The 72,089-nt window shown below is 41.6% G+C and overlaps 1 non-coding gene and 1 pseudogene across 1 annotated transcript; one reads left to right on the top strand and one right to left on the bottom strand.

The window, feature by feature from the left end:
- The first annotated feature begins 16,095 nt into the window (after positions 1-16,095).
- On the top strand, positions 16,096-41,886 carry LOC150006576 (fatty acid-binding protein 5 pseudogene; annotated as a pseudogene).
- Positions 37,582-37,687, bottom strand: LOC150006577 (U6 spliceosomal RNA). Its single transcript, XR_016512042.1, has one exon. It is a non-coding gene; the product is annotated as a U6 spliceosomal RNA (small nuclear RNA).
- Positions 41,887-72,089: the final 30,203 nt, after the last annotated feature.

Raw genomic sequence — 72,089 nt, forward strand, 5'->3', positions numbered from 1 at the left:
GAGGGATGCAAAGAGAAACAGGCTCTCTGAGCAAAATCCCTTCTTTCTAAGATTCAGAAACAAAAGTGTAGTCATGGGATTAGAAATGGCAAACAATGGCCAGTGAAATATATTAATTTGTGATGTTCAAAACGATAAAGGAAATAACCTGGGGCAATAAAGTTGTGTTACCTCAGAGGAATAGTGCTTGATGACTCAAGTTTTTCCTATGGCCACTGTAGCAAAGTACCACAAATTTAGTGGTTTGAGACAATACAAGTTCATTATCTTAGAGTTCTGTAGGTGAGAAGTCCAACAGAAGTTTCCTGGGCTAAAATCAAGCTGTCTCCAGGGAGAAGTTCATTTCTGGAGGCTCTCAGGAGAATCAACTCCTGGCTTTCTCCAGCTTCTGGAGGCACCCACATTTCTTGGTTTGTGTCTCCTTCCTTCATCTTCAAAGCCAGCAGTAGCAGTTGAGTTCTTCTCACCTTGCATCACTCTGACTTACTGTTTTGCTTGCCTTTTTCACTTTTAAGGAACCCTGTGGTTTCATGGCCCACTCTGATAACCCAAGATAATCTGTTCATTTAAATGTCAGTTGAAGACTTCTGGCCAAGATGGAGGTGTAGACAGATACTCTGCGTCTCCCTCCACAACTAAGAAGGAATACAACTACCTCAAAACTAAAAACAACCAGAAGTTCCAGAAAATCAAACTACATGGAAGTCCAACAAACAAAGATATAAAAAAGAAGTACTCATCCAGACAGGTAGGAGGGGCAGAGCTGGGACAGAGAGAACTCAGTGTGGTGGTGGCAGCAGCAGCAACGGCAGCAGGCCAGCAGAAAGCGCAGTTACACATTTTAAAAAGTCAGGAGGGACACCTGGGGAGCATGCCCAGACACTCACCAGACCGTGCAACTCACTATACCAGCACCAGAGAAAATCAAGCCTCATTGCTTCTGACTGTGCAAACCAGTGGGGGTTGGGATGGAGGCAGAAACCGCCAGTCTCTCAGCAGAGTCCACTTGGTTAAAGGGCCCCCATGGACCTAGAATATCCACAGATCCACCCACTCTGGGAACGGCGGCCAGGGCAGCAGCTAGAGGGGCGCCAGTCCAGTGCGGAAGTGGGAGAAGTGACTGGAAAAGGGGCGTGTGCTAGGCAAGCTGCATTGTTCCTTCTCAGACCCCTCCCCTGCATACAGCACCACAATGTGGTGAAACAGGTTTCCCATTACTGATGAATACCTTACAACATAGTAGGAGTGACAGCTCTGCCTGGGACGCAGAAGCAAACAAACACAGGAGACTTCCGGCCAAGATGAAGGCCTAGACTGACACACTCCATTTCCCTTCACAATTAAGAAGGAATACAACTACCACAAACCAGAAATAACCAGAAGTTCCAGAAAATAAATGGAAGCCCAACATATGAAGTTATAAAGAAGTGGTGCTCGTCCGGACAGGTAGGAGGCATGAAGCCGGGGAGAAGAGTTCAAGCTGTGCTGTCCGCAGCATCACAGCGATGGTGGCAGGACAGTGGTAAGCACAGACACCTATATTTAGGGGGAGGCAAGAAGCACCTCAGGAGCACCCCTGGCTGCAGACCAGACCCGTCAGCTTGCGATTCCAAAGTCAGGGAAGGCAGACCTCCATTGCCTCGGACTGTGAAGCCAGGAGGGGATAGGGACGGAGGAGGAGGATTCTGGTCTCTCAGCAGAGAGTGAACGGCAGGAAACAATCTTGAACCCCTACCCCAGCAGAAAATGCCACAGCATGGTGAGATGGGTCACCCGGCTGTGACGAGTGCACGGGGCTCTGCCCATATAGCATAGGAGGTGTGACAGCCCTGTCCAGGAAGCAAAGGTAAACACAAAACTGTCAGGATGGCACAGATCATGATAGAGATCCCAGTGATGCAGCTGACCAGACAGAAAATATCTAATCTAACCAAGCAGCAGATAGGAAATCTTTCTGAGGCTCAATTCAGAGCTTTGCTTATAAAAATGTTTACAGATCTAACAGCAGATATTAAACAAGACAGGGAAGGAATGAAGGCTAGTCCTGCTGAAATGAACAAAAACACATATGAAACTATTGGTGAGGACAAGAAAACCAGGGATCAAATCAACAAATCGATATGTAGGGAGGGAACAAACAGTCAACCAGCGCAAAAAGAGGAAACGAGAAGTGAGGAAAATGAGGAGAGGCTCAGAAACTTATCGGACAGCTATAAGTGGGCCAACATCCAAATCATAGGGCTGCCAGAAGGTGAAGAAGAAGAACTAGAAATTGAAAAATTATGTGAAAAGATAATGAAGCAGAACTTCCCTAACTTGGGGAAGGAAATAGACTTACAGGTCCAGGAAGCACAGAGTGTTCCAAATAAACTGGACCCAGGGAGAACCACACCACAACACATTATAATCAAAATGTCAAAAATTAAGGATAAAGAGAGAATCTTAAAAGCATCAAGAGAGAAGAAGAGAATTACATAAAAAGGGTTCCCAATGAGACTATCAGCTGATTTCTCAAAAGAAACTCCTCAGGCAAGAAGGGACTGGCAAGAAATATTCAAAGTAATGAAAAGCAAAAACCTACAACCACGAGTACTCTATCCAGTGAAGCTGTCATTCAGAATAGAAGGGCAGAGAAAGTGCTTCCAGGACAAAGTAAACCTGAAGGAGTTCATCAGATGCAAACCACTGTTATATGAAATGTTAAAGAGACTTGTTTAGGAGAAGAAGGATCAAAACTATGAGCATTAAAATGAAAACTGTATCACAGCAACCAACAACAGAAGCTAGGGAATTGAAACAAAGGCAGACTGAGTAGGCAACAAGAGTGGGAGGGGAATAATGGATATCAGGAACATATTAGGGGGAGGTCAGCAGGGAGGGGGAATGGGGGAAAGGGAGGGAGATGATGCAGGAATTAAGAAGCATAGTAGGAGGGAGTTGAATAGATAGAAAGATGTTGAGAAGAACTATATGCACAACCAATGGACATGGACTAAGGCAGGGGGACAACTGGATGGAGGGGGGTCACTAGGTGGAGGGGAACAAAGGGAAAAGAAATTGGGACAACTGTAATAGCAAATAATAAAGCATATTAAAAAAAATAGTCCGTTGATTACTGACCTCAGTCCCCCTTGTCATGTGTTATGGGTTGAATTATGTCACTCCCCAAAATGATATGCTGAAGTCCTAACCCCCCATACCTAAGAACATGACCTTGTTTGAAACAGGGTCTTTGTAGATGTAATTAGTTAAGATGAGGTTATAGTAGAGTAGGGTGGGCTCCTAATTCAAGATGACTGGTGTCCTTATAAGAAGACAGCCATGATTCTAAGAAGCACCAACAAACAATAGGAGTCACAAAAATGGGGAGACAGAGAAACAACCCCCCATCGAAAGGAAAGGTAGAGTCCCCAGAAAGAGTGCTAAATGAAATAGAGGGGAGCAAAGTATCAGATACGGAATTGAAAGCATGGATTATGGAGAAGCTCAATGAGCTCAGCGGAAACTACAAAGAACTCCAGAAAAACTACAGTGAACTCCAGAAGAACTATAAGGAACTTACTGAGAATTATACCAGCATCAAAAAGGACATGGAAGCTATCAATAAGAGCCAGGAGGAAATGAAGAATATGATCTCTGAATTGAAGAACACAGTAGAAGGAATTAAAAACAGGCTAGAGCAAGCAGAAGATCGGATCAGCGAGCTGGAGGACAATGTAGACAAAAACTCACAGACAGTGCAACGAAACGAAAAAAGACTGAACAAGACTGAAGAGGCTCTAAGACAGCTGCAGGACAACATGAAACGTAATAATATCCATATCATAGGAATTCCAGAAGGAGAAGAAGAAGAGCAAGGAATAGAAAACCTCCTTGAAAAACTAATGACAGAAAACTTCCCTAACATGAAGAGAGAAAGAATCATGCAAGTCCAGGAAGCACAGAGGGTCCCAATGAAGATGAACCCCAACAGGCCCACTTCAAGACACATCATAATTAAAATGCCAACATTCAAAGACAAAGAGAGAATCCTAAAAGCAGCAAGAGAGAAAAAACTAATAACATACAAGGGATCTCCAATAAGGCTATCATCAGATTTCTCAGCAGAAACACTACAAGCCAGAAGGGAATGGCAAAATATATTCCAAGTAATGAAAAACAAAGGCCTACAACCAAGAATACTCCACACAGCAAGACTCTCATTCAAAATGGAAGGTGAAATAAGGAGTTTCCAAGACAAAAGAAGGCTAAAAGAATGCATCTCCACCAAACCAGCATTGCAAGAGATGCTAAAGGGTCTGCTTTAAGAAGATGAAGAAACAGAGAGAGACAGAGAGGAACACAAGTATAAAGGGGGAAAATGACAATGAATAAGTACTGAAAGAAAGAAGGAACTTCTACCATTTGCAACAACATGATTGGAACTAGAGAGAATTATGCTTAGCGAAATAAGCCAGGCAACAAAAGAAAATTACCTTATGCTATCACCTGTTACAGGAAACTAATGAACAACACAAACAAATGAGCAAAATTGAACCAGAGGTATGTAAACAAGGAATAAACTAACAGTAACAAAGGGGGAGATGAGAGGGAGAGAAGGGGTAAGAAGGGGAAGGGTCTAGTCAAAGAACATGTATAAATGACCCATGGACATGGACAACTGGGTGGAGACTGAATGTGGAAGAAGGGGGGGGAGCAGGGTGCAGGGAAGCAAGAGGGGGAAGAAAGTGAGACAACTGTAATGGAAAAACAAACAGAAAAATTTTTAGTGCGGGGAAAAAATAAAAAGATAAAGAATAGAAATGCAAGTTCAGTGAATATTAGAAGGACAAGGTTTTTCCTTCACACTGTATATATTTTCTCTCTATCTGATCCCTCCAGAATTTGGCATTCTAAAGAAGTAAGTAATGACCTAAGTTTCTTTGCATAAAACTAATAAGACCAGTTGTTAATAGAGGTTTTATTGTTTTTTTTTTTAACTAAGACTTTGAATGGAATGTCATGCCTAAAGGAGACATGCTTGGGCTTTGGTTGTTACCAAAAAGCCCTGAGCAACTGGGACTGACTTTCAAAGGTAATAAAAGTCCACGAGATAAAAGGCCTGGTACCTTGGATGGATGAGCGGTCCATAGCAATCTTTCCAGGGAAGGAATGAAGGTTGTTTTCCTGAAAGATGGTTAGAAGTGACCTTAAGGCACAATGGAAAACCAGGAGGACCTGGAAAAGACAGGTGTTTACAGGCAAGGCTGAATGCCAGGTATGTGGCTCAGCTTCTGTGCCCTGAAGGGCAGACTGAAGGTCACCCTAAATGTTCCTTGCGTAAGTTCCAGCAAAGCAGAACTAAAGATCATAACTGATCACTTACTGCTTTTGTTGTGTTTATGCAAATGAACAGGATAAATTAAAAATGAACTTAATGCAGTCCCTTTAATGACAAGGAGGGTAATCTTAGGGAGAAAAATCACGATTCAAGGAAGATCACAATGCCCAGTGGTAGACTATAAAGTAGTGCAGCTAACCGTCTTTAAAGTTTCTTTTCATTTAAAATTTGTTTTCATTTGAAAGTTAAACTATGTCTGTGGCATTATCAAAGATGTTTAATTTACAGGCAAGAAGAATGTCAAATGCCTTGCAGCTGGATGTCTTTCTGATAAGACAGTCCTACAGATTTAGAGACTTGTATGTGGGTTATGTTACATAAATTAACATGTGTTTTCTGTTTTCAAAGGGCATAAGCCTATGATCTCATTACCTGAGTGATTGTCTGTACGTATAGGCCTCACTTAATCCTGTCTGCATTGCTGCCTCCTGAGACTCAATAGTTTGGCTGAACTAAGTGGCTGGGTTGGTGAAGAATGGGGTGGTCTGTGGGCTTCACTTTAAAACTGGTTTCTCTTTTCTATCCTAATGGCTTGGACAGAAAGAGCCCAGAGGCCTGAGAAGGGGGAAACCTAAAATATTTCCCTCAGTCCTAAGTATAATGGGCAAAAGGGTTTTGGACAGGTGAGATGTACCTGGCATACCTTCCTCCAAAGAAGCCCTTCTTTTCCCTAATGTGGGACATTGAAAAATTAATACCTGTCTTTTGTCATCTAGTGGTTACGGATTGAATGATGTCCTTTAACCCTGTTGCCCCCAGAATACAACAAGGATGCCAGCCTGTTAAACCAAGCATGCCGTTGTCCAGAGAGAGCCAACCAACCTGGAGTCTGCACGATCCTTCCCCATGTGGGAAGGCCACCCTCCCCTCCACACCCCCACTCTTATTAGGGATTTCTTGACCCAAGGGTAGGTAGGACGACGACCATGTCCAGCTTGAAGCAGCTAGAGGAGCTCGAGACCTTCGTCCATTGTCCTTTATAAGATTGTAAAGGGTCTTAAGTCTGAGAGGGAGGGATTGTTATTTTTTATTGTTAAAATATTTAACTAATTAATTAATTATTTTTAAAAAAAGAAGAATATATGAAAGGGTGAGGCAGGAGAGCTTGTATGTACGACCCATGGGCATGGACTTGGGGAGGGGGTTGTTGGGGAAGGGGGGTTCTGGGCGGAGGGGAGCAAGGGGGAAAAATTTGGAACTATTGTAACAATATAATCAATAAAATATACTTAAAAATAAATAAATAAATAAATAAAAAGAAGACAGCCACATTAAGACACAGATGCACAAGGTGAACACCATATGCAGATGGAAACAGATAGCCTGAAGCTATCAGATGTTAGAAGAGGCAAAGAAGTGTCCTCCCTTCTAGACCTCAGAGGGAACATGGCCTTGCCCACACCTTAATTTCAGACCTCTAGCCATCAATACTGTGAAAAATGAATTTCTGCTGTTTTAAGACACCAAGCGGGTGATACAGTCACCCACAATGATGGGGATACATTCTGAGAAATGAGTTGTTAGAAAATTTAATCGTTATGCATATATCATAGGGTGCACTTACACAAACCTAGATGGTATAGGCCACTGCCCACAAGGCTGTATAGTATAGCCTTTTGCTCCTAGGCGATAAGCCTGTAAAGCATGATACTGAACAAAACAACATGAGACTAAATCAAGCACCAGGGAAAATGATGCAATTAAGAGATGCAGTACACATGAGATGCATGAGGCAGCTGCCGTGTAATGTGGTATACTCTTTTACAGCAAACTTTTCAAAATAAGTAGAATGAGTACATTCTAAAATGATTAAAAAGTATAGTATGGTAAATATATAAAGCAATAACATAAACTTCTATTATCATTATCCAGTATTATGTCCTGTGCATAACTGTGTCTGCTATGCTTTTATACCACTGGCAGTGCAGTAGGTCTGTTTACACCAGCATCACCACAAACGTGAAAGTAATGCCTTGTGCTTTGGTGTTATCACGGCTATGATGACACTAGGTGATAGAACTTTTTCAGCTCCATTATAGTCTTATATATGTTGTTGTTTTTTTTTTTTTTTACTAAAACATTATTATGTGGTACTTGACTGTATTTTGTTACAGCAGCCCCAGCAGACTAACACATCGTGTAGCATAGCATTTTCATAGGTTCTAGGGATGAGGCTGTGAACATCTTGTGGGGGGCACTATTCTGCCCTACAACATGTCCTCCAAATAATTTTGGATTTGGGGAATATCCAATAAGAAGGATTGGTAGAAATAGAGGGTGTTTGGAGACTCTCTTTCAGGTTTCTGCACATTCTGAGCAGAGGTGCTCAGTGACTTTGTTCTAGACTATATTTGTAAGAATGTTTGTATAGCAAACTCTCTTGAAATATGGGATGAGTGTCCACACCTGAAGCAAAGATTTTTTTCTTTTTACTGTCAGTGTAATAAGGAAATGTCGCCCTCCAGGACAAAGGTCAGGCAGGCTTACTGTGCATTACAAAAGATTCAGGTTCCCAAAATGTGGAGCTCTGCTCCGGTACCAGAACCCACGACAGGTACCCGGCCCACTTACCATCGCCCTGTGAGAACTGGCTCTTATGGAACTGGCATAAATGCTGATACTCTGGCTGCTGCTCTGACTGTGAATTGGAAACTGTCCTTTGTCTCTGACCCAGGCATCACATGTCTTTGGCCAGCATTTGGGAGTCAGTGGTAGGCTAAGAACAGGGTAGCTTGTAAGCAGGGTGAATCTCAGAACTGACAGGGAAACTCAGGTGGAAAACTGGAATGTGGAAGAGAAGCTGTAGTAAATTTCTGTCACTGAACAATTTGACATACAGGTCAAACTCACAGGCACTTCAGCTCACCTGATTTTGGCATCATTTGCTTGCCCCAGTGGTTCTCCAAGTCAGGTTCCTGGACCTGCAGCATCAACGTCCCTTGGAAACATATTAGTGATGTAGCTTCTTGGGCTACATTCCAGACGCAATGACTCAGGAATTCAGGGTGGGGCCTAGCCACGGGTACTGTAACAAGCCCTCCAGGTGATGCTGGTGCTTGCAGCTGGGAACCACTGGCCTGCCCTCTGGTGAGTACTCCAGCTGCAGGGCCCTGGTGTGTGTTCATGGAGAGCTCCTGTGAGGGACACTGAAGCCTAGGATGAGAGTGAGGCCAAAACTGACACATCACCTGGCTATTTATTCTTTGTTGTTCCCCTGACTCGACTTCAGTGAATCATGGTGGTGTTTTCTGCATTTTTCATAATGTTTACTCTCTCCATCTTCACTGTTAAAGGAGACCATGCCTTTTACTAGAGGGACACGTGAAATCATGCTACAAAATTTTGTCAACATTAACAACCATTCTGAAGGAAGCAAACTGGACCCACTTGACTATCCTCTAGGGAAGGAAGGGTCAGAAAGAGGAGGGAGGATGACTGAGGACTAAGGATTTGGGGGATCTCACAGAGGCAGGCTTTGCCTGAAAGCAAAAAGTAGTCTGAAAGGGGAACACTGCGCATAGGCCTGGCATAGTCCTTGCGCACGGAGGGGCCCGTGCTGGCTGCAAAGGAGACATGGTTCTTCTGGTGGAGCCAGCAAGAGGGGCAGCTGTCCACACACACACTTACAAAGAGAGTGAAGCATTCTCTGTACCTATACACTTACCACTTGCAGGCCAGAGTAGAGAACAAAGGCTGCAGGAATTATTTAAAGGCTCTAAGGGGATCAGGAGAAACAAAACAGATTCAGTAATGCACAGGGGAAATGACTATCTGAATCTCAAAGTGACTGGTACAGTGTTCTTTATTTTTCTTTTCCCAGGTAAAAATTACCTAAAATATCGTCCTTATCTGTAGCTCAAGAACAGTCTGAAGGACAAACAGTATTCTTACTGCAAAAAAAGCATAGAGGGGAGAAAACTCAATCCTGACATTGGTCTTAGGGGATTTTTTCCTAACCTTGTTCTTTTCCTCCCCTACTGCCAGATAAATCACAGCTTCAAAAATATTTTGTTCACTGCACATGAAGAGGTTTCAAATATGCTATTTAATAAAATCCCGAATGCAACAACAACAAAACTTAGATTCTGAAACCAATCCATCCACACCCTTTTGTTAAATGATAATAAAGGTTTTACAAAGATCAGATTTTGCTTGGAATGGGCCGAACCCTCACCCTGTCCGGAGAGATGGCCATCTGTGTCTGTGCACGGCATCGCTCAGTCTTTCTGTTGGCCCCTTCTCATTCTGGGAATGTGTTCTGAGTTCTATGGGACCATGAATTAAATTCATTAGTTCTTCAGCTTTCCATGAGCAACCACAGACCACCTGATGATGCCCAGTGGATATTTCTCGTGAACTATTTATAGAGCATTTCATTGGTGTACATATTGTCAATGGATCTAATAATATTCCTTGTCCATGAACAAGTTTTCTGCCAGTTTATTCTCTTGACTAGATTTCAGGCATCCCCTACACACATGTCCACCCTTATAACTTTTGGTGGACTGAGATGATTCTCACTCTAAAAGGGGAAACCTGGGCCTTGTCAAGGTGAATGCATTAGCTAGAATCTTTTCCTACAAGTGCAGCCATCATATGGGATGACATGTGTCAGTGGTATACCTAACAACTGAGCTGGGGCAGAGAGAAGCATGGCCTATGTCTGTTAGCACCACACAATAAAAATCCAGAAGAGCAGCCCATGAAGGCTGCTGTAAGTTGTGGCAGAAGACCAGGTTCACACCAAGAAAGACCTAGGCAGGTGTGATCCTTGGAAGTCAGAAGCTGCTCTTATCTGTGTTTGCAGTTGAAACAAGGTGGGTGCAAAACCAGGCTTCAAAACCAGCCACTCAAAGAGAAAGTGGCCCAAGGCCATACAGGGAAGGGTATAAGTCAAGATATCTTCAAACCCTGGGAAAAAGAGTTTTAAATCCAGATGGGAGCACCAGAGGCCTGGAAGGCGGTCAGGGCCAGCTCAACCATGGGTAGAAATTGTAAGTATCACTTGCTTCTGGCAGGTCCTTCCACTAACTGGGCTCACAGCCCCTGACCTAAGATCACACAGAAGCTATAGTCCGGGCCTCCCACCAGGGGAACCAGATCTTATGCCAGCTCTGCCCCTGCCAGCTCTGTGGACTCAGGAAGGTTCCCTCGGCTCTCTGTTCTGTTTCCCCACTGGAGTCTGTATGCTGAACTCGCTGAGGGTCTGGGCATCTTCTGACTCTAATACTCTTCTTCTGGTTGTGGTACCTCGTCCTTGTCATCATAGTAGTGAAAACTGGTGCCCTGGCTGGGTGGCTCAGTTGGTTGGAGCATTGTCTCATACACCAAAAGTTTACAGGCTTGATTCCCAGTCAGGGTACATACCTAGGTTGCTGGTTTGATCTCCAGTTGGAGCATGTACAGGAGACAACCAATTGATGTTTCTTACATCAGTTTCTTTCTTTCTCTTTAAAAAAAAATCAATAAAAACATATCCTAGGGTAAGGATTAAAAATAAATAAATAAAACTATAGTTCAGCAGACAAAATCTCGATCCTAGCTGAAGCATTTTTGGAACAGTCCAACAGGGTTGAAATACATGTAGTTTACAACCACAGTCATTAAGACCAGTTCTGACTGCTCCACTTCCCTCACAACTCACATCGCCCCTATGGCTTCTCCCCCGTCACTCTGCTCTGCACGCAACCCTCAGCCCCAGACCACCAGGCCCCGGACTCCCTTCCCTGTGCTGTGCTGGGCTGGCAAGTACAGATTATTTATGGTGGGCTATAGAAGGGACATCAGGGAATACTCTCATTTCACTGTCACCCTGCCACACTTCCATCTAGAATTACCTGCCCTGTCTTTCATCTCTGCACTCTCTTCTTGCTTGCTGAGCAAACAAGGAGAATGGGAGCTCCCTGTACTGACAGACTGTGGCAGTAGGAGCATTCTAGAGGGGTCTACCCAACTTGTGCAGGTGCGCTTGGAGGCTGGGCCCACCTGAGTGTGTGATGCTAATGTATTTCAAGAGTGGAGGGGAGCTTGAGCTCTTAGCAACATAAATATATAAATATATTGTGGTGTGTGTGTGTTTAAGAGAGTATCTAGCTCATTGTTCTGTACCTGAGACACACCAACAAATAGCAGTTCCAGCTCTTTGTCCTGGAGCTCATTTCACATACACAATTGCAAACACCTCAACGATTCATGAACAGACTTAGTCTTAATTCTTCATGACCTCTAGTGGCAGAAGAAGGACTTGGCTATTTTTCCAGGTAATCCGGTTTCACATTTTCTCCTGAATATCTCTTTATCCACCCAGTTGTCCATTTCCACAACCCCTGATGTCCCCACACAACAGACTCACAAATTGTCTCTCTGACCCTTCTGCCTGATCCCTCCTCCTCCACTCCTGGAGCAACACTGGGCCAACCTGAGCCCTCACTGCAGATCCTTCCCCCAGGAAGGAAGTGCCCGGACACATCTGTGACTCTGCTGTTCCACTGCCTGCCCTCAGCACTGGGTGCTGTTTCTGGTCTTCATCCCTTGGGGATGGGGACCCAGGCTTTTCCTTCAGGAACATTAACATGTCTGAGGGTGAGGTACTGCCTCAGGTCCTGCCTCAGGTCCCCTGAGAGGTAGAAGGTATTATGAGTTCAGGCTCTCTGTCACCTTTCTAAAATCCAAAAAATTCTGAACTCCAAAATACATAAGGCCCCTGGGTGTTGGCTAAACAGTTGGGGGCCTGCTGCACCCGACACTGTTGGCTCCCCACCAAACACTCGGGGGTGGGGGGAGGCAGTTAGAGTTTGTACTTGGAAGAACATTTCTCTCGCCCTCTCCTCCTCTGCCCCTCCCACATGCTCCCTCTTCCTCGCCCACAGTATTTTTATTTCTCTGGCTCTCCTCTCTCTTCCCTCCCTCCCCAGACACCCACTGTTGGGTGTGCATGGGAGAGCATATGGCCCTGCTTACTCCAGGCAGCCATCCTGTGACTGTGAGAAAGCCAGGCTCTCTGGTTGAAGCTCACACTGAGGCTGGCAGAGCAGAGAAAGAGAGAAGTCAGGTCCATGAGGATATCTCTGACCTGCCAATCTTGCCAAGTCTGGACCACCCACCCTCTGAATTTGCAGCCATGTGAGATAATAAACTTCCTTGTCTTTTAGACCAGTTCGAGTCAGTCTTTTTAGTTTTCTTTCTTAAATGCAGATCTTATTGTTAGTGTAGGTAACTAAATATTGATAAAGGAAGGAAGCAAAGGAAATCAGACATTATTAAACATAATCAACCAGGGAGCATAAGCTTGCTTAACCAGGAAGCTATGGCTTCACACACGGCAGGGGATAGCAGCATTGCTCTGCCAAAGGAATTAACACCCCTCCTTTCCCGCCCTATGGTATGGGATTGGGAGGTGAGGAACAGAGTTGGGGGAGGTGAGCACATTTGCAGTAAAAATCAAAATGTTGCAGGAGGAGGCGCTTCTATGAGGCATGCGCAGTAGGAACTAAAATGGCAAACATAGAGGCCTGTCATTCTAGCGGGGGGAAAGGATCAGGTTAGATAGGAGATACAGAACAGCAGAAGATCTAAGAAACAAATTGGTTAGGGCGTGGGCTTAATGCAGGCCTGCAAAAGTTTGGGAAGTTTATTGATTAGTGTGAAGAAGCACCTGGTCCTTCCTGAGCCTGAGATAATATAACCTGAACTTAACAAGGACAAAGGCCCACTTACTTTCTCTCTTGCCCAGTAACATGGGCTCATCCTGGTTACTCAGATGTTCTCTCTGTAGCAACTATGTGGCCAGCAACCCTACGGATTTCAAGCAAGGTCCAAGCTGAGCCTGGGTACTGGATACAGCAGTGCCAACTGGCCAGAGCACAGCTGGAAACTGGACTAAGCTTTGATGTAGACTAAACTTTGGCATGGCACAGAATCTCTAGACATTGACCCTATATCTGGGCCTAATGAAGACAAGATTGGACTTTTTCCACAGCAGGATGAATGGAGATGAGACATTGGGAACCTGAGGTCAGCCTTCTATTTTCACCTAAATAATCTTACCATGTCACAATCTACCATACATGGGACCCTGGGATGCTTTCCTTGCAATCCCATGAAAGAACATGATTTTCACCGACAAGACTGTCATTGTTCACCCAGCTTAGAATCATTGCCTACGACCTTCAGAATAAAGTGCCACCTCCTCGGCTCAGTTCAGGGCAGAGGTCATCAGCTCCCTTCTCACCAAGCTTAACTCACTTGGATTCCTCAAATGAACTCTGTTCTCTAGCAACACTAAACTATTTGCAGTTCCTCAGACTTTCTAGTAGCTTTGCTCTGCCATGCCTCTGAGAAGGAAACTCTCTGCTAGAAGAATGTGCATTACCCTATTGTTAGTCCAATGCATATTCTGCTTTCAAAATTCAAAGCATTGCTTTCTCTGAGCACTGTTTTGGACCCCCTAGTACAGTAGGGGGATTGAAAGTATAGGCTGGGGCTGAGTTTGAGATGTGGTGGGGTGGAAAGGACTGTGCTCATAATGGGAAAGATCTAAAAAGACATGGAGGGAAGATGGAAAGAAACTGAATCCTGTTCACAGAGTATTTGTGGCTCTGGATCAAACCTCACATGAATGCAAAGCTGCCTTCCAGACTTTAATTCTTGTGAGTTTTTAAATTTTGCAATATTGTTTAAGTTAATTGAGTCTTTCCTTTCCTTTCCTTTCCTTTTCCTTCCTGCAACCAAAAGCATTCCAAAATGCTTTTCCCAAATTTAAGTTTTTATCATGTTTTGCTATGGACTGGCTGCTCTTTGGGGGTGAGGGCCATAGATTATTTGGTTATCCATTCTCTGCATTAGAAGATACCCAGAGTTTGCTGAAGTTAAATAAGCTTCTCACTTCTGCAAGTTTTGGTTTATATACATATATATTTCAAAATTTTTCTTTCTTAATATTGTTGGTTCAAAAAATGCTAAATTCTAATCAGGCACAAGGCCGGTTCTATCTAAGAACCAAATTGAGTGCATGCTCAGTGCATCATATTTAACTTGCATTGCAGACACAGAAAAAATATTAAAATCACTGTGATGCACCGGACAGGACCTCCAACCTCAAATCAGGAAAGGCCCCGAGCTGCAGAAGGGCTGTCAGTATAGGTGTAGAGGAGCATATGGCCCTGTTTATGTAACGAGGAGAGTTTCAGAGATAGGAACCCAAAAGAGCTTCCTTCTAGCATAACACTGCTCAGAATGTGTGATTTTTGTGGACTGTAATTTCACCAAAGCCAGTCTAGACATTGATGTAAACATTGCCTACTTATGTTATGTTCTTACTAACCACCACTGAATGACATTCTGTGATGCCATTTCAAAAGCTGTTGTTTACTTATCAAGAGTAAGTGTTGTTTACTTATCAAGATCATATAAGTTTATAAAAACATCCTGCATTAAATATCAAATGTTTTTAGTGAGTTAGAGAAAAACTTGAACCACCAGAGATGATGGCTATGTTGAAATCTAAGTATAACTAATATATTTTTAAATCATGTTTTTCATCATGCATGTAATTTATTTCCATATTGTGAAAATGACATGGCTTTAACATTAAGGTTGTATAAGGACTTTTGAAAAACCAAAGGAAGGATGGATCCGTGGAAATGATTGAGAGCCTTTCACTGAATACTCAGTGCATTTTGAACTTTGAGGCATGTATGTATGTGATCTATTCCAAAACAAATAAAATTCAAAACACACAGAAAAAAAATCACTCTATAAAAACACCAAATTAAAAAAAAAAATTACATAGTCTCCCAATGATCTAATTTTTTCTGATATGATTGTAGATTTACACATCTGATATAGTTTGTTTTTCTCTCCTAGAAGGCCTAATTTCCACTCCAGCAGCAAGGTCTGGAAAGACTGATTTGCAAACAGGACTTCTGCTACCCTCACCTGTGCCCAGTCTTCTGCACTCCCTGGGAAGTCCTAGCCCTGGAAAGTGGTGTGAAACTCCCTCTGGGAGACACCAAAATCTAGAGGGGTGCTTGCAGAGCCTCAGCTCTCTCACCTCATTCACCCTCCTTCCCTCTGAGTAGATCACACAGCACAGAGATGCCAATCTCATCACCATGCTTGGGAAACCATATGAAGAAAATGACAGCAAGCTGTGCCAAGAGGCTATAATTTTGACAACATTACTAAACAGTTACTTAATTTGATGGCTCAGCAGCATGAGCTTCCCTCCCCATGTTAAAAGGGTCCCACCTGCAGAGCTGGGGAAAGATGACTGGCAGGTCAAGACACCAGGCATAAAGCTGAGATGACAATCTGGACCATCTGACATAGTTACTCTCTAGTTACCAGTGGGAGAAACCCAGCTCAAGAAGAAGAAAAGAGAAATTTTTGGCTTCTCTGACTAAAAAGGCCATGGATTCAGGCTTTGCTGGGTCTAGGTAATCAGCAGACACTGCAAAGCAACATTGACAGCCAAGGCACTCGTCAGAAAAAACTTCTCTTTCTGTAGCTATGGCAAAAGTTATGGTGCTCCCTGCCAGCCCAGCAGGGGTCCCTTGTTCCTCCTTTAGCTATGATCATGTGGACATGGGGTGGTTGGAGGGCTCTCTTTGACCAGGCTTGAGTCACATGGTTATTCCTGGTCACAGGGAATATTTATTAGCTAAGGTTGCTACATCAGTACCCAAAACTTTAAACAACAGAAATGGAGATCCAAGATGGCAGAAGAGCAAGTAAGTGGTAGCTACACTAACCTCCTCTCAGCACCAATCTGGAATTACAACTTAATTGTGGAGAAATCACTTGGAATAACCAACTGAACACTAGCTGGAGAGAAGCCTTATAACCATGGAAAGGGAGAAAAGACCACTTCATCACATGTGACTTGTAGGAAGTGCGGAGACATGAGAGGGTAGACTGGGCTCGCACAGGTGGTAGCTGAAGGGATGGAGAAACATCTCAGAAGCTGGGAGTTCCCCCTGAGAAGGGTGGGGTCTAAACCCCCAGCTGGGCTTCCCAGCCTACAGCAACAGAGCAGAAAGTAAAATAGCATCCAGCTGTGAAAAGCAAAAAGCTGTGTGTTTTTTTGCTGACCTGAGAGAAATGGCTGGAGACCAAGAACTCTTAAAGGGACCATGTACAAAAATGTATTGGCACCCACTTACCCTGGGCTCCAGCAGAGGGAGGGCAGAGTAAAGTAGAGGTGCTTAAGGAGAATTTGGGGTGTTGGCTTTGAGGAGAGAAGTGAGGGAGCAGTTGACAGAGTCCCAGTGCTGACTCACTCCCCATACTACAGGTAGACCACTGCCCTCCAAGTGGTGTCAACATGAGGGGAAGCAATAGGCCCACCCTCAGGAATTAATCTGCCCCACCCTCAGTGTTTAAGCCTAATGGGTGATCACAGATTGAATAGATTAAGAACTAAAGGAGAAAAGACAGTAGATCTCTGGTAGTCTCGAACAGGCTGCCTAGGCCCAGACTGGACATAATCTGATGCCACCAGGGGCAGATTCAGGAAGAAAAAAAAGTGCACCTCTGCAACAGTATATATGATGTGGTGGGAGGAGTGACTCAGTCAGCTAGCTGGAAGGAAGGACCCACCAAAGAGCAACACAACAACAACCAAAACCCAAGTACAACCAGACAGCCCAAATAAATAGCATAAAGGGCATCCCAAGAGAACCAAGTTCAGGAGATCAAGGAGACTGCACCACTGAATTCCATAGGTCTCCTACTACAGAAGGTCGCAACATGAAGACAAGAAGTCAAAGCAGATCAACCTAGGAAGCAGAAACAAACAAGAAGAGTCACAAAATGGGGAGACAAAGAAACAACCCTTCATCGAAAGGAAAGGAGGAATCCCTAGAAAAAGTGCTAAATGAAACAGAGGTAAGCAAACTATCAGACATGGGATTCAAAACAATGGTTATAAGGAAGCTCAATGAGCTCAGCGAGCTCAAAAAAACTACAAAGAACTCTAGGGTAACTACGAAGAACTTCAGGGAAGCTATAAGAAACTTACTGAGAACTACACTAGTTTTAAAAAGTACATAGAAATTATCAATAAGATCCAGGAGGAAATGAAGAATACAATTTCTGAATTGAACACAGTAGAAGAAATCAAAAGCAGACTAGATGAAGCAGAGGATCGGATGGGTCAGTGAGCTGGAGGACAATGTAGAAAAAAATCCTCAGTGCAAAAAAACAAAAAAAGACTGAAAAAGAATGAAGAGGTTTTAATAGAGCTGCAGGACAACATGAAACATAATAATACCTGCATCATAGAAATACCAGAAGGAGAAGAAGAAGAGCAAGGGATAGAAAACCTGTTTGAAAAAGTAATGACAGAAAATTTCCCTGTGCATGCACACATTCAGGCCACTCAATTCCAACCACTGCTTCTCCAAGGGGCTGCAGTGGGGGTCTTAGAAATACCCTGTCTGCCAGCTTCTTGAACACTTGATAACTCTAGTTCAGACAGTATACATCTGTTGTTCACACCCAACATTTTACAAGCACTCTTGCTACAAAATTGTATTAAAAAGTTTAATGAAAACAACTCAAGTGTCCCTTGACAGATGAATGGATAAACAAAATGTGATATACACACACAATGAAATATTCAGCATTAAAAGAAATTCTGGACTTATGGCCAAGATGGAGGCCTAGATAGATGCTGCATCTCTCTCCACAACTAAGAAGGAATACAACTATCTCAAAACTAGAGACAATCAGATATTCCAGAAAATTGAGCTGCATGGAAGTCCAACAAAGATATAAAGAAGAAATACTCATTCAGACAGGTAAGAGGGGTGGAGCCAGGGCAGAGAGGAAGCAGTGTGGTGGCAGCAGCAGCAGGGGCAGCAGCAGGCTGGTGGAAAGTGTAGTCACATGTTTTAAAAACTAGGGAGGGACATCTGGGGAGCACTCCCAGCACCAGACCAGACCAGACCACACAGCTCGTGGTTCCAGTGCTGGGGAAAATAAAGCCTCATTGCTTCTGACTGTGAAACCAGTTGGGGCTGAGGGAGAGGAAAAAACTTTCAGTCTCTCAGCAGAATCCACTTGTTTAAAGGGCCCCCATGGTCCTAGAACACCTGCTGACCCACCCACTCTGGGAACAACAACCAGGGCAACAGCTATGGGGCTCTAGTCCTATATGGGAAGTGGGAGAAGTGCTTGGAAAAGGGGCAAGTGCTGAGCAAGTGGCATCATTCCCTCTCAGACTCCTCCCCCACATACAGTGCCACAACATGGTGAAACAGGTCACCCTGTACTAACGAATACCTAAGGCTCTGCCTCTTACAACATAACAGGTGCAACAGCTCTACCTAAGACACGGAGGAAAACAAACACTGGAGCCTGTCAAGGTGAGGAGACAGAGAAGTATGGCCCAAAAAAGGGAATGTATCAAGGTTCCAGTGATAGAACTAAGTGACAAGGAGATAGCCAACTAATATATGAGGAGATAGCCAACCTAACAGATGCAGAGTTCAAAACATTGGTGTTAAAGATGCTCACAGACTTGACAGATATGCTTAAGTATAGCAAACGCATAAGGGAAGAAGTGAAGGCTATGCTAAATGAAACAAAGGAAAATCCACACAAAATCAATTGTGAGGGGAAGGAAACTGGGGTTCAAATCAATGATTTGGAACATAAGGAAGAAATAAACAGTCAACAGGTACAGAATGAGGAAACATGAACTGAAAAAGATGGAGAGGCTTAGGAGCCTCTGGGACAACCTTAAATGTGCCAACATCTGAATTATAGGGGTGCCAGAAGGAGAAGAGGAAGAGCAAGAAATTGAAAGCTTATGTGAAAAAATAATGAAGAAAAACTCCCCAAATTTGATGAAGGAAATAGACATGCAAGTCAAGGAAGCAGAGTCCCAAACAAGCTAGACCCAAAGAGGACCACACCAAGACACATCATAATTAAAATGCCAAAGGTTAAAGATAAAGAGAGAATCTTAAAATCAACAAGAGACGAGAGTTACCTACATAGGATTTCCCATAAGACTGTCAACTGATTTCCCAAAAGAAACTTTGCAGGCAAGAAGGGATTGGCAAGAAATATTCAAAGTGATGAAAAGCAAGGACCTACAACCAAGATTACTCTATCCAGCAAAGCTATCATTTAGAATGGAAGGGCAGATAAAGTGCTTCCCAGACAAAGTAAAGCTAAAGGGATTCATCATCACCAAGCTCTTATATGAAATGTTAAAGGACACATTTAAGAAAAAGAAGAAGATCAAAACTATGAACAGTAAAATAACAAATTCATAACTATCAACAAATTAACCTGAAAACAATAGCCCCAAAATCAACAACTAGAACAGGAACAGAACCATAGATATAGAGATCATATGGAAGGTTGCCAGTGGGGAGAGAAAGGGGGAGAATGGGGGAAAGGTGCAGGGATCAAGAAGCCTAACTGGTAGGTACAAAATAAACAGGGATGTTAAGAATAGTATAAGAAATGGAAAAGTCAAAGAACTTACTTGCATGACCCATGGATGTGAACTAAGGGGGTGAGGGGAGGATCACTGGAGGATTGCTGGAGGGAAGGGAGGTACCAGGCAGAGGGAGCAAAGGAGAAAAATTGAGACAACTGTAATAGCATAATCAATAAGACATATTTTAAAAAATAAATAAAATAAATAAAAAGTTGAATGAGCAAATACATAGTCGGGGAAGTCAGCTGATAATGAAGACTCACTCAGTTAAGGAATGTCAAGCGCCTGCCCTGCTGTGCTGCATGCTGGCCTGTCTAGGAGCTGCTAGTATAGTTCTGAGCTGCAGAGACAATCCCTGCCCTCCAGGCAGTTACTTCCAGTGGATAACATGGGAGGAGGCAAATAAACAAGAATAAGCAGTAGTTTTGGGCAGTTATCAGTGCTATGTAGAAAAGTAAGGGCAGGTAATGGGCTCAGAGGGATGCTGGTCGGGCAGGGAGGTGGTTCCTTGATTGAGATCAGGGAGGCCAGAAGAGACTCCTCCAAAGGGTGACATTTGAGAAGATGCCTAGATGAATTCACTGCGGTGAGTGAGGGAGTGTGACCTGGTACAAAGGCTTTGGGGAAAGGAATATTCCAGAACTATAAGAAGACCCATGTGACTAGGCCTGGTGAGGAAGACTGTGCTAGTGGAAGGAGATGAGTGGAAGGAACCTCTTTAAGGTTCACCCATGTTGTAGCATGTGCCAACAAGACCTGATGATGAAACAGATGAGCATTATGAGGGAAAAGGAGAGTCAGGTGCTCTCTGACAAGCTTCTGGCTGGAGCAGCTGGGGGATGATGGTGTTATTTTATGAAATCAGGAGCATGTGGGGAGAGGAGGGATCAAAGAGTGATTGTGCTGCAACTGAGGCTGATTAGATATCTGAGTAGAAATGACATTGAATCTGGAGTCAGGGTTGGAGGCTGAAGATTCCCAGTCTCTGTATGGAGATGATATTAATGACTTAAAGACATAGCAAGGGAGAGATTACCTATACAGAGGCTAGACCTCAACCCCAGGGCTCTCCAGAGTTCAGATGCCATGTGCCTTTCCATGTGGTGTCAAACAAAGCAGCACGCATGTGCCCTTCACCTCTCCTGTGGAGGTTGAAGGGCTGAGGGGTCTTCCTGTGTGGCCCTTACCCAGCTTTGCTGCTTCCCTATTATGGTGTATTTCTGTACCAGTTGCCTCAAGCCCAGATGTTCTCAACCCTGGCTCCACAATGCAATCACCCAGGCAGCCTTTTAAAATACCATTGGCCTGGGCCCATGCAGACAAAGTGAAATTTAATCTCTAGGATGAAACTCCAGCATCTAGGTATTTTTAGGAAGGCGATTCTGACATAATCAAGGTTGACAATAAAGTGTGCTATCTTACTTGGTGCACATAAATGTGTGTATTTGGGCATTTTTGACTTGACCCCAAAACTGCTACAAGGGATCTCTGGGCTCTTTAGGAAAAGAAACTTACAGCTCATCCAGCTATTCTCAGGTTTCTTTGGTCTTAGATACCAGAAAAATTCAAACAAAGCAACAGACCTCCTGACCTCCTCTTTCTTCTCCTTTCTAGACGTAATTACTCATTGGTCTATTGGGGGTATAATTTCAGCCATTTTTCTATGCATTTGAAAACATTTAAATATACAAATGTAAATGTATTGGTTTTGGGGGGAGACAGGAGTTATACTAAATATATAACACTGCAATTTGCTTTTTTGTCATCTTGACAAGATGACTAGGAAATATTTTGATACAGTATGCATTTGTCTGGTCTGTGACCCCCTAGCTATATGTGGCTAAGCTTAAATTAATATAAAATTAAATGAAATTTAAAATTCAGTTCCTCAGTCATACTAACAGCTGTATTTCAAGTGTTCAATGGACACATGTGGCTTGCAGTTGTCACGCTGGAGAGCACAGGTTAGGATATTCATCATTACAGGAAGTTCTATAGAACAGCCCTGTTACAGATCATTCTTCTTAGTTAACGTGTCCTGTTCCACAGTATGGATATGCCAGAGTTAGAGAAAAAAAGATTTAAAAAAAATTTCAGCTAATGGAGAAAAGCACTTCAGTGAGCATGTCTTTCATGTGAAAAAGTAGGTCAGTCACAGCAAACAGTTCCTCCAAGGGCTGGAAATCAATTCCATGAGAGTCTGAGGTGGCAGTAAGGCACTTAGGGCTCAAAGATTTCTCTGAAAATGGTTATTTGTTTTTTGCTTTAGATTTTTAGATTTCATTGCCACCTTTTTCATATCCAAGCTGTAAAAATACCTCTCAAATCCTGGTGTTCTCTCGACTCTGCCTTAAAGACTCACCTTGCCTGCTCTGTGCTATCCTGATACCTACAGCAGCTGGTCCATATTCATGTGGCCTATGCCTCCCTGCTCTCTCAGTGCTTTGGGGACATACCGCACAGAAGTGTCATTTATTTGAAGGTTAGAGAATTAATATTCATGACAGCTCTTCATCAAGAGAGCATTAAGGCGAGCTCTCCTGTACCTAAAGCCATCATTTAACGTTCCCTGGGAGGGAATACTGTGTTTTAAAAATATTCCAGACACCTGCTGATATTGTTGCTTGAGTCCCTGGGATCAGAATTACAGGTGCTTTTCTACATTACACTCTCTGGCTTCCAGTTTATACTGAGAAGCAAGACACTAGGGGCAATGGGGGCAATGGGAAAGAGAAAAGACATAAATGAGATCAGCTTCTCAATCAATATTGAAATACTTCCAATAAAAATTCAGAGAGTTCTGTATGGATACTGGGTTGAATATTTTTAGTTAAGTTAATCATGATTATTATGGTAATGGCTCCTGTTTATTGCATTCATTCATTCCATAAATATTTATTAATTGCCCAGCCTGGGCCAGGTACTATGGTGAAAGGACAGATGTTTTCCCAGCCTGTACAGGTCCTCCTAGTATTGGGGGCCAACAAGCAGTCAGGTGTATGCTGCATGGGGGTTAACAGTTATGGTAGGGGAAGCCTAGCCCCCTCTGAACATTTGAGAGGGGTATTAACTGAAGTTGGGGAGCTCCTAATAAACATCCTTTTGTACTTCTACTTCATAATTAACAAAATCAAATACAGGGGCTCTAAGCCCTCTTTTCTAGCTCCATCCTTTTCAAAGAGTGAGATAAAATGAGTTTTTAATACCAGTGAAACAGGATAAGGAACCTGAATTTTCTTCCTGACTCCACCACTGCCTGGCATTTGACCAGGAATAAGGCAGTTTTGTAATTCCTTCTTCTCAACTAAGACTTGTGTTGGGTTCATTCAGATTGGGTGCTTTTAACCTGGGGTTAGTGATTGTCTTTGAGGGTCAACACTCATCTTTGAGCTGTATTCAAACTACTTTTGATGTGCCTAAGTGCATTTTCTGGGCAAGATCATCAAGTTATTGACAGTCCATGACCTGGAAGAAATGAAGAACCTGAGGTGTTTTTAAACAACAGACTCAATTTTTAAACAATATTCCATCTTTTTCCAGCCCGTGGTGGGTGGTAAGGTAATGAGGAGGTGGAGTAGGGCAGAATGCATGGCCCAGCCTGAAGGTGGGGGAAGGGGATGAAGAATGGTAAGAGGGGAGGGGGGTACCACAGGGGTGACCCACCTATGGGCTCTAATCCAAACATGCTAAAGACTCTCTGAGGACACAGATCCTTGAGGATCTTTTACCCACCCCATGCAGGTGCCCATGGGGATACCTGCTCTGTTAGGAATCATTTTGCACATTGTATTATTCAATCCTCAAGTCAAGGCTCCAGGGTCAATATTATAGTCATCCTTTTATAGACAAAGAAATTGAGGTTCAGAGAATTTTAGCAACTCCACCAAAACTCCATAGCTCCTCAATAACTGGGGATTTCAACTCAGATCCATCAGATGCACTGCTTTTCCACTGAGTTTTCACATGAGAAACCCTGGGAGCATGTTAAGTTCCCAGTACTGAAGCCAACCCCAGACCAATAAAAGCAGACTCTGAGTGGGCCATACCAAGGCACCAGGTAACAGCACTGTGCATACACCAAATTCAATATTTTTAACTACAACTCAACCACTCTTCTTAGGAACCACTAAAGACAATAGAAAGTCTTTGGCAAATTAGTTTTCCAGAGATTCAACTACAGGGCTGTCAGTTCCTTTGAAACAGTAGCACCCTGATGTCTATGGCTAATCTCAGAGTGTGCAGTGGGCAGTGCAACACATGGACACACTTTCCTGAAGTCAAGGGCAGTAAGGACATTCCTGCAAGGAGTTGCTGCATTGATAAGCATTGGCCCTAGTGTCTTGTTCTTATTGCCTCCTGAGTTCCCATTGAGTTCAAAACCTCCCAGGCAAGAGAGATGCTCAGCAGGTTTCACATGAAGGGAGTGTTTGCTCACCACTGACAGAGTTTGCTTCCCTGAAGTCTACTAGTTAATAACCAAGAATAGGTGCCAACTTGGGGGTTGGGTGAGGAGTAGGAGCCTCCCATGTACAGCTTGGTCTCAGTGTAGACTGACTGATAGCTGTTGGCTGGGGATGGGAGTGGGGATTGTATTAAAAAGACCATTTCAGTAAATTCCCAGCCCAAAATGCACTAGAAATTGCTCAAATGAATTCCAGATCCATTTATGCCATCCCCAAATCTCCTCAGATTGCTGTGTCTGTCACCAAAAGGAGTGTTAACTGTAAGACAGCCACAATAAAGGCGTGGACACACCTGACAGGAAAATCACATAGAAAAGGCTGGGTAGAGGTGCTGTCCTGGGAACCTCAGAGTCTTTATCCCATTGGATGCTCACAGACAGCTCCATGAGTCAGGAATTGTTCTCAACTTACATATGAGCAAGCCAACATTCAGAAAAGTCAACGTGAAGCCTAAGGTCATGAAACTGGTGAGCAGTGTAGCCAGGACTTCCCTGATGTCTGCTCTGAGGTAATGGCCCCAGGAAACTGCCCACAGCCCTGCTAAATTGGGAGTGTCTAGAACTAAGATAATGAGTGCACTGCTATTGCAATGGGCCTGCACCCTGGGTCTTGCCTGGGAGCCAGTAGCAGCTGTGTAACTACCCTACTCCTGTATTTCTTGCTGTATCATTTTTTCACAATTGGCTTCATTTCATCTTAAATTGCTGAATATAATGGCAGAGCTATCTGACAGGGGAAGAAAGAATCTTACATTGTATATTTCCATCTCGATGTTATAGAGAGCTGCTGTGTAGGGCTCAGCAGTGAAGGCCATCTGGGGTACACAATGGTTTAGCATAGTAAGTAGACATGATGTCTAATACTGGTTTTTAGCTGGATGACTTAGCACTTAGTGGCACACTCTTGAAAAAAAAATCTGGAGAGAAGTTGTCTCGACTTCGGGCCAAGATGGAGGCCTAGACAGATACGCTCTATCTCCCTCCACATCTAAGAAGGAATACAACTATCTCAAAACTAGAGACGACCAGAAGTTCCAGAAAATCAAGCTGCATGGAAGTCCAACAAACAAATATATAAAGAAGAAATACTCATCTAGACAGGTAGGAGGGGCAGAGTCAGGGCGGAGAGGATGTGGTGTTGTGGCGGCAGCAGCGGCGGCAGTGGCAGGCCAGCGGAAAGCACAGTCATATGTTCTAAAAAGTCAGGAGGGACACCTGGGGAGGGTTCCCAGCTCCTCACTGGACCTCACGGCTCACGGTCCCAGCACAGGGGAAAATCAAGCCTCATTGCTTCTGACTGAGCAACCCAGTGGGGGTTGGGGCGGAGGCAGAAACTGCTGGTCTCTCAGTAGAGTCCACTTGTTTGAAGGGCCCCCACGGTCCTAGAACATCTGCAGACCCACCCACTCTTGGAACAATGGCCAAGGCAACAGCTAAAGGGACGCCAGTCCCATATGGAAGTGGGAGAGGTGTCTGTAAAAGGGGCAAGTGGTGAGCAAGCAGCATTGTTCCCTCTCAGATGCCTCCCCCCACACACAGCTCCACAACGTGGTGAAACAAGTCACCCTGTACTGATGAATACCTCCACAAAATGTGTTTGCCTCACAACTGTGTTGGTAGGGCCCTGCCCCTGAGGAGTAGGAGTCACTTGACCCCACCCCATAAGGTTACAAGTGGTAAAGTAACTTGCCCAAGGTCAGAAAGCTGGAAAAAGACTCTTGAAGGCTGCTAATTTAGGTCTCTGGATTTTACCTTGTTCTACTCTGTATCTTTCCCTTCTGTTGTTCCATACTCAATGAGCACGCTCAGCCAAGGTCTGGGGCTAAACCACACACAGAGTCAAGTGTACAGGTGCTGCAGGCACAGGCCAGCATTGCTTCAGAAGTTGGCCTCTGTCTCAGTTCCCCAGCCCTGAACTCAGGAAGTGGCTTGTTTTATAGGTTCGAGCTATGTAGATTAGATTCAAGTACTTCTCTTGGGCCATTTAACCCAGGGGCTCCTAGATCACTTTGAATTGTGGATAGGTGCTTCCTAATAATACTAGAGTAAGAGATAATACATGAAAAGTTAATTTCAATCAACTAAATTTGGTTAGGGCAACACGCTATGCTGCTATTAGAGACTGATAATGCACATTGTTATGCTGAGGGCTCTGAGAAGGCCTGGAGTAAAGGAAGCTATTTACATTGTTTAACCTACCCTTTCTCAAGCTTATTAGCTCAGAAAACTACTTTCTTATCTTTATAGTTTGGAAAAACTAATATTAGGTCAATCCCAGGAGCTCAAATCTAATTAAGAGTCTGAGGTAGAATCATAATTCCCCCCCTCCAAAAGTTGGCACAACTGTAAACAACTGAGCACAGGAAGCTTATGTATAGAGTCTTCTTAAATGGCAAACGAAAGGCTTCAAGAAAGTTTTAGTTTTAGTCTGAAAAGTTTCTCTCTTCTATTATTTCAAAATATAGAGTGATGCATACCCAACATGTTCCTAGACGAGGCACTCTAGCAACTAGCATTTCATGTATTCATAATAGCAGATCATGTAAACTGCCTTATCCACAAACTTAAGAAAATGCAAAAATAAAACAACTGTTAATAATTCCCTAAGATTCTACATAGCTAGAAAAGACAGTAGCAGAGGGTTTAGATAAAGAAATGTACATGGGAGAAATTTTTAGCAGGAAAGCTCTTGTATCATGTACATTGATGTTGTACAATAACCCTGCATGGGCTGGACTCTGCTCTCATCTTCTCCGGCAAAAATAGAGTTGATTTTGAAGTGCTGCCTCTCTTGTCCCACAAACCAAACAACTTCCCAGCCCTCTCCACATTCATCACCTCTACCATAGATCAGGGCTTTGCCGCTTCTTACCTAGACATTTCTCATAACCCACACTGGTTTCTCTTCTCCATTTTCTCCCCAGGTTCACCCACCTTGCATCCTGTGCAGAATAATTTTCCGGACAATTGAAATAATCAGGTCACTTCCTGGCTCAAAAGCTGCAATGGCTCACCCCTAGCCAAGTATCTAAATTCTCCACAATTTAAATTACACCTTTTCTACCTCTTGCTAAAACTCCTTTCTTCAATGTATATCTTCACAGGTTGACTGGTCATTTCCAATGTGGGTTCTGAAATTATGATAGCTCTGCCTGGTTCTTACTATTTCTATGTTAATATGTCTAAATCACTCCGTGGCAACAATGCAAATACGTATTTTGTCTTCACCCTCAGTTCCTGGCACAGAACTCTTAAAATCCTGGGGCTTTCTGAGTGATTAGGGCTGAGAGGAGTGTCTCTTGTTACTTGTAGCAAGCTGCTTTCAGCCATACCTGAGGTTTTGCTCATGAGGTGACCCTTGGAAGATGACAGCAGGTTGCCAGAGGAATCAACCACCTGACTAGAGAGTTGAAATCTTTAGCTCCACTCCCTGGCCTTGGGGAGGGGAAAAGACCTGAAGATTTTCAACAACAATGGCCAGTAATTAACGATGCCTACATCATGGACCCTCCACAAAACCGCTAAACAATAGGGTTTGGGGATTTTCTGGGTTGGTGAACACATGGAAATGCTGGGAGGGTGGCAGTCCTGGAAAGGGCATGGAAGCTCCACACCTTCCTCCCCACTACATTGCCCTTTGTATCTCTTCCATTTAGCTAGTCCTGTGTTGTATCCTTTATAATAAACCACTAATAGTAAGCAAAATGCTTTCCTGAGTTCTTTGAGCCATTCTAGCAAATTATTGAACCTGAGGAGGAGATTGTAGGAACTCCAGAATTTACAGCCAGTTAGTCAGAAGTGCTAAGACTTATAACTGATGCCCGAAGTGGAGGCAATCTTGCAGGACTGAGCCGTTCATCTGTGGGGTCATGATAACTCTGGTAATGTCAGAATTGAATTGAATTGTAAGGCATCCAGTTGGTGTCAGAGAATTGGAGATGAGGTTAGTGTTTGGAAAGACATCATGCTTTTGGTGTCAGAAAAACACCTAACAGACACTCCAATCTTTTAGACCCAGCTAAAATGCTGTCTTTCCCACCAAGCCCTTTTGTATTGTCCTAGCCAGAAGCAATATCTCCATTTCTGAACACCAACAATACTTTGTATTACCTGCTTTATAACTCTTATTGTTACTGAATGTAGGTCTGACTGCCTGCTGCTATGAAAGCCAATACTTGAGAGGCAGGTGCGGATATAAAGGAAAGTAGTTTATTTTCAGGTGCGAGCCACCTGGAAAATGGGGGACTCCTGTCACAAAGCCCATCTCCACATCTTAGTGGTGGCAGAGATTTTATAAGGGGGGAGAGGGGAACAGAACAATGAGATCCAGAGAGAGGGTTGCAAAGTTCTCTACATGCAGACAAGCACAGTCCATTCTGATAAGGCAAGTAATGGTCTAGGGTGCTTCATCCTGGTTAGTCATCCCAGCTTTACATCATCCTGGCTCCATGGTTGAAGGTCAGCAAATCTCCCAGAACTGGGATGTTTGAAGGTTGGAGTCTGTTTCTTTTAAGGTTAGTTCATAGGATTCTTATATAAACATGCTGTTTATCTACAAGCTGAATCTTAGTCAGTCAGCACTTATAGAAACAATGTCAAAAGGATGGTGGGGTGGGTTACAATTTCCCACTGTTACAGTACCACTTTCTTTTATCATTTTATTTACCTGCATGTATTATCCCCTGCATTGTGATGTAATGTCCTAGAATAAGGGGATTATTGCCTGGTTTTATTTTTCTATCCCCCACAGAGCCTAATACATTAAAAAAAAAATCTATCAGTGTTAGTGAAATTAAGACATTAAAATATTGTGGTTCCATCAATATCCTTCAAAATTATAGGTGCGACTATTTTCTAAAAATATATACCAGCTATCTCTTGAAATCTTACTGCCTTGCAAAATAACACTTAATTTTAAAGGACAAAATTGTTTCATTTTGACTGAAGATACTCACCTGGAGACAAGCACTAATGAATTCCATCTCCCTAGGCTCCAGCCCATGACAAAAACAAGCCCTGTGCCTGGTGTTAATCAGTGTTGTGAAAAGGACTGACCAGCAGCAGCAGGTGCACCTGCTTGAAGGCAGGTGCACTTCAGGTAGATTTCACCTGAGCGGAGTTATTAGATAAAAATGCAGAGCTTTACTGATGTTGAGGGCAGCATTTCCCACCCTCCTATTTTATCTGGGACTTTAGCAAGTTCTCCTAGAATTCAAGCAATGAAAAACCACCTCCCTGGGTTAGTGTAACATGACTCTTAGATACTCAAAAGTACCCTGAAGAATCATGGTGCAAGGAAGGAAAATAACAGAAATAGAGTGGTGGTCACCCCTTATTAGCTATGTTTTACAAAAGGACAACTATTGGCTAACAATTAAAACACCATTATCTTTTAGACACGTGGAAAACTCAACTCATTAGGCATTTTTCAAAGTGGTCCCTGAAGTACATTGATTGTCCTGGTTCAAAAGAAAAGCCCTCAGTTCACCTGGTGGAGCAATAGGCCATTTCAAATTTTGGTATGGTTAGCTTCATCTCTGAAAGTATACTTCTCTTTTTTGAAAGCAGTTTCTGGAGTTGACCAAAGCAATTCCCAGATAATAGCTATTAACAATTCTCATATAATCTTCACAGACATCCTTCCCTCCTTTTGTTAATGTTCTTTCAATAGCATTGGTCAGAGGAAAACAAGAATCTCCCCATTTCCCACTAAGTGTCTTTGGATAAGGATTTTTTCTTTATTAAAAAAATGATTTTGCCTTATAAAAAGTTCTTATTTTTCTTAGAACCAAAATGACTCTCTAAAAATCTGCAATGGCCAGGAATGTAAACCAACTTGTACCCAAAGTTTCTGTTCAGACCATGCGTGCAGTAGAATAGGAATTGAGAGCATGGACACAGGGCCACCCTATTGGGGTGGAATCCCAGCACTACCACTTCCTGGTATTCGCATGGGCAAACGCCTGAACTGCTTTGGCCTTGCAATATTCTTTCTGAAAAGTGAGGGTCATTGGGATACCTTCCTTTTCCTCAAGTTCCTGTTGGCACAGATCTCTTGGCCCCAGTGACTCAGTGTGGCCTTGGAAGGGAAAGGGCCAGTTGTGGCTCCATGGACTGCAATAAGAATTTAAGGACTTTTCCCTTAGTGCCTGGCACATAGTAGGTGCTCAACTATTGCTAGCTGTTATTTTTGTATGTGAAACACCGAGAAAAAGCATCCAGCATACACAGCACATTTCAACAAATATCTATTTGTTCATGTGTATGTATTATTTATATATTTAAATTCAACGTTTCCTCTAATTGAAGATGCCAAAAGATAGAATTTGTCCAGTAAAGTCATTAATTGCTATTAACCACAGTGATTAATCAGTGTTTGGGGAGTGATACTTTGAAGTTATGCAAAATCTTCTTTCTTTTAAAAATTTTGTCCACTAATTTTAGCATTCATCAGTGGATCTTGCCTGCAACAATTATTACTGTGATATTTGATGCTGATTTTCAATTTTTTTCAGTTCTTCTGTATCTATTAATTGAAATTTTTCTGTAAGGAAGGGTTGTCCCTTTTGCCCATTTATTTAATTGTTTATATCAATGGGGATGCATAGATATTTATTTTATCCTTTACATTATATTTTGATACTTTAATATTTTATTTTGTTCCTCAAGTTTCAGTTTGTTCCTACTTTCTCTCCCACACCCCTTGCTGTCCTCTTCTTCTTTCTCTTCCTCTTCTTCCTTAATTTTTGGCACCACTAGGAGCTTCAGGTAATTTTATATGTTCTATACCCCAGCCTTGAATCAGCCAGTGCTCTAAGAAGCCCTGTTCCTCTCAATGGATCCCTAGAGGTGTTTTCTTTTTACAAGGGTGTTATTGTTTCTGTGCTCCTTGAGCAGAGTTAGAAAATGAGACATATATATATGTGTGTAAATATGCATATTTACTTTCTTTAAATATGCTTTATTGACCTGGCTGCTGTGGCTCAGTGGACTGAGCATCGGCTTGCGAACCAAGTGTCGCCGGTTCGATTCTCAGTCAGGGCACATTACGTCAGGTCCCCAGTTGGGGGTGCATGAGAGGCAACCACATGCCTCTCTCTCTAAACAAACAAACAAATAAATAAATAAAATTGTTTAAAATATATACTTTATTGATTATGCTGTTACAGTTGTCCCAATTTCTTTTCCCTTTGTTCCCCTCCACCCAGTGACCCCCTTCCCTCCAGTCATCCGTCCCCCCTTAGTCCATGCCCATTGGTTGTGCACATAGTTCTTCCCAATATCTTCCTGTCTACTCCACTCCCTTTTACTATGCTTCTTAATTCCTGTACCATCTCCCTCCCTTTCCCACCTTTCCCCTCCCTGTTGGCCTCCCCCCAAAATGTTCCCCATACCTATAATTCTTTTCCCACTCTTGTTTCCTACTTAGTTTGCCTTTGTTTCAATTCCCTAGCTTCTGTTGTTGGTTGTTGTGATACAGTTTTCATTTTAATGTTCATAGTTTTGATTCTCCTTCTCCTAAACAAGTCCCTTTAACATTTCATATAACAGTGGTTTGGATCTGATGAACTCCTTCAGGTTTACTTTATCCTGGAAGCACTTCCTCTGCCCTTCTATTCTGAATGACAGCTTCACTGGATAGGGAACTCGTGGTTGTAGGTTTTTGATTTTCATTACTTTGAATATTTCTTGTCAGTCCCTTCTTGCCTGAGGAGTTTCTTTTGAGAAATCAGCTGATAGTCTCATTGGGACCCCTTTTTATGTAATTCTCTTCTTCTCTCTTGTTGCTTTTAAGATTTTCTCTTTATCCTTAAGTTTTGACATTTTGATTATAATATGTTGTGGCGTGGTTCTCTCTGGGTCCAGTTTATTTGGAACTCTCTGTTCTTCCTGGACCTAAGTCTATTTCCTTCCCCAAGTTTGGGAAGTTCTGCTTCATTATTTTTTCACATAATTTTTCAATTTCTAGTTCTTCTTTTTCACCTTCTGGCAACCCTATGATTTGGATGTTGGCCCACTTATAGCTGTCACAGAGGTTTCTGAGCCTCTCCTCTTTTTCCTCACTTTTTGTTTTCTCTTTCTTCATTGTTGATTGTTCCTTCCCTATGTTCCCATTTGTTGATTTGATCCCTGGTTTTTTTCCCTCACCACTAGTTTCATATCTGTTTCATTCATTTCAGCAGGACTAGCCTCCATTCCTTCCCTGTCTTGTTTAAGACCTGCTGTTAGGTCTGTAAGCATTTTTATAACCAAAGCTCTGAACTGTGCCTGAGAAAGATATTCTATCTGCTGCTTCATTAGATTAGATATTTGCTGTCTGGTCAGCTGCATCACTGGGATCTCTATGATGATCTCTGCCATCCTGACAGTTTTGTGTTTACCTTTGTTTCCTGGGTGGGGCTGTAACACCTCCTACACTATAGGGGGTGGGGCCCCATGCACTGGTCACAACTGGGTGACCCTTCTCACCACACTGTGGCATTTTGTGTGGGGGCGGGAGTCCAAGATGGATTCCTGCTGCTCACTCTCTGTTGAGAGATTGGGAGCCTCTTTCTCTGTCCCCACGGCCTTCAGCCTCACAGTCTGAGGCAATGGGAGTCTGCCTTCCCTGGCATTAGAATCGTGAGCTGATGGTTTGGTCTGCAGCTAGGGGTGCTCCCAGCTTCACGCCTCCCCTTAAATACAGGTGTCTGTGCTTACCACTGTTCTGCCACCATCGCTGTAGTTACTGCTGCCAGCACAGCTTGACCTCTCCTACCTGGCTTCACCCCTCCTACCTGTCCAGATGAGCACCATTTCTTTATAACTTCATATGTTGGACTTCCATGTAGCTTTATTTTCTGGAACTTCTGGTTATTTCTGGTTTTGCGGTAGTTGTATTCCTTCTTAGTTGTGGAGGGAGATGGAGCGTGTCAGCCTAGGCCTCCATCTTGACTGGAAGTTGTCTCCTCATCTTGACAGGCTCCTGTGTTTGTTTGCCTCTGCATCTTAGGTAGAGCTGTTTGTCCTGTTATGTTGTAAGGGGTGGAGCCCTAGGGATTTGTCAGTACAGGGCGACCTGTTTCACCACGTGGTGGCGCTGTATGTGGGGGAGGGTTCTGAGAGGGAATAGTGCTGCTTGCCCAGACTTGCCCCTTTTCCAGGCACTTCTCCCACTTCCATATAGGACTGGCACCCCTCTAGCTGTTGTCCTGGTTATTGTCACCAGAGTGGGTGGGTTTGTGGATGTTATAGGACCGTGGGAGCCGTTTAAACAAACTGACTCTTCTGAGAGACCATCAGTTTCTGCCTCCGCCCCAACCTCCACTGGTTTGCACAGTCAGAAGCAATGAGGCTTGATTTTCCCCAGTGCTGGGACCGTGAGCTGCTGGGTCTGGTGAGGAGCTGGGAATGCAATACCAGATGTCTCTCCTGACTTTTTAAAACATGTAACTGTGCTTTCCACCAGCCTGCCATTGCCACCACTGCTGTCGCCACTACCACACCACATCCTCTCCGCCCCAGCTCCACCCCTCCTACCTGTCTGGATGAGTAGTTCTTTATAACTTTGTTTGTTGGACTTCCATGCAGCTTGATTTTCTGGAACTTCTGGTTGTCTCTAGTTTTGAGATAGTTGTATCTCTTCTTAGTTGTGGAGGGAGACACAGCATGTCTGTCTACGCTCCATGTTGGCCGGAAGTCCTACTTTTATAGCTATTTAAAATAAACATGAGTTAAAACTAGAATCTATCACTTCAGTCCAGGGCCAGAGTTCATTTGAGATGTCATTTTTTTTTATTTTTAACTTCTTTTTCCAATAGTCACCTTTTAGCCACAGGAGATATATTTCAAGACCCCGGTGGATGTCTGAAACGTCAGTTAGTACTGAACCCTTATATATATATATTGATTTTTCCTATACTTACATATCTGTGGTCACGTGTAATTTATAAATTAGGCACAGTAAGAGATTAACAATAACTAATAAAAAATAAAACAACTATAACAATATACTGTCCAGTTTGCCTTTTATCTTGGTTTCCCTCATAGCCAGGTAACTTAAAAAAAAGCACACAAACAGTAAAATTCACTCTTTGTGATGAAAACTTCCATGGACGTTGACAATTGCATTGTCATGTATTCACCTCACAGTCTTGATAAGAACAGCTTTTATCATTCCCCAATTTTCTTCATAGTGTCCCTTTAGTTAGCCCCGACCCCAACCTTTAGCAATCATTGCTCTGTCCCTATAGCTTTGCCTTTTCCAGAATCACACAATATAAGAAGAATCACACAATATGTGGACTTTAGTATCTGGGTTCTTTGCATTAATAAAATACATTTAGATTCTTCCATGTTATTTCATGAATAAATATCTTGTCCTTTTTGTAAAATGCTGAATTGTATTCCACAATTTATTTATTCACTCATTGAAGGATATCTGGCTTATGTCCAATTTTATGATTAAGGATGATATAGATATTATACAGATTTTCATATGAATATAGCTTTCAGTTCACTTAGATAAACATCTAGGTGTGGGATTTTTTTGGTCATGATAAATGAGTATTTAACTTTCACATTACCATCAGCATTGTATGAAAATTCCAGTTGCTTTGCATCCTCACCACCACTTACCATTGCCAGGGTTTTCTGCTTTTTCTTTTTTTAAGTCACTAAAATGTGTGTAGTAGTGTCTTATTGTAGTTTTAATGTGCATTTCCCTAATGATTAATAATAGTGAGTATCTTTGCATGTGTTCATTTATCATCTGTATACAGTCAAGTGTTTGTTTAGATCTTGTGCTTATTTTTAAAATAATTTAGTGGTTACTTCATTTCTTATTGAGGTTTTTTTTTTTAATTTTATGTTTTTGATTTTTTAATTGTAGTTGTCCCATTTTTCTCTCATTGTTCCCCGCCACCCAGCCCACCCCTTCTCCCACAATCATATCCCTCCCCGTTGTCCATGTCCATAAGTCATTTATACACGTTCCTTGACTAAACCCTTCCCTTACTTATCCCCCTTCTCTCCCTCCCTCCTCCCCCCTATTGACTGTTATTCTGCTCCTTGTCCTATTTAGTTCATTTGTTTATGTTGTTCTTTAGTTTCCGGTATTAGGTGATATCATATGGTATTTTTCTTTCTTTGGCTTATTTCACTAAGCATAATTCTCTCTAGTTCCATCCATGTTGTTGCAAATGGCAGGAGTTCCTTGTTTCTCTCTACTGCATAGTATTCCATTGTGTAAATGTACCACAGTTTTTTTTATCCACTCATCTACAGATGGGCACTTCAGCTGTTTCCAACACTTAGCTATTGTAAACTGTGCTGCTATGAACATAGGGGTGCATAAGTTCTTTTGAATTAGTGTTTTAGGATTTTTCAGGTATAATCTTAGCAGTGGAATCACTGGTTCAAAAGGCAGTTCTACTTTTATTTTTTTGAGGAAATTCCTTACTGTGTCCCATAGTGGCTCCACCAGTCTGCATTCCCACCAACAGGGTTCCCTTTTCTCCACATCCTCACCAGCACTTGTTTATTGCTGTTTATGATGGCCATTCTGACTGATGTGAGGTGGTATCTCATTGTGGTGTTTATTTGCAACTCTGATGGCTAGTGACATTGAGCATTCTTTCATGTGCCTATAGGACTTCTGTATGTCCTCCTTGGAGAAGTGTTTATTCAGGTCCTTTGCCTACTTTTTAATTGGATTGTCTGTCTTCTTGGTGTTTAGTTGTATAAGTTCTTTATATATTTTGGAGATCAAACACTTATCTGAGGTATCATTAGTAAATATATTTTCCCATATGGTTGGCTCCCTCTTCATCTTGCTGATGTTTTCTTTCACTGAACAGAAACTCTTTAGTTTGATGTAGTCCTATGTGCCTATTGTTTCCTTTCTTTTCCTCGCCCTAGGAGATATACTGGTGAAAATATTGCTATGTGGGATATCTGAAATTTTATTGCCTATGTTTTCCTCTATGATTTTTGTGGTATCACAGTTTACATTTAAGTCTCTTATCTATTTTGAGTTTATTCTGGTGTACGGTGTAAGTTGCTGCTCTAGTTTTTTTTTGTTTTTGCATGTCCCTGTCCATTTCTCCGAATAGCATTTGTTAAAGAGATTATTTTTGCTCCATTTTATGTTTTTTTCCCCCTTTGCCAAATATTAATTGATCATATAGACCTGGGTTTATTTCTGGGCTCTCTATTCTCTTCCATTGATCTATATGTCTGTTCTTATGCCAGTACCAGACTGTTTTGAGTACAGTGGCCTTGCAGTATAGTTTGATATCAGGTTGTGATCCCTCCTACTTTGTTCTTCTTTATCAAGATTGTTGAGACTATTCAGGGCCATTTGTGATTCCATATACATTTTTGAAGTATTTTTTCTAAGTCTGTGAAATAATCAGTTGGTGATGTCATTGTTAACCCATTCATTCATTATTTAATAGCATGTTACTCATTCTCCATGAGTTTGAATATTTTTGAGTTTTTTTCCTTGAAGTTGGTTTCCAGTTTCAAGTCATTGTGATCTGAGAAGATGCTTGATATAATTTCAATTTTCTTGAATTTATTGAGGCCTGTTTTGTGTCCTACCATGTGGTCTCTCTTTGAAAATGTTCCATGTGCACTCGAAAAGAATGTATATTTTGCTTCTTTGGGGTAAAATGTTCTATATATATCAATTAAGTCTATTTCATCTAGAGTGTTGTTCAATTCCTCAATATCCTTGGTGTTTATTTTCTTGGAAGATCTGTCCATTGTTGACAATGGAGTATTAATGTCCCCTACTATGAATGTGTTGCTGTTGATATCCTTCTTGTAGTCTTCCAAGATTTTCCTTATATTTTGGGTGCTCCTATGTAGGGTGCATATATGTTTACCAGTGTTATATCTTCTTGATGGATTATTCCCTTAAGTATTATTAAATGTCCTTCTTCATCTCTTTTTATGGCCATTGTTGTGAAACCTATTTTGTCTGATATAAGCATTGCTACTCCAACTTTTTTTCATGTCCATTTGCTTAAAATACATTTTTCCATCCATTTACTTTCAATCTGTGTAGATCTTTTGTTCTGAGGTGGGTCTCTTGTAGACAGCATATATGCGGGTAATGTGTTCTTATCCATTCAGCTATCCCATTTCTTTTGATTTGAGCATTTAATCTATTTACATTTAAGGTTTTACTTGATAGGTACTTATTCATTCTGATTTTCCCCCTTTGTACTTGTGTTCTTCTCTCTTTCTTTGTCTTCATCTTCTTAAAGCAGTCCCTTTAGCATTTCTCACAATGCTGGTAAAAACATGGAATGCGTCATGAATTTGCATGTCATCCTTCCACGGGGCCATGCTAATCTTCTCTGTATCGTTCCAATTTTAGTATATGTGCCACTGAAGCAAGCACCAGTTATGCTTCTTGATTCCTGCATCATTTCTCCCTTCCCCCCTCTTCCCCATCACAGCTGATAACCCTCCAGATGATCTCCATACCTATGATTCTGCTCCTGTTCTGGTTGTTTGCTTAATTTGTTTTTGTTTTTAATTTTTTTTAGATTCAGTTGTTGATAGTTGTGTTTGTTGTCATTTTAATGTTCATAGTTTAGATCTTCTTTTTCTTAAATAAGTCCCTTTAACATTTCATATGGTAAGGACTTGGTGATGATGAATTCTTTTAGCTTTACCTTGTCTGGGAAGCACTTTATCTGCCCTTCCATTCTAAATGATAGCTTTGCTGGATAGAATAATCTTGGTTGTAGGCCCTTGCTTTTTATCACTTTGAATACATCTTGCCAGCCCCTTCTTGCAAACTTTCTTTTCAGAAATCATCTGATAGTCTTACAGAAACTCCTTTGTAGGCAATTCTTCTTTTCACTTGCTGCTTTTATGATCCTCTCTTTATATTTACCCTTTGGCATTTTAATTATGATCTGTCTTGGTGTGGAGTTCTTTGGGTGCTACTTGTTTGGGACTCTGTGCTTCCTGGACTTGTATGTCTATTTCCTTCACCAAATTAGGGAAGTTTTTCTTCATTATTTTTTTCAAATAAGTTTTCAATTTCTTGCTCTTTCTCTTCTCCTTCTGGCACCCCCTATGTTTTGGATGTTGGTATGTGCAAATTTGTCCCAGATGTTCCTAATTCTCTCCTCATTTTTTTCAATTCTTGTTTCCTCTTTCTGTTCTGGATAAATATTTATTTCTTGCTTTTGTTCCAAATCATTGATTTGAATCCTGGCTTCCTTGCCATAACTATTGGTTCCATGTATATTCTTCTTTATTTCACTTTGTAAAACATCCAGTTCTTCCTTTATTTTGTGGTCATACTCAGTCACTTCTCTGAGCATCCTGATCACCAGTGTTTCGAACTCTATATCTGATAGGTTGGCTATCTTCATTTAGTTTAGTTTTTTTTCTGGGGTTTTGTTCTATTTTTTCATCTGGGTCATTTTCTTTGCCTCCTCAATTTAGCAGCCTTCCTGTGTTTGTTTCTGGGTATTGGGTAGAGCTTCTTTGACTCCGTGTCTTGGTAGTATGGCCTAATTTAGTAGGTGTCCTATAGGGTCCAGTGACATAGCCTCCCCTATCACCCAAGCTGGGTACTCAAGGTGCACACTTTCTGTGGGTTGAGTATACCCTCGTCTTGTATTTGAGCCCTGATTGCTATTGTCAGGTCATTGGGAGGCATTTACTTGGGCCAGATAGCTGTAAGGACTAGATGTGACTACTGACCACCAATTCTCTGTGGAGGATCAGCTGTGCAGGGTCAGGGTGGTGATGCTTCGACATGGTCTGTAGCTGTCCACTGGGTGTCTTAGCCCTGCAGTATCCCGGGTGGTGCTGTCCAAGGTCAGCCCCCACCTGTGTTTTGCCTGGGGCACCGTGCCTGAGCTATAAAGCAATCTGTGATGGCTGCTACTTGTGCTGGGCTTGTAGATTCCCGTGTGAAGCCAAGCTGTGAATCTGAGATAGCTCGTGCTAGTGCTGGGCTTGGAGATCCCTGAGGCCAGCTGTTGCTTATTTGATAGGATTTAGGAAGTTGTGAAGCATGAGCCAAGGTCAGCTATTTTTATAAAAAGGCAGCTTGGGTGGGCCTGTAAGTTGGGTGGTGCAGAGTCTCTCAGGATCTTCAAGGCAGGTCAAACAGTGTTAGCCAGGTTGATGGAGTCTCAGGTATGGCACTAGCTTGTTGGTTGTGGGAGGGAGAGGGTTTATAAAAGAGACAATGGCCTCTCTCACCTTGAAGCCAGATACTTCAGTCTCTCCCTATATACCACTGGTGTCTTTCAAGCTGCTACCTTGGTGCTGGAGCTCAGAGGGAGTGAGTCTGAGTAGATGAGTCCATTGTGTGGGTTCTTTAAAAGGAACTACGTGGGACTCCAACAGTCTCTGCCACTGACTCAATCCCCGCTGGTTTTTGCAGCCAGAAGTTGTGGGAACTTATCTTCCTGGCACTGGAACCCTGGGCTGCAGGGCCTGGTGTGGGACTTGGACTCCTCATTCCCAAGATATCCCTCCCAAATTTCTATCTGTCACACATGGGTGAGAGGCCAGCCTACTCTGCATTGTGTCCCTCCTGCCTGTCTCTGTGGATATGGTTTCTTTAATTCTGTAGTTGTCAGACTTCCATTCAACTCAGTCTCTGACAGTTCTGGGTGATGCTTGTTCTATGTTTTAGTTGTAATTGATGTGATTGTGCAAAGAGGCAAGCCATATCTGTCTATGGTGCCAGCTTGCCAGGATCCTCCTGGGTATTTTTTTTTTCTTGCCTTATTATACTAGCTAGCACTTCCAGTACAATATGTAATAGAAGTGGTGAGTGAAAAGAGCTGTGCCTTGTTACTAATCTTTTGGGAACAACATTTAGTCTTTCACCATTAAGTATGATGGTAGCTATAGAACTTCACAGATGCTCTTTATTAAATTAAGAGTTTCCCTGTATTCCTAGTTTGCTGAGAATTTGTATCACAAGTGCATGAAATCAATTTTATATTTATATACTAACTACAAATAAAAAATAAACATTTTTAAAAGTACAGTACCAGCCATGGCTGGGTGGCTCAGTTGGTTGAAGTGTCCCATACACCAAAAGGTCACAGGTTTGCTTCCCAGTTAGGGCCCTCTGTTGTGCATTTAATCCCTTGTCAGGGTGCATAGAGGGGACAACCGATGGATGTTTTGATGTGTCTCACATCAATGTTTCTCTCTCTCTCTCTCTTGCTCTCTCTCCCTCTTCCTGTCTCTAAAATCAGTAATAAACATATCCTTAAGTGAGGATTAAAAATGTATATCATCAGAAAACCTAAAGTACTTAGGGGTAAATTTAACGAAAAATATGTAAAATCTATACACTAAAAACTATAAAAAGAAAAATATAGGAAACTAAAGGAGAATGACATAAAATGAGAGATATATTATGTCATTTATGGAAGACTCAGTATTATTAATATATAATTCTTCATAATTGCTTTTCTCCAAATTGTCAAATTGATCTATCCAGATTCAATAGAATCCCAATTAACACCCCAGCAAGAATGGTGTTTGGGGTTTTCTTTGCCTCTTTCTTTTTCTTTTTATCTTATCTTTCTTTTTTAATTTTTTTTGATAGAAATTAAAAGGCTAAATCTAAAATTACATTGAAATGCAAAAGACCCAGGATAGCAAAAGTTATAGTAATCAAGACTGCTTAAAATGTATGTGAGTAGACGCATAAGTCAATGTATCAAAATAGGGTTGAGAGGGAAAGAGAGATAGTCAATTGATTTTTGACAGAGGCAGAGGGATAGGTAATCTAGGAAGGGAAAAGAGTCCTTTTCAACAAATGGTTCTGGTACAGCTGGGTACGCATATGAACAAAATGAATACTTTGGCTGTAGAGTAGAGAAAGAATCACAGGGGTCAAGAATAGATAAAGAAACATCAATTGGGACTTTCTTGCTTCCAGGAGAAATGCCTTTAGTAACTTTACTTTTAGGAATTTATTTTATAGATACAAAAATACTGGCAATAACCAAAAGTCTGTTAATAAAAGACCAGTTAAATTGCAGTTTGTTTCTATAATAGAGCAATATGCAGCTGTTAAAAGAACAAAGTTCTTTATGGAACGAGCATCAAGATACAATTTTTAGTTAAGAAAATAAAAAACCAAGAGACCAGCTTCCTGCATCACACTGTCTCTGGTCACCCTGCACACAGCCCACTCCCACCAAAGACACCACTCAGCAGCTGACAGGAAGGTGGTGCTTAGTGGAGAGGGGAGGCCTCCATGAGTACACGGAGGAAGTGGGAGAAGAAATGGTTTTGTGAAGAATGGATGCCGTGGCCAAACCAGACTCTCATCACTTCTGATGTCAAAAACCTCATTATAAAAACCGAGAGCACATTGAAAACAAGACAGTTTTTGTGTAATTTGAGAGAAGTTTGGAGAAACTACAGTTGATGGCAGGAAAACTCAGACCATCTCAATTTCATAAATGGCACATTGGGTCAACACCAGGAATGGGAGGGGAAGCAGAGCACAATAACCAGTAAATTGGAAGATGGGAAGTTAGTGGTGGAATGTGAATGAACAAAGTCACCTGTCCCAGGGTCTACAAAAAAGTAGAGTAAAAATTCCATCATCCTTCTTGACAGGAATTAAATGTGATGCAGAACAAGCTTGGATGAATGAGCAAATCTCTCCATGTTTGGTTGTTTGTTTTTACTGTGTCCAGTTATCTTATCACAGACATTTTACAGTTAGAGTGTTGGTTTAATTAGGACCACCCCCTTACTTAGGAAAAAAATGTGTTTATGCTATAAAAAGAAAAAAACAAAAAAAAACCCAACTTGCATAATAGAGTAATTGGATATTTAGAATGTGGCTGCAAGGACACATAAGGACCTGGTAGCATAAAATGTCTGGAGGAGAGTAAAACTTGGCTTGGGAACTAGCATGGGAAAGGAGACTTTTCAGTGCATACTATTCTATACCCTCTGAATTTGGGTTTTATACGTTTGTATCACCAATTAAAACATATGCTGAAAACAAAAATTATATTTAAAAACAAAGAAATGATAGTAGATTGAACTAGGGTGATGGTCATGAAGACGGAGGAATGAATCAACTGCAAACTAAAATGAACAAGTATTGAAAGGAAAGGAACATGAAGCTGTAAGAGAGGGTGGAATTCAGGATGGTGTTTTGGTTTGTGCAGCTATATGGTGAAACAGGAATACAAGTTCAGTGCACAAGGAGAGATGTAGGGGAGGGGAAAGCAGTGGTGGTGGTAGGAAGTAGAGGGACAAGATGGAGAGGAAAATCATGAAAATGGTTTTGAGTGTCTTGAGTTTGAAAAGCCTTGGAGGTGACACTGAGTAGGCAGTTTTATGTTCTGATGTCTCCAGTGCTCTGAGGACAGGACTGGGCTGGAGAAGCAAAGTGAAGTTTCCATGTGAACAGGTTGGAACTGAGGCCAGGCTGTAGATACAATGATCTACAGCCAGAGAGAATATAGTCTTGGCTATAAAAATTTTGCCCTAGAAAATATTTAAGTTAAGCATAACCAAAAACTAGCGTCAGCCATTAAACAAACACATAAACACAAATTCAGTTGAAGGTGCCCATAGAAGACCTTTTTTTTTGTCAATGATACTTTGGCATAATAGCTAAGATAATTTATTGTTGAAATATATGATTACATCAGACTGATTATAGTAACTCACTTTGAGAATGATGAAAATAAAACAACTAAAAGCTAGGAACACTATCAAAATTTTAAGGCTTAGATGGCAATAATTTATTAATAGCTATCTCTTAATTACTTTTCTGATTACAGGCTCTTATCATTTGCATATAGAGAGCAAGTACCTTGTCCTCTGCACCAGGAAGTTGTGCATGCGCCACAGTGAATGTGTAAACTGAACTTTAAAAAACATGTTAAAAAAAAGGACTCAGGTACTCAACCTCAACTCCTATATTTTAAGAAATTAACATAGTGCGTACTTTTTTTTGGCTGTGGGAAGCTGTGGGAAGCCAGAGCGGGGTGTGTTGAGTAAAAGTGACAGTCACATGTCCTATACCTCATGTACATAAGAATTATAGGGACGTTTTTCATCCTCCTGCCTTTGTCTCCCCCACTGGGACAGCTTGATTTCACAGATGGGCCTCATGAAGCTTCCTGGCTGTGTCCCTTGAGAAACCGGTCCACTTTGGCAGCACAAGCAGAGCTTCAAATTCTAGTCTGATAACCAGCTCCTCCCCACTACTAATTGTTTCTGGAGGCTCTTTCTTTCACCATCCACACCTTGTTTGTCTGCTCTCTCTGCAGAAGTCTTCTCCCCTTGGGAAGGTTTCTTCTCCACAGAGCTTTGCTGGAGAAAAGTTCTGCTCAGTGCTTATCTTGTGGTTCCCAGGCCTCCAGAAGCTGTTTGAAAGGCTGCACCAGATTTTTCCTGAGGAGAGAGCAGTGACCTCCAAAGAGGGTGTCCGGTGAGTTGCTTCCCTCACACATCACCTGCTCTGGGAAGAAATGTATTACTTAGAAGGCAACAACCCCACTGCCAAGAATGCCCTCCTATATGTATAGACAGGACTTCTTTGCTTTGGGAGGGCTGAGGCGCAGGGTAATTAAACCTCATTCAGAATCACTAATGTGCTCATCTAGTCCAAAACATTAATATTAATTTTAGACTCCAAATCTAATAATCGTTCGCTATTTTCTACAATGTTTTAACCACTTTTTAAAAGCTCAACTCTTCAAATAAAAATTACTTTGTAAAATAAGTAGACAAATGACTATTTTATCGTTCAGCCATGGAATTACAGTAAGTTCAAACAAAGCTGTCAAGATATAAAGAAGCTGAGATTCTATTTGAGTTGCTTCTCTGCCTATTTCTCTAAAAGGTACGTGATAATAATACTTGAATTTGGTTGTGGTAGAGAAAACCCTGAGATAGGTGCATCTTCTCCAAATAACCAGGAGATGGCGTACACGTTAATATCAGGAATCTGCCTCCTGAGAGAAGGTGGCAATAAATCAGGGGCAGAAACTGAACTGATTTGTAAAAAAAGAAGGGAGAAAAATAGCCAAGTATTTCACGGGATGGGGGGTGGGAGTGGGGTGGTTTGGACAACAGTCTCAAAATACCCTGAACATTTTATTAACTTCTTTTATTTTGGGAGACTGCAAGAATAACACGAAACACAAAACAAGAAGCGGCAAAAAGGTAATAAAAGGAAATGGAGTTATTATCTTAAGTGAGGGGCCCCACGTAAATTATCTGTAGATATTGAGTTCCTGGGTCAGAGCTCAGCGAGGCTACACCAGCTTCTCATGGCCAAGAGCGATGGTGAAGCCAGAATTCAAACTCGGTTCTGCCTGGAGCCAGCGTCCATTCGCTGACACTGTATTTCTTTAAGAAGGAGGAGTCAGAAAGGCCTATCCAGAATATACAGAAAATGAATGTCAGTCAAATGTTTTTAACAGTAGTTCACATCAGACATATTAAAAAGAAAATGTCCCAACTTGAGGAGTTACTGCCTCATTTAGCAACGAAGACTGACAGAGTAGAGGAGGAGTAATGTGCATGGCCAAAAGAAATAACAATTTAGATAGTGAAGCGAAAATGCTCAATGTCTCCAACAAGCAGCGTTTCTCTGATGAAGCACAAGCTTCAATGATACACTACCTTTGAAAATGCATGGAGTCCTGTGGCCCCAGCTACAGTGCTCCCACTGCTCTGAAGTGACTTCCGTTTACTTAGTTGTTATTACAACTAAGAGGTTTGTGAGAAATTTTGAGGTAGGGCATATTTTGCAACTAGTCAGTTGTACCCAAATCTATCAGTACTGTTAGAAGTTATAACAAACAGGAAGGGTAAAAACAGTTACCAAGTATACATCCCCATGCCTGGCCCTGTTCTAGGTGCTCTCATGTATGGCCTCGTTTTAGGGTCCCCTTTCCATGCTGACTTCACAGGTGGAAGAAGGAGTAAGAGCTCTAGGTCCCATTGTGTTGGTTTCCAGCTGCCAGGTTTCCCAGCTGTGCACAAGTTACTCAAACTCTGGAAACCTGTCTTGTCATCTGTCAACTAGTATTAATATTGGTCTCATTTGTGGGTAGTGATGACTAAATGAGCCAAAATTCCATGGGCAGAATTTATGGGTCTGTACTTCCAGCAACTATTAGTTACATAGAATAACCTGGGAGTAAGGCCTTTAATTATTAAAAACAACTTTCTTCCTCAATGGTGCATTTATGGCACATAATATTGTCCTTGTTTTCCAGCATGCCTTTCAAAGTGTCCTGGTTAGGCCTCATAATATACTAGTGAAATAGATATATCCCTATTTCAAAGTCATGGAAATTAAGTCCCAGGGCTAGTGCTTGGCCACTAGACCTCAAGGATCCAGACTCCCAGTCCAGTGTTCTGAGCTGTTTCCTGTAACCTATTACCATGATTAAGAGCCCTTTTGGGCACATGTGTATAAAATAAGGCCATAGCCCTGGCTGCTGTGGCTCAGTGGCTTGAGCGTCGGCCTGCGAACCAAGTGTTGCTGGTTCGATTCCCAGTCAGGGCACATGACTAGGTTGCACGTCAGGTCCCCAGTTGGGGCCACAGGTGAGAGGCAACCACACAGTGATGTTTCTCTCCTTCTCTTTCTCCTTTCCGCTCTCCCTAAAATAAATAAACAAATTATTTTTTAAAAAAATAAGGCCATAGGTTAGAGGTGAAAAGTGACACCATGGAAGAAGAGAATGCAGAATAGTTCTTGTGTATATTAGATGCTCAACACGCATCCTCTTAATATTATGTGGTAAAAATTGCACTGGCCTGGAGGTTTGGCTAAATGGCTAATGGAATTGTCATTAATGGTTAATGGTTTGGCTAATTGGCTAAATGGAATTGAAGTTATACTCATCATTAGTTAGAATTTGGGGGTAGGGGAAGCAGAGAGTGAGGCTACAGTATTGTTTTACTTGGTTTCCCTCTACAAAGTTATCTCAGGCTGCCCGGGCTCCTCAAGACAAGGTTACTGCTCCCCTCAAGCCGACTCTACACTCCTCTCTCTTCTAGGTTCAGGCAGCCGCTGCCTCCCCTTATCCCTTTGGACTTGGGTTGTACTATAGACTCAATGTTTGTGTCCCTCCAAAATTCTTATGTTGAAACCTATATCAATGTGATATATTTGGAGGTGGGGCATATGGGAGGTGATTAGGTTATGAAGGTGGAACCTTCATGAATGGATTAGTGCTTTTATAAAAAAGACCCCAGAGAGCTTGTTTCCCCTTCTGCCATGTGAGGACACAGCAAAAAGACAACTGTCTATGGACCAGGAAGTGGGTTCTCGGCAGACGCTGAATCTCCCCACACCTTGGTCTTGAATTTCCCAGTCTTCAGAACAGTGAGGAATAAATGTATGTTGTTTATAAGCCACCCAGTCTATGATATTCCATTATAGCAATCCAAACATACTAAGAGAGGTGGTAACTGTGTGACTGCCACTGTGCTTGGGACACTACTACAGTGTCTTGTGTGTTTTGCCTCCACACAGGTCATTGTAAATACCAGGGCCTGTTTTGGACCCCTGTCTCATATGCTTGGATATTCAGCTACTTCATTCTTAACAAGGAGAATTGAGTCATTGAGATTCCAACCTGGGCTCTGCCATTATTCAACTATGTGTTTGGGCAAGTCATTTAGGTCCTACTTGCCTCAGTTTCTCATCATCAGATGAGGGGATTGTCCCTATTCTTATTCATTTCCATACTACACAGTCACCTAACAAACTTTTTAACAATTAAATTAAGCCAGGAGCTGTTAGAGTCAGGTGGGCATATGCAAAAACTCCCTAGGTTCTAATGTTCAACCAGGTCAAGAAAATCTGATGGGCACCATATTTTGCCAACATTTTTTGGTCCTTATGTCCACTCAGTGTTCGTCTATTGTGTCAGGCACTGTGTTAGGCATTGGCTCTGTTCAGGATGGGGTGAGGGAGGGAGAAAGGTGAAAGAGTTCAGAATAGGTCTCCCCAACATATGCCACTTTGGCATGTTGATTATTTTGAGCTGAAGGTAATCTAGACCCTGTGAGCTCATGAGAAATTGTTTCCTCTCCCCTAAAATATTGAAACTAGGGGCCTTGCCCATAGCAAGTGTTATGAATAGAAATAACTTTTTATGACCTATCTACAGAGCAGGGAAAACATCTAATTACTGAACATCTGCTCTTCTTACCATCTTATGAATGACCTTCCTCCCCTCTGAAGCCTCCAGATGCTTTACCTAAGGCTTAGCTCAGAATGTCATATATACCTTCTTTTCCCTCTCTGAAACTCTCATGTAGGCGGGGTCTCTGATTCTGTTCTGTATATGGGGTTCCCATACCTATGTATGTAATTAAATTTGGTCATTTTATCTTGTTAATCTGGCTCATGACAATTTGATTATTAGACCAGCTAAATAACCCTAGAAGAGTAGAGAAATGTTTCTTTATCCCCCCAGAAGACATTTAAATAAGTCATCAAATGGTGCTGGGACAGAGGCTGGTGCTGCAGACTCAATGCAGAGGGCAGCGCATACTTTGAGAATGGCAGTGAAATGATCAGCATGGAGCTTTTGCAAATAACCTGGGTTGCAATGTGCAGGGACCAATGGGAGGAGCAGCAAGCATTATTCAGAGGCCTCTGCTGAAGTCTGAGTGGGGCACAGTGGGAGCCTGGGGGAGGGCAGGGACAACGGAGCATGGACCAACAGACACTGTGGTGCTAGAAGGACAGGATTTGGTGTTAGATGGGATTTGCTGGATGAAGGGAAGAGAGAGTGGTTTCCAGCCCTCACACAATGTGGATGGAGAGGCGCTAAATGGTCAAGCACAACCTGTGAGAAACCCCACATTCAGGAACATTGAGGGGTTCCCCAAATAGTTCAGCCACAGACAGACCAAAGTCTTTAAAAACGTCCTCTGGTTCTTGTAAAATTTGCTATTGGTGATTTTTATTTCCAAAGGATTCTCTTTACTTGTTTTCTCAAAGTTGGGTGTGCAGTCTCCCATCTGGAACCGGGCTCAGGCTGGGCTGCTTCGTGCAATGAGGAGGACATTTGACAATGGCTCACACACCCTGACAAACACCCTCCCTGATCCTGAAGGCCAAGGTGCAGCTGCAACGGACTGAACTGCAACAGTAGTGGTGTGGGCCTAGGGACACAAGCACATGCCACTTGCTCTGCATGCTCTTCCAACTCCCAACCTGCGTTTCCAGGTATGAATTAAGAAATTACCTCTCCCTAACTCAGTTCTTACCCACCACATTATGAGAAATATGTCATTGGAATGGTCTTTGTGAGGTGGAGCAAGGACAATTAGCTGGATCCCTGCCAGCCAGCTGACAAGTCAACTTCAAAGATTGCTCCTTCTGCTCTTAGCCAGCTGATGTCAGGGCCTTGACATCTGGATTGGTTTCAGGACCCACTTACTCATTCATTCATTCACTAATCAAACATTAACTGAGGCTACTCAGTGCAAAGGGCAGTCAGCTCTGCATTAACTTGCTAGTCAAAAGGAGATGTTATCAAAACTTTTCTTAATAATCATTGCATGAAAGTGAACTTAAATTGTTAACACCTAACGTGGAAACAGGAAAAGTTTAAGATTTATTTTGCTCATTCAGTCTGTGTAATTAAGCATTATTATGCCCGAAAGCAGAGCATTTCAAAGGATTACTAATCAGCGGGAAAGTTGATAATCTGTAGAAAAGTTGAGGGCCATTACCTGGTCATTAGATCATTAAGCCAAGCTCTGCATTCGCTCATTTCCTATTAAGCTCATTTCCTATGATGACACTATTGTTATTGTCATTTTTTTAAATCAGACTATATATGCCAGGAAGTATAAAATGTATAACCCAAAGTAATACATAGAATAATCTAAGATAATATTTTTTCCTTAATAATCTAGACATTTTATGGACTAGAGGAATTTTTAAAACTGGAACATCATTAGAAAATTAATCCAATTATTTCCTTCAATTGTGCACTCTGCTTAGATTCTACACAGAGAATCTATCCCTGATGGGGAGATTAAGACACAGCCAGACACTGAGAAACCAAGAGCTGAAGTGTTAGGGCTCTGATTGGCATCATTACATACACTATGGTCTTGTTCTCTCTAGCTAGATTTTTTTTTTTTTTTTACTGGTTGGCAGGGGAGGGATGCGGGGAATTAGGATTTTTAAGGCTCCTCCATATACCACTCCCCCTACATCAAATCCAGCCCCTGCACTTTGGAACTAGTAAGGCGGGAGTTGTGTTTGAAACTGCCAAGAACACAACAGCATTGTGCATCATCTCTCCATGGTGAGATGATTTTAGGGTGCCCCGCTCATACCACCTACCAATCTCCCTGGAGAGGGCAAGATGGCATCCCAGAGATAATGGGGACGCTGTCAGCCCCAGGTCCATGGCCTGACAGGTGAAGGTGTGCCATGACTTTAGACTTGGTCTTGCTACCTGTAAAACAGGTCCCCAGTAATCGCCTGCCCCTTCCGCAGCAGCTTTCGATGACCCTGTGCTAATAAGCTCGAAGCACCCAGCAACTATCCCATCTCAAGGTTAAGGTTTATACCAATCATTGCATGTTCCTCTTTGATTCAGATAAGAAATTTTAGGGATGTTAAGAGGGGTGTGTATCTTTTTCTTTTTACTTTTTTATATTGTTTTTAAAATTAAAATATTTTTATTGTTTAAATTTTTCTTGGAATTTTCATGTGTTGAAATGAAACCTTCCAAGACTTTCCATACACATATACATATGTGTGTGTATTTGCTTATTTATTATTTTTAATTCATTCATAGCACTATGGATACCGCACAGATATAATCCTACCAGAAAGACTAAGTGCATTGTGATGTTTTAAAGCAGAACTCAGCAAACTTTTAGTATATAGGACCAGATACAGTTAAGCTTTGTGTGCCTTGTGGTTTCAGTCATAATTACTCACCTTTTCCATGTATCACAAAAGCAACCGGAGACAATATATAAAGGAAAGGGTGTGGCCATGTTCCAATAAAACTTTATTCATGAACACTGAAATTTGAACTTCATAGACTGTCCAAGTGTCACAAAATATCCTTCCTTTGATTTTTCTTTTTTCACAGCTCTTTAAAAATATAAAAAACATTCTTGCAAGACATACAAATTTTTGTTAAATTCAGCTTTTCTAGTTTTCAAGAACTGAAGGAACTTTCCAAAAATTTGAACTTTAGATTACTATTTTCAAAGTCATATAGAGAGAAACATCTAGTTCTCTTTAAAAACGTACTTAATTTAAGTTTTATTTTTTTTAAATGTAGATTTTTTTTTTCTGGCAAGAAAAGTAAAGGTTTCATTGAATCTGAAGAAGAATATTACTTACTTGTGAGTTGATACTATTTACCTGATTCTATTTATCATCCAAATTGAGATCTTCTCTGAGAATGAAAGGGGCTTTAAGTAAACAAGACACCAGAAGAGCAGGCATAGACTAGAATTTCCCTGGGGATGTAGCCACTAGTTTTAGGAATTACAGCAAAACTCCTTTAAAGAAACAAAAACCCTAAATGCAATTTGCTTTCAGATCTATTCTAGTAATGATTCACAAGAAATTGAGGAGAAAAGAATTACTGATTTCTCTTCTTTATATCAAATAGGTACTTTTGGTGGAAAAAAAAAAGTTTAGAAAAATCATTCTGCATTGTCATTTGGAGTTTCTAAACATTGATTAAACAGACAAATTTTAAAGAAAGTTAACAGTTTTTTAAATGAAATTAAATTTAGAGGCCAGATGAATGATGAGCCAAAAGATGTTTGTCTTGCAGAGTTAGGTAAATAAATGCACAAGCAGGTACTGCAAAGACCTCTAAACTGAGTATTTATCAAAAGGTAAATACTTAATGCTTAAATTGATTTCCTTGATCCTAATCCCCTCCTTTTACAAATTAACTCCTAGAGCTAGAGCTCTTAGGAATAATTTCACCATTATGTTGCTTGACTGAAGAGAAATGGAAATGCTTAGTTTTACTTAATTTATTTTTAAAGAAGTAGTTCCAATATTTGCTAGACAGCATTACTGCTACTCTACATGACATCAACAAGGTTTGTGAGAATAAGGTTCTAGATAAAGACGTCAGTAAGTGTGAGAGACCACATGTAATTTATATGTTGCAGGTATGGTATCTATTCAACTCACGCATGTGGTAAACAACCTCGAATGATAGGATTTCAGGAATTGATTTTGTTTCTCAAATTGGGGGCTTTGTACCATCTGGATCAAGGTGATCTATGGGTTTTATTAAAAAATGAAGCCTCAGAGGCTCTACCTCTGACCTATTGCTTCACCATCTCAGGAAACCTGGAGTAACAAGTTTGTGTTTGTAAGCTGCTCCCAGCTGCTCACCTTGCTCTGCAAGTTTGAGAAGCCCCGTGACAGCACAGTGGGGAGGGAAGGCGAGGATTAATCAAGCTCAGTGAATGTGAACTCAAGCTCTGCTCAGGAAGTGGCGGCATTCCTTCTGCCTTACGGTACTTAGACCTCTGACACAGTTCTTAGGTCATCATTGTCATTCTTTTGGTGTCTTACTTGCTTCTGTCCCCTGAGAGTTCCCTGCTTATTCGACCTGTTGATTTTCTGCTCTACTTTCTGGGTTTGCTTCTGCACCTGGAAGCCACCTGTTTGAGTCAAACCCATCTCTGCCTCTTGGCTTCAGGTTTCTGCAAATACGTTTCTGGTTACCCAAACTCCAGGTGCCTGGCCAACTTCCAGAATGGGGCAGCGATGCTGCACCAAGCAGAGGTTCGAACACAGTATGCAACAAACCAGAAAAGTAGTCCATGGGCCACTCAGAGCAGGGCCAGCTCTCATTGAACCCTGAGGTAATCTCTGAATTAGAGACAGGGAGCTAATTCATGCTCATAGTGAACATGCTGAGTCACCAAAGAACGATGCAGTGGGGTTTACTGCAGGTAGTGAGAGACTCTTCTAGTAACATTTCCATCAACAAGTTTTTAAAAATCTGTGACCTGGGAAAAGTCACTAAGCTGGAATAGCATGATGACCCTTCAACAATGAGGAATAACTGGATGAGGTGCTATTTTTTGTTTGAAGGAAAAAAAAAAGTTGCGATGACCCATTTTTATTACACCAAAGGGTAGGATTGATTTTCTTTGCCTTTTTAAAACCAGACTTTCCAAAATAACTGCCTGCCCATTTAATAAGCACAGACTATTAGGAGTTGGACCACATCAGGTGGATATAATTTGTGTAACATCTTTTCACACTGGGGTGTAACACACTAAAATTACTCTAAACCTCTTTTCCTCAAGAAGTAGTATTTCAGGCATCCTAAAGGCTGTGATTTGGCTAGTTCATACCTATTTTGGAATAAGTGTATTTAAATGACACTTATAGTTACTTTCAAAATGACACAATTTGTCATGTGGTTTAAAATTTTTTATATGCAATTTTACAACTTATTGGCCTATCATTCCAGTTCCCTGAATGCATATATGTCTACTACTCTTACCAATTACAAGGAACTAATTTGTATTCTATGCTTCCTTTTGCGTGTTATTTATTTTATGTTCATTTTATTTTCCCTATTAAACTTGAGAGAAGCTCCTTTTTAACAACTAGTGTAATAAATATTCAATATCTTCCAGTCAGGGCACATCAGAGAAGGAAAACTCTGATTCCAAAAAACCTCCTCTGCCTTGCGGCATACCTCTTCAGGGGAAAGGCTAAGGGAGTAAACCCCGACAGAAAATCCGGAGCCGGAGTCCCTAAGGCGGTTTGACGTTGTAGTCAACACCGGCAACTCCTGCGGCACACCTGAAACCGAGCTGTATTGACTCCGTCTTTCCCTTGGACCCTTCAGCTGCGAAGAGAGGGGGGGTCTGCTGCATGGGCAACAGCAGACCCTCCATATCACCCTGCCCAAGCTCTGTAGCTTCAGCTTCACTGGAGAGGACACTCCAGCGTCATCGCAAGATGTCGATTCAACACGGGAGGAGACAGATACCGTGTCACTCCCGAGTCGGACTGCACAACCATTCTCGGCGGTGCAGATAGACTCTTAAGAAGCTACACCATCGTCTCTCGAGACGGACGGCTGCCGACGACGACGGAATAAATAGAACTTCACTCTAGTTCTAACAATAAATGACTATTCAGCAGACACAAATATCCACATAGTTATAGTACTACCATATGTTTTTCAACATTTATCCCTAGATTTCAAAAGTGTAATTAATTATAACCAGTCTTTGGGACTATGAAATGTCTTTGTTTATATGTCATTTATACTAATGTAGACTCACCTGAGTGCTACTCTCTCACAGATAAACTTCTTGGAGAATGGAAATTAACTTCACCATCTTGACTTCCCTCACACATTAGACTATAACAGTGTAAAAACCCACAATGCTGGGGCATGAATGAATGAATACATGAGTGAGTGGGGAGACAAAGGAGCTACAGTTTGTTGCATTGTAGAGTCCCAAAAAGCTTATATTTCATTCCACATATTTAACAGTTCTGTTCTTATTTATCTCACATCCTAGGTGAGATTATTTAAACCCTGAGCACTCTGCCTGGCACACGATCAGAACTCAATAAATATGAATGGCCTTCAGTCTCTTCTTTTCCTCAGTCTATAACTAGAGTCCCTGAGAATATTGAAACCAAGAGGATATAAAATAAATGAAATGAAATAGTAGTGTGTCTCTACATCACTGAAAAACAATTGAAAATTTGATGTCACCAAAACTGAAGCTAATTTTGTTAAAACAAGCCCAAAATATACTCAACGGACAGCTTCCTCTGACTGCACTAGCATCAAAGTTGCTAATTTTTCCAATGCAAATTCTTTACTGTCAGTCAAGAAATAGATTTTTATTTAAAGGCAACCTAAATTTCAGTGGTATTATGTGGCTTGAATGCTTGACATCTAATAAATAATGTCGTGTGATTTAGTATGCTAATTTTTTCTGTGATATTTAAACTAATTTATTCTTCACATTTGATTAATTTTGAACTGTCACTCTGAGCAAAAAATAAATTTTTTTGTAGATATGAAAGGAAATCAAAAGTCTGAGATACAAAAGGCTAAACTGGACTCCTTTTCATTCTCTTTTCACATATTAATTTAACATCTGCTGATTGTATAGTATTAATAACAGCCAACCTTTATTAGCTCTTACTGTGAGCCAGGCATTATTCTAAGCGCTTTGCCTATATTAACTCATTTAAATTTTTAAAAAAACTATAAGAACAATTGTGCAAAGGAGGGCCAATTGTTGTGGGTTGAACTGAATTTTCTTAAATTGCTCATTGCATACACGTGCAAACTGGTTGGTTATAACACCATGAAGTTATAATACCTTCTCTAGCAGAGAAGGAAAAACTGCTCTGTCTGAGGAGTGACGCACAGCTTCCTCAGAGACATTACACTTACGGGGGCATCACAGGAGGAGGAGGGGGCACAGCAGCAAAAAAGGGGCAGCCATAAGAGCCACTTGCCTATGGACAAGCCTATGGGTCCCTTATGGCCTGTGGTGGGTCTCTCCTGGGCTGAGATAAGGGCTTCGAATTAATCTTGTGGCATGAGGTGGATCAGAGTTTATAATCCCCCAAATATGCCTTTTTTTGTATATTAATTATTATTTTAAGCTGATTATTTTTAACAAAACAAAAGACTCAGAAAAACCTCTGATCCTCCCCCTAACTGCCTAAAAGAATGCCAACAGAGGACCAGCTCTAGGAAGAGATATCATTGCACATAACTATAGTTTAACGTGAACTAAGTGTGGTAGGCAGAGAGGAACCTAGCAAGGCCCTTTTGTTCAAAGTCCTCTCTATGTCCCATTGTTAAAGATGGCCCAGGGAACTTTTGTTTACCAAACATTTGCTTCTCCATCTCTGTGTGAATTGTCTTCCTCCCCCTTAATGTCCAAACCCTCCACTTTTCTCCTGAGCCCAAGAAGGCATATAAGCCTCATCTGTGATCCATCCTTGGGTTCCATATTCTTATGGAACACTCCTGTGTACATGTGGAATAAAATTTCATCATTTTCCCCTGTTACTATGTCTCATGTTAATTTGAGTAATAGACTAGCCAGAAGAATTTTTAAAGGTAGGAGGAAAAATTGTTTTCTTTCCCCACAAGAGCAAATGGCTTTTTTTTTTTTTTTTAAAGCAGGAGTGACAAAGCTCAGCAGTGTGGAGATGAGATGACGTGGGGGAAATGGCATCTTTGGGATTTCCTGGGGAAGCAGATGGATGATGTGGGTATGAATCCGTCCATTGGCTGGGTGACCTCTCTGAGCTTTTGCTCCTCAGGTGTGACCTGGGGGTGACCAAATCAAACTCAGCAGTTTTTTTTGTGAGGATGGAGTGAGTAGGGACTTACACAGGGCCACATGGAAAGAGGACCCTTATCAGTGCTCTAATTGTCCTCACAGGCCCACTCTCTCTGCCTTCCTCCACCCCCGCTCAAGGCCCTCTCACCCACAGCAGTAATAACGAAAGAGTGGGTGTCCTGGTCCCTGGCTGGTTTGGCTCAGTGGATTGAGCGTCGGCCTGCGAGCTAAGTGTCGCTGGTTCGATCTTCCAGTCAGGGCACATCAGAGAAGGAAAACTCTGACTCCAAAAAACCTCCGCTGCCTTGCGGCATACCTCTTCAGGGGAAAGGCTAAGGGAGTAAACCCCGACAGAAAATCCGGAGCCGGAGTCCCTAAGGCGGTTTGACGTTGTAGTCAACACCGGCAACTCCTGCGGCGCACCTGAAGCCAAGCTGTATTGACTCCGTCTTTCCCTTGGACCCTTCAGCTGCGAAGAGAGGGGGGGTCTGCTGCATGGGCAACAGCAGACCCTCCATATCACCCTGCCCAGGCTCTGTGGCTTCAGCTTCACTGGAGAGGACACTCCAGCGTCATCGCAAGATGTCGATTCAACACGGGAGGGGACAGGTGCCGTGTCACTCCCAAGTCGGACTGCACAGCCATTCTCGGCGGTGCAGATAGACTCTTAAGAAGCTACACCATCGTCTCGAGACGGACGGCTGCCGCCGGCGCTGACGGGTGTCCTGAAAATGCAGATGTTCTGGGCTCTGTGCTGGCCTTCTTTCAGTCAACCCCTCAACACCCTGTGACAATTATTGTCACCCTTCCCACATGAGAACTCTGGCTGGGGAAGTCGGTGATCAAACCAGCTAACACAAGTGTCATGCAGAGGGCCAGGATTCAAACCCAAGTCTGCTTGACTAATTCTAACCTCATACTTGTACTCTGCACAAGCATGTGGCATGCTTCCTGACAGCTCCATGTTACAAAAAGGATTCTAAATCGTTTTCCCTCTAGCTGCCTGCTTGGGGCAGATGAACACTGAAGGCCAAGAGGCCAGTGGCTGCCATTCTTGTGCCAAGAGCCACTCTGCGGGGCCTGCCCACACTGGCAGAGGTAGCAGCAAGGCCCCGGGGACAGGCTCAGACTAACACAGCATTCTGCAGAAGGCAGGAGTCAGAGAAAACAGCACGCCAAAGGCCCCAAATCCTGGCTGCAGGCCCCAGGCGCATGTCCCACGCGCTCTGGTGCTCGGGCCAGCCAAGTCTCTGAGCACCTGCCCGTGTCTGCAGGAAAGGGACCAGGGAGCTGGGACCTGTGTCACAGAGGAGCCCAATATGCTTGGAGAGAATATCAGATCTCAAACAGGCCCTGAAAACAAAACAAAATTCTCTGTTGCAATTGCCTTGTCACACTACTGTTTAGAAATCAAAGTTAACAAACCAAGGGGACTTTCAGTCTGACACTAGAAAATCAGTGTGCATGTGTGCTTCACAGGAAAAGAAGCTAGTCTCTGTCCCATTGCCACCACCTCGTCCCATCTGAATGTATCCCTGCAACCTGTTCCCACCCCACCAGGGCCCTGTGTTTTGCTAGTTTGTTTGATCAATCAATTCATGCTATGGTGGCAGCTCACTAATGTGGCTTAATAAATCTCTGTACCACCATCCAGTTTGTTCTATTTTCTCTTATCAAACTTTAATGATGATACCCCTAAATGCCTTAAGCCAGAGAAGGGTCAGCTATGGGAGTTTGAGCTGTGGACACCTTGATGTAGGAACAAGGGGGTTGTTCTAATATTTTTGTGAGAAACACGTTTATCAGTTTAAGCATGCTGACCCCATAGCCCTGGATGCTGGCCAGAGGGCTACTGACTTCAGGCCTCCTAGGGAGCCGCTCTCTGCCTCTGCTTAAGCCTGGCACTACTCTTTCATTTAAACAAGATTGTCTACTGATTATAGACCAACACTCCCACCCCCATGAAATTCTGGTCTCAATTCTGTTTTCAGTCCAGGTCTGCTCCTAAGAGGGACACAATTGCATTGGGCACATGGCAGGACACGCTCAAGCTCATGCTCAGGAGGAAGCCCGTTCAGAGTGCTAAAAAGTGGAGATGCCTACTCTGCCTGCAGCCAGTCTTCCCTTGAATTCAGTCTTGAAAAGATGAGTAGGAGCTTTTTCAGGCGGGAAAACAATTATTTAAGTGTGTGTGTTTGTGTGCACACACACCCACATGCACATGCTGGCAGGGGCTGTAATAAGTAACTTTTCAAAAAAGACTTTATTTATTTATTTATTTTAAGAGAGAGGAGAAGGGAGGGAGAAAGAGAGGGAGAGAAACATCAGTGTGTGGTTGCCTCTCTCACACCTCCAACCAGGGACCTGGCGCACAACCCAGGCATGTGCCCTGACTGGAAATCGAATGGGAAACCCTTTGGTTTGCAGGCCAGCACTCAGTCCACTCAACTGCACCAGCCAGGGCTAAGTAATTAACTTTTAATATGCAATAAGTCAAGTCATAAATGACCCAAAACCTCAGTGGCTTACAACAGCAAGCATTCATTTCTCACTTCTGGTCTGAGGGTCAGCAGGGGCTTTGCTGGGCTCAGGGGACCTGGCTCTAGGCTGCGGACTAGATTCAGCTACGCTCCCCACATCTCTGGATTGGGGGATAAGCACTTACTCAGGGCATAGCCTCCTCATGATGGATGGGAAAAGCACAAGAAGGGTAAGCAGAAATCCACAGTGCCTCTTAAGACCTTGGCCCAGAACCAGCACATTGTCTTTCTGTCCCCATTCCCTTGGCTAGAGCAAGTCATATGTCCACCATCAGTAGAGAGGGGGTCCACTTCACCCACAGTGACCATTCGAGCGCTGGGAGGAAAGGACTGAGAACAAATAATACGATGGGCCATGGGGCAATGTGCGAAGGGTCAGAGAGATACAAAGAAGCCTGGCAGGTGTTTAGAAGTGTGCTTGGGAGCTGGGAAGTGGGGAGAGGAGATGGAAGGTGGCAAATCTAGAGAAAGAGGCTGGAGTTCTTGTGAAAGAGAACAGCTTTTGCTGAGCCTATTGCTCCCCCTGCCCCGGATGCTGTTCCTGCCCGGGAACACATGGGAGCATGCGGGGCTAAATGGAAACTGCCACCTGCTGCCAGGGACAGAGCAAAAGAGTTTGGGAACAGACTAAGGCTGATTGCCAATGTCACCTTGTGTCAACACGTACACTTAGCTCTGAGTGACCAGGCTTGCCAGTACAATTGAGTTCTCTGGAAGCATTTGGTGACTAAAGGGCAAAAGGCTTGCAGCACAGGACTCATAGTATAAAAATAAATGGTTACTTAGAAAGGAACTGTGAGAAAAATCTGAAATACTTAGATTTGAAAACAGTACCACTAATTATTAGTTTATTGCTGAACTCAAGTCTCTGTTCCCATTTCTATAAAATGCTTCTATTAATTCCCATACTTCACAGAATGTGTAAGACTTAAACAAAGTAATACATACATCATTATACAAATATAAACTACTCTATCCCCAAGGTAGCTAGAGAAAAGAGAACAGCTGCATCTCCACTGGATTTCCTGGGTGGACCTGGGGGCTAGCAGGGATGGAGGTAGAATGTCAGAAAACATGTCCGTCTTAAATGTCTATTATAGGTCAAGAGAGGCAGGGCAGCGCTGGTCTTCTTTAGCAAATAAAGCAAGTGCTGCTAAGAGAAAGTCCCCATTGACTGACCTGGCGCCCAACAAATGATGTGTTGATAAAGCTGATGGTCCAGCTTCCACCACGGTAGTCACTTTGGCAGCAGGGAGCACTGCCAGGACCGCACCGGAATGCCTCCTTTGGAACCAGGTGAAACTTAATATTTAGTCTTTCAGGCACTGGAAAAATGAGTGAGAATGAAAGACCTTAAACTGCTTTGGCAGCAAATCCCAGAAAGGGGAGACGAAGAGAGGCAGAAAGGGGTGATAGGAGATAACTTAGTGTCTTAGAAATGTACAGAATTGGGGGAGGTGCTGTTTTCAACTAAAAATTATCCCTGGAAATAAGACTCCTGCAGTGGAAGTTCTCTATTTCATACCTGACAACAGTCAGGGGCCCAGGAGCAGACACAACAGATGCAGCTGGAAGAGGGTTTCATTCTGGATTCTATTGTGAAGGGCAGATGTGAAGCGGCTTCATTCTGAGGCCAGACAAGCTAGAAGCCACATTCATAAAAGGAAACCAGTACAAGTCAGCTGGATATTATTGCCAGGCTTTGCCCTGTTCACAGGGTCCACCTGACCCAGAGTGGAGCCAGAGCAGAGGGCTGACAGACAAGCATGGCTTTGGAAGATAAGCCATCATCTCAAGGAAGCCAGCATTGAAGAAGTTCTAATAAGCTCTTGGTCAGTTAACTATGTAAGATATGGGTTGCTGGGATTACTGAATAAAAGTGAGAATGGATTTCTAGCCTTTGTATTTTGATGGCTTAATGGGACTCATTATGAGAGCAAATACACCCTAAAAAAGGCCAATGACCAATTCTCCCTTACATTATCAGCAAAATGGGAAATATGCTAAGTATTAAAAGTTCTTTATATTTAGCAGAGTCTGGACTATGCAAAATTGCCATCATAAATGTGCTTGCTTTCTGAAAGGCCCAAAGGAATAGATATTTATCTTTGACTGTTTTCCATAAAGACTACTTGGAATAAAAAGTTAATTTATATATTCATGCTTAATTTATAAAAAAGGATGTGTGTAAAAAGTAGTGAAAGGCGGGAAAGTTGAGAAGGTTTTCATTTAGTTCAGAAAAAACCTCTACAGATTCACATCCCCTGGTATTTAGATCAAATTCTGCATTTCACACTCATATGGATCAAACAACAAGACACAGCAGTTCAATTGCTGAGAGGATGACTGAGTCAGATCAGCCCAAACACTGCAAAGAATTTCACTAATTGAGTTAATAATTCTCTGATTAAAATGTAAGTGCTTTCGAGACGTCTAAGGGTACCATCATTCACAGTAAAATAAATTGACTGGCTCAGTTTACTTTTCTCCTATTATCCAACTGAATGTGAGTGAAGGGCAGAAGAGGGAAGCAGGTAATTGGTAAAGGAAGTGGACTGGGGAAGATGCTGTGTAGGTTCAGGTTCCCCAGAAGCAGTACCTGAGATGGGGATTCTACTGTGAGAGATTTGTTGAGTCTCCAGGAAAACCTGAAAGGAAGTGTGAGAAGCACAAGAGGGCTCAGTGAGGTCCCCTCTTGACATCTGCTCGCAGCCTGATTCCATGGAGAGCTCTGGAGTAGACATGGCATCACAGAGTTGTCACCCATTGTGATAAGAAACCCACACTTCATACCCGGGGTCAGTCAGTCATTGGCTGAGAGCCAACCCTAGGGGAGAACCAAATCTCTCAGGTGTTTCAGGGTCAGGCAGGTCCCATTAACAGGGAAATTATCTGGAGAGGGGGCAGTTTGAGCCTTTTGCAGTGGTGCTTCTTGTAGTTTGGGGGTGGGTATACCCACAGCCTCCACTTTAGACACCAAGGGCATACTCCAGACAGTCTTTGTTTTCAATGTCATTTAGGGTCACTCTTGCACAATGAGAAACAAAAGCTAACTTCCTTTCACCTCTGTCTCTGGCTTTCTGATGTCACGATTGATACAGAGCTGGCCCTATAACACAGGGACACAATTTTTATGATAATTCCTGTTGAGTTCAATTTTACAGCTGTATTAGACTTAAATAGGCATGCTGATTTCAAAACTGCAGTTAGTTTTCATTTATCACGTCAAGTTTTTTCTGCACAGCTTATCTTTTTTAAGTGTATTATATTATGTATTTATAGTAGTCCCAATTTTTTTCCCTTTGCCCCCCTCTGCCCAGTACCCTCCAGAAATCCCACCCCCCTTAGTACATGTCCATGGGTTGTGCATATAAGTTCTTTGGCTTCACCCTTTCCTATGTTATTCTTAACTTCCCCCTGTCTATTTTGTACCTACCAATTATGCTTCTTAATCCCTGCACAATTTTTCCATTTCTTCCCCATCCCCCTCCCAGCTGATAACCCTCCAAATCATCCCCATACCTATGATTCAGTTCCTATTCTGGTTTGCTTAGTTGGATTTTGTTTTCATTTTTTAGATTCAGTTGTTGATAGTTGTAGGTTTGTTGCCATTTTATTGGTCATAATTTAGATCTTCTTCTTAAGTAAGTCCCTTTGACATTTCATATAATAATGGCTTGGTGATGATCAACTCCTTTAGCTTTACCTTGTCTGGGAAGCACTTCACCTGACTTTCCATTCTAAATGATAGCTTTGCTGGGAAGAGTAATCTTGGTTTTAGGTCCTTGTTTTACATCACATTGAATACTTCCTACCAGTCCCTTCTTGCCTGCAAAGTTTCTTTTGAGAAATCAGCTGAGTTTTATAGGCACCCCTTTGTAGGTAACTCTCTGCTTTTCTCTTGCTACTTTTCAGATTCTCTCTTTGTCTTTAACCTTTGGCATTTTAATGATGATGTGTCTTGGTGTGGTCCTTTTTGGGTCTAGCTTGTTTGGGACTCTCTGTGCTTCCTAGACTTGTATGTCTATTTCCTTCACCAAATTTGGGGAATTTTTCTTCATTATTTTCACATATAAGTTTTCAATTTCTTGCTCTTCCTCTTCTCCTTCTGGCACCCCTATGGTTTGAATCTTGGCATGTTTAAAGTTGTTGCAGAGGTTCCTAAGCCTCTCCTCATCCTTTTCAATTCTTGCTTCCTTATTTTGTACTGATTGACTGTTTTTCTTCCTTATGTTCCAAATCACTGATTTGAACCCTAGTGTCCTTCCCTTCACCATTGGTTTCATGTGGATTTTCCTTTGTTTCACTTAGCATAGCCTTTACTTCTTCCCTTCTGCGTTTGCCGGACTTAAGGATATCTATCAAGCCTGTGAGTATCTTTATCAGCAGTATTTTGAACTGTGCATCTGTTAGGTTGGCTAGCTCCTCATTTGCTCAGTTCTCCTACTGGAACCTTGATCCGTTTCCCCTTTTGGGCCATACTTCTCAGTCTCCTCATCTTGACAGGTTCCTGTGTTTGTTTGCCTCTGTATCTTAGGTAGAGAGCTGTTGCTTCTGTTACATTGTAAGGGGTGGAGCCTTAGATATGCATCAGTAGAGGGCAACCCATTTCACCACATTGTGGTGCCGTGTGTGGGGAAGGGGTCTGAGAGGAAACAATACTGCTTGCTCAGCACTCACCCCTTTTCCAGGCACTTCTCCCACTTCTGTATGGGACTGGTGCCTCTCTAGTTATTGAACTGGCCGTTGTTCCCAGAGTGGGTGGGTCTGTGGATGTTCTAGGACTGTGGGGGCCCTTTAAACAAGTAGACTCTGCTGAAAGACCAGCAGTTTCTTCCTCCACCTCAACCCCTACTGGCTTTCACAGTCAAAAGCAATGAGGCTTTATTTTCCTGGTGCTGGGACCGTGAGCTGCGCTGTTTGGTCTGGTATTGAGAGCGCTCCCCAGGTGTCCTTCCTGATATTTTAAAACATGTGACTGCACTTTCTGCCAGCCTGCTGCTGCCACTGATGTTACCACCACAACGGGTCCTCTCCACCCGGCTCTGCCCCTCCTACCTGTCTGGATGAGTATTTCTTCTTTATATTTTTGTTCATTGGACTTCCATGCGGCTCAATTTTCTGGAACTTCTGGTTGTCTCTAGTTTTGCAGTAGTTGTATTCCTTCTTGGTTGTGGAAGGAGATGCAGCGTGTCTGTCTAGGCCTCCATCTTGGCCAGAATTGTACAGCTTATCTTAATGCAATCACTCTAGACTGGATCAAGCCTGGAACGAGGGAGGCATTAGTGCTCTCCTATTGGCTGAGAGAAAACCTCCCTCAAGTGGGGAGGGGTGGAAGACGACCTTGGAGACCAGCAGCAGGATTATACTTGTCTAGGCTATTCAGTTACACAGGAGACTGTGTGTTGAGAGGTTGTGTGCACTCTATATAGTGAATTGTATTCAGAAGTGTAGTCTGTGTACAAGGAGTTAGCAGAATTTATATTTTTATTTACATACATACTTATTTCCTCTCCTTCAGATCATTTCTGCCTCTGCTATTACTCATCGTAAGTGCCTAAACAACTCTAATTTGTTTTGTTATATCTGTGGCAGTTTCACCTTTCACATTCAAAGGACAAACATCAGCACATTTATCAGGCAATCCTATTTTGCATATTTTAAAGTAAAACTTGGTGATCAAGATAAGTCTTGGGTCCCTCACAAGGTGTGCAAGCAGTGTGTCTAGAGTTTATGGATGTGAACAAAGGGATCACGTGATAAATTGCCATTTGGTATACCTATGGTTTGGCGAGAGCCCAGAGATCATTCAAGTGACTATTACTTTTGTATAGTGAAAACGTCAGGATATAACAAGAAAAATAAATCTAAAATAGAGTATACTAGTCTAGCATCAGCTATACGCCCAGTGCCTCATTCAGCTGTAATCCCAGTGCCCATTTTCATTGAACTACCCTCTTTCAAAAAACAGGAGTATGGTGAAGACCTAAGTGACAGCAATGATGAAGATTTTGAAATTGAAGATGACTCTGTTTGTAAGGGATTTGACCAGCATGAGTTAAATGATTTGCTATGAGTTTTGGGACTATCCAAAAGCCCTTCAGAACTCTTAGCATCAAGACTGCATGAGAAAAACTTGCTTGAAAAAGGAGCGAAGGACTCCTATTTTTGATCAAGAGAAAGTGCATTTCTGCAGTACTTTTGTAGTGACGGTGGCTTTGTGTTTTGCTATGATATACATGGTTTAATGGAAGAATTGGGAATTCCAATCTATAATGCAACTGAATGGCGACTGTTCATCGATAGCTCAAAGTAGAGCTTGAAGTGTGACCTCCTCCACAATGGCAATTTATTTGGTGCAGTCCCAACTGGCCATTCAGTTTGTTTTCATGAAAAATATAAAGTCACAAAGAGAGTCATTGATCTGTTGCAATATCACAAGGACAATTGGATCATCTGTGTTGACCTTAAAATGGTCTGCTTCCTTTTTGGCCAGCAACGTGGATACACCAAGTACCCCTGTTTTCTGTGTATGTGGGACAGCAGAGCTCGTGAGAAGTATTGGGTGAAGTTGAATTGACCTCCAAGATCTGACCTCAAACCTGGTGATCCAAACATTCTACATGAGCCACATGTTGACAGAAACAACATTTTATTCCCACCTCTGCACATAAAACTGGGTCTCATGAAGCAATTTGTTAAAGCTTTGCCAACTGAAGGAGAGTGTTTCAAATATCTCATTTTGGCATTTCCTAGTCTTTCATTTGAAAAGATAAAATACCTTAATATGTATGTTTGGTAGCAGAACTTTACTGCCTATACACAATTTGACTTACAGTAACAATATATAGCCTTTACATGAATAAAATAACTCTAAATAAACAGTATATTCAGGTAATTTTTTTCTTTATTTTCCTTTGTGTGTACATTTTGTATGATTTTTGGGACAAAGGGAGGGTATCCTGTACCTTAAAAAGTTGATGTGATAGAGAAAAACTGGGGTAATTTTTGGATTCAGATGCCAAAAGTTAGTCAAAAACAAGTGTCAGATCTAACTCAATGAAAATTTTGTTCCCCAGTGTTATCTCTATGCAGCTCACACCTGGGCATCTGGGGTGAGGGAGCCTGACAGACTCTATTGTCCTCACATCTTGGATACAGGCATACCTCATTTTAATTTACTTTGCTTTATTGTGCTTCACAGATGTTGTGTTTTTTATAAGTTGAAAGCAAATCCATCACCAGCAAAAAGATTATGACTCACTTTATTGCAATGTTTGCCTTATAGTGGTGGTCTGTAATCGAACACACAATATCTCTAAGGTATGCCTGTATACTTCTTTTTAATACTCTTTGTGGTGGAATGGGAAGTATGTAAAAAAAATCACCCTTACTGCCTCCCAAAGATGGTTGTCTCAAGGAAAAAGCACTTATGAGATTATTTGAGATACAAGCTAAACTAGCCACTTTAAAAAAAAAGCAATATAAAATTATTGACCACTGTTTACCAGTATTTACAATGAAGTAAACAATATACAGTTGGATAACATTCAGTTCACTGCGAAGTTATTTTTTTTCCTGGCTTCTACTGAACCAGTAATCTAAATACAGAGACTGACCCTACATGTGAAGAATGAGTTGGAGTGAAAACATGCAGGTCAAGACTTTAGATTACAAAATTTTCTTCACCCATTTATTCCAGCAGGTCTAAATTGCCAAGGTCTCTAATGATCTGATTAAATTTCCATGAATAAAGTCTTACACATTCCATGATCATAAATTTTTAGTCAATATAACACAGGGATTTTAACTTTTTGTAAAGGAACGGCTTACTAGGCAACACCTTTAACTAAGTCTTGCTTGCATAATTAAAACATACCAGGGTTTGCCTAGTTTTCTCATTTGGAAAGGGAGGTTGTTGGTAGTGATAAAATTTTCCTTTCAGGGGTTTTGCAAATAAACCTGCATTTATAATTGTAGATATGGACATGGATTCTGTTATGACTGCTCTTAAATTATCCAATTTAAACTGTTTACATTATATTTAAATTGCCCAATTGGTTACAAATTATCTATTTAATTTCAAAGGTGAAAGCTTCAGGAAAATTTTAAATTTAACTTTAAGTGCTTTATTTCTTACCCACTTTTCCAGAAATACCATATTTAGTTGAAAGAACTACTGACAAATAATGGATTTTCACACAAGGCATTTGGGAAACATTTTCTTGAAAATGGACAGAATGAACCTATCAATTCAAGGAAAACTATTGATAGCATTTGTCAATGATAATATTTTAAATTTTAAGAAAAAAAATTAGAATTTTATAAAACTTGTATCTGTGACCATGAGCTTGACAGCTTCCAAATAAGGGCTTCTCTGATGAGGTGCGTGGTACTATTAGCAAATGTTTTTTATATGGTATGGTTATCATTTTTTAATATTGTATATATCTTCATAACTCAATGAACCAATATTTTTCTAAGTGATCAACACATAAAGTTAGAAATCATGCAAGGCTATGACATCAAACTGCCATGTTTTATCTTTGATTATTAAATCTTGGGTAAAAATTCAAAAAAAAATCATGCAAGGCTAAAGGTCTATTCAAAATGCAAGATAGACAAATGGAATTTAATGTAGTAGAGTATAAAACATTCACTAATATGGTTTTCACTTACACATTGTAATTAATTTTGAAGCTGACACTTGTCAGGTGTCAAAAAGCATTTAGTAATCAATACATTACCTTGCTTCTAATTTTAGGGGAACAGAATCAGTCTTCCTACATTAAAAATAATGTTAACTCTATATTTTTATATTTCTTTATCAAGTTGAAGAAATTTACTTCTATTTCTGCTTTTCTGAGAATTTTTATCCTGAATAGTTGTTGAATTTTGTCAGATTTTTTGTATCAATTAATATGATCAGATGACTTTTCTCTTTAGCCTCTTAATATATGATGGATTACATTGATTGATTTTCCAATGTAGAATCTGTCTTTCATCCTTGGAATAAATTTTGCTTAGTATTTCTTCTTATATATTGTGAATTCTATACATTAATATTTTGTTAAAATTTTTATGTCTATATTTATAAAAATATTGGTCTATAATTTTCTTTCTCTTTTTTTGGTAATATCTTTGTCATTTTGGTATCAGAATAATACTGGCTTCATTAAATAAATTGGAAAGGGTTTCTACCTCTTGTATTTCCTGAAAGAGATTGTGCATAAATTTTGTTCTTTTTTTTAACATTTGGTAGAATTCCCTAGTAAAATCATCTGGACCTATAAATTTTGGGGGAGTTTAAGTTAAAAATTCAATTTCCTTAATAGTTGTATGGCTATTAAAATTATCTATTTTATATTGGGAGAAAAGAGATAGTTTGTGTGTATTGAGGAACTGGTCCATTTCTTCTAAGTTGTTAAAGGCATGTGTGTAGAGCTGTAGTATTCCCTTATTGTCCTTTTAATATATACAGGGTGTATAGTGATATCCCTTATTTCATTCCTGAGATTGATAATTTGAGTCTTCTCTCTTTGTCAGTCTTACTAGAGATTTGTTCATTGTGTTGATTGTTTTAAACAACTGGTTATTTATTATATTGATTTTCTCTATTGTTTCTGTTTTCAGTTTAATTGGTTTTTGTCTTTATCCTTATTATTTTCTTCCTTCCCCTTGTTTTGGGTTTATTTGGCTTTTGTTTTTCTAGTTTGTTGAGGTAGAAACTTAGATTATTGATTTGAGACACTCCTCTTTTCTAATGTATGCATTTAGTGCTATAAAGCTTCCTCTCCTGATTGCTCTAGTTGTGTTTCACAAATTTTGAGATGTTGTATTTTGATTTTGATTCAGTTTAACTTATTTTTTATTTTCCTCAAGACTTACTCTTTCATCCATGGATTATTAAGAAGTGTGATATTTAGTTTCTAAGCTTTCGGAGATTTTCCTGTTAGATGTCTATCATTTGGTTTCTAATCTGATTCCACTATGATCAGAGAATATGCTCTATAAGATTTCAATTACTTAAATGTGTTAAGGGTTGTTTTATGGCTCAGGATATTATCTATCTTGGCTTTACTTTGTGGATGTTTTAAAAATGTATTCTGCTGTTGTTGAGTGGAATGGTTTATAAAAGTCAAATAGAACTTATTGGTTGATGGTGTTTTTCAGTTCTTCTGTTTCTTGATTCATTTTATGTCTACTTGCTCTTTCAATTGTTGAGAGAGGGATGTTGAATCTCTAACTATAATTATGGATTTGTCTACCTCTCCTTTCAGTTTTATCCATTTCTGCTTTACATATTTAGCAGCACGGTTGCTTGATGCATGCACACTTGAGATTATTATATATGCTTGGGGGTCTGACTCTCTTAGCCCTATTTAAAAAAATGTCCTAGCCCTTTTAATTTTCTTTGCTTTAAAATCTACATTATCTAATGTTAATGTATCCAAGATTTTTTTTTTTAAATTGATGTTTGCATCGTACATGTTCTTCCATCCTTTTAATTTGCTAGTCTGCTCTTTTCTTGATACTTTGGCTAAAGAGAGCAGGATTTTCTTGGGCTTTTTGTCCTCACATTAGTGTTTCCAGTTTGCCGGCTTCTCTAGCACCTATTCTGGAGTATATTAAACTACAAGAAAACTCAGAAACTCAGTGCTGTGTTGGTTCTTGGGTCCCAAGCTCTTCAGACGGAGCCAAGGTAAGAATGAATTGTCCAGAGGCATCACCGGGACCTACCAGAGCAACAGATCACAAGTCACATCAGTGCAGAAAAAACAGCTATGAGTGACCACAGGGCATGCAGCAATCAGGTGGACATGACAGGCCCCAGGAACCAGAGGGCACAACAAGAGCACCTAAGGATTCTAACTCCCTGGTTTCCCCCAGTTCCATGAGATTGCTGCATAAGCCACATCTCCTCCTGATAGAAAAGCAGAACAGGAAGGGGGTGAGCTATCTCAGATAATGTGAATATTACAAAGAAAGATTGAATGCTTGCTTCCTAAATGGACTGATTAAAATATTGGATCAGATTAAGGTTTTACCCCGATTTGATATTGAAATAACTAAGTCTCACTAACTATGGGTGAGAGTCTAGAAGAAAGACCAGTTCAATTTATGGCAAAGTAAAGACATTACTTTGGGGGGGTATACAGTATCTTAGGTCAGAATCATGCATTCTAGGTGTTTATTATGGGGTGAGCATGGGAGCTTATGTGGTTGTGTGAATTCTATCTTATATATTTTCTGTGATAGTTTTGTGGTTTTACTCCTATTTATTATTTTGCATGGGTAGTACCTATTCTTGTCTTTTCTTTTTTTAAATTCTGAGCTCTCAGATTCTTCACAATCTTGCCTAATTTCCTGTAACTGTAAGAGAGTAGAGACAACAGCTTATAAAATGTTTCATGTATTAGATCACAGGATTCCTTATGTTATGAAAATGTCACTTATTTCAAAGAAAAGTGGACCCAGAAATTTCCAATGTTTTCACTGTGTCAAGAAGCAGAGACAAGTGCTATTATGATTGATTTTGATTCCACAAGGGCCAATGTGGCAGACCAAATGCTCCCATATTATTTCATCTCAATATAATAATAGCCCTGTGACAACTGTACTGTTACCCCAAATATCAGATGAAGAAAATGAGAGGTGAGTGGACATGCTCAGGGTCACCCTGCTAGTTAGAGGCACAACTGGATACCTCACAAGTCCAGACCTCTTTCTACTCTCCAAACAATCTTCTTTGGAAAATATAGAAAAGACTTTCATTGTGTTCCCTGATAACATGTCCTCCCCTACTGTTTCGATTTTAGAACCCTCAGGAGTACAGAATTGACAAGAAAAGTACCTCCCCAGGATGGGAGCCAATAGATATTCTCAGTGCTGTTCTGCTGGTCAAGCTGGCATTGGCAGGAGTATTCATATGCTCCTACCTTCCTGTGTTGGAGCAATGAAGAAGGACACTGCCTTTGAGATGCTCTCTTTTGAGTCTTTAAGAACTACCTTAAATTAGTCATTTTCTATGTGTTCTTCATGTGATATGCTTTCTAAAATCTTTCTTTTATGCAAAACTATTTTATATTAAAAATATATTCATAATGAGATGATGTTATTTAATTTGACCCTCTCATTGATGATTTTGCTTTAAGGTATAACCAACACGCCATTTTGTCCTTTCCTCTGGAAGACATAGAATCATTTGTGTATGATATCTGAGAGCACAATGAAAATTAAACTACCTTATTTGGATTTGAGAGTGTTTATCAATTGGCTAGCAGAGGGGTGAACAGAAGTGAAGTGTAATTAAGTTATTGTGATGTTAAAATTTTTCTGATACTTATTTGAGATAAATTCTCAAAAATATTATCCCTCAGGAAGAGAGCTTGATATGTGCCTGTGTGTGGCTGTGTGTGTGTGTGTGAGACAGAGACAGAGACAGAGAGATCTAAAATGGTAGTTGAGAGAGAATTTTAGAGCTAGTACAACCTGTTGACAAAAATGTGAGGCTGAATCACCTGAAATCCCCAATTCCGATGACTCAACATAACTGAATTAAACAATAGGTAAGAAGTGGGTAGAGGGAGGAAGAGGGCAAAGGAGTAAGGGAAGACAAGCGTTACAAAGTTATAAGTACTGATGGTTACTCCCTTCAGACAGGTCTTGGGGAGAGTGCGGGATTATGTACTCACAATAAGAGCAAAGAAATTTGGGAGGGCTCATTCAGGAAATATCAGGAGAATGAAGCTTTAAAAGTGTTCCAGAAGACTCATTTACTCCTGAAATTGAAGGATAGATCTAGGGTCCAGCAGGAAAAAGTTTCTAGGTATCCAGTGATTTGGGGGCTGAGAGAAATATCTGAATTTCAAGGGTTTAAATATGAAGGAAGAACTGCATGCCCCAAAGGGTTAAGGGTCAAGTAGACAATAGTGCCTTTGGGAACACACACACACACACACACACACACACACACACACACACACACCCCAAATGTCTTGGGTAATGTGTAACTGGGGACATATTGTTTACACATTATGCAAACCATGTCTCAAGATTTTCTCACGCCAGTGAAAGGCCCGTTTTGGGTGCTGAGTGTCAGTGGACTGGATCATCCAGAGAAAAGGGTAAGTGAAGGGTGACAGCACAGAAACCAGAGCTGCTGTGGAAGATCTGCTCATCCTGCTCATGCCCCCACAGCCATAGCATGGTGGTAGCAGGGAACAGCATGCCTGAGGGAAGGTGATGGAAAGTTCCACATCCTGGGCTCCAGCTCGTACCTGACTCAAAATTAAATAGTTATACATATATTGATCCAAACTGCTAGCTGGATTGTAAGTCATCACTCCTGAGAATTAAACTAGAGAGTATGTACTTCAAATTGGGCACAAAGAGTACAGACAGATGGCGCAGACTTGCTCAAAATATCTTCCCTAGGGTCCCTCATTAGGTAGCAGGCTGCCCTTTCCAAGAATGTGTTTATCAAAAAGGCCACTGGAAACTTTGCTTTCTCTAGAACTCTGTTAACATGCAACTTGAGATAGCCACACATGCCTCTATTTGGAGAGTGAGTGGAGGCTGACTATTTATAATAATAACGGCTAAGGCCATCACCTCCCCTCTGGGGCTTGCCCTGCCAGCAAGGTCAGGACACATTCATTTGCCCCTCCAGAGAGGGTGAGAGTTTTTTTTTTTTGTTGTTGTTGTTGTTGTTGCAAGAGCTGTAGAATAAGGAGACCACACACTGTAACTGAAAACCCTTCCCCAGAAATGTGGGCCTTCAGATTCTCTTGAGTAAAAACTGAATTTCTAGGAGGAAACAGTCTAATTCTTCCCTGAGAGGCAGCAATTCTACCATCTGGGGAGGCCAGTCATGCGAACCCTTGAGGCCTTCAAGAG

This window comes from Furipterus horrens, unplaced genomic scaffold (genome assembly GCF_987537825.1).
Source record: "Furipterus horrens unplaced genomic scaffold, mFurHor1.1.pri manual_scaffold_6, whole genome shotgun sequence".
NCBI classification, from domain to species: domain Eukaryota; kingdom Metazoa; phylum Chordata; class Mammalia; order Chiroptera; family Furipteridae; genus Furipterus; species Furipterus horrens.